Source organism: Dipodomys merriami, unplaced genomic scaffold (assembly GCF_024711535.1).
Source record: "Dipodomys merriami isolate MVZ:Mamm:240054 unplaced genomic scaffold, mDipMer1.0.p SCAF_110, whole genome shotgun sequence".
In the NCBI taxonomy this organism is placed as follows: domain Eukaryota; kingdom Metazoa; phylum Chordata; class Mammalia; order Rodentia; family Heteromyidae; genus Dipodomys; species Dipodomys merriami.
In genome coordinates, this window is record NW_027202383.1 from 4,120,018 (window position 1) to 4,192,106 (window position 72,089).

A 72,089-nucleotide genomic window follows, 5' to 3' on the forward strand; every position below is an offset into this window, starting at 1 on the left:
TTCCACAACTACACTCCTGCCCCGGCCTACAATGGGTCAACCTGTATCCCTATTTAAACTTTTTTCCCCTTCCCCTCCCCAAATTATACTGACATCAAATACAGTGAAAACAGGGGTTATACCATTGGGGAGGAACAGACAAAAAACAACAACAAAAAAATCACAACCAATCCAGATGCCTCTCAGTAGATGAATGGATAAAGAAAATGTGTATATGTATATATATATATATATATATATATATATATATATATACATATACACATTTTCTCGATCCATTATATATATATATATATATATATATATATATATATAAATTCTATGCCTCCATCAAAAAGAATGACATCATCCCATTTGTTAGGAAATGGAAAGACTTGGAAAGAATTATATTAAGTGAAGTAAGCCAGGCCTAAAGAAACATAGGTCCTATGGTTTCCCTTATTTGAAATAACTAGTATATGTCTGGTACAAGCAGAAAAGGTCAAAAGCTATGTACATATGACCAGATAAGATGATGTTAAGCAAACTGAACCCCAAGATAGGGACACAAGTGGTTTTGCCTTGCTTGCTAGTTTCTAACATATTTACAAGGTACCATGTGATTATTTTGTTGCTTTCTTCCTCTTTTAAAGCTGGATTCTATACCATTATGTGTGTGTCACTTTTGTGTTTTGCCTGTTATTGTGTTCATGCAAATAATAATGTTTGAGGTGTTGTTGTTTATGTTTTCGCCACTCCTGGGGCTTGAACTCAGGGTCTGTCCCTGAGCGTCTTTCGCTCAAGGCTAGCACTCTACCACTTCAGCCAAGGTACCACTTCAGGCTTTTTCCTTTTTTCTGTTTATGTGGTGCTAAGGAATTGAACCCAGGGCTTCATGAATGAGAGGCAAGCACTCTACCACTAAGCCACTTCCCCACCTGCAGATAATAAAGTTTGATTCTGTGTCTTGGCACTCATCAATAATGCTGCACTTCCCAGGAAGCACAGGCATCTCTTCTCCATACTGATGTCACATCCTTTGAATGCACTCACATAAGTGCCATCACTGGACCTCCATCACTGCAGCCATGCCTCTAGCCCCTTTGTGTATTGGTTGTTATGCAGAATTGTGCATCCCTTTGTCTCTAGAAATGAATGACAAGCAAGTGTCACTGTGTCTTTCGCACCTCACGCGACCCAAACCACTGCAGCTAGACATTGATTGAGATGGAGTCTCAGTGCCCTCTGGCTTCTAGCTACAGTTCCCTGATTGCCACTCAGTGAGTTAGGCTTAGGAGATGAGTCACTCACCGTGCCCAGCTCATAGTTCTCTGCTTAGCTTTCTCAGGAGCTTTCATGTTGTGTTACATTCCATTTAACATTGTACAAGGACTCCATTTTCTCTGTATCCTTCTCAATAATTGACACCTTTTGTCTTTTTCAAAACAGTCATTCTAACAACTGTGAGGCTGTACGGGTATGTCATTGTACCTTTGATTGTGTTTCCCTGATAAATGAGTCACTTTTCACATAACTTTTAGATGATTGTATGACTACTTTTGCAGTGTGTACTTGAGCCTTTTGCCCATTTGAGTTGTCTGTTTATTGTTGTGTAAGTTCCTTATGTAATTTGGCTATTAGTCCTGCAGCAGATGTGTGGGTTATACATATATTCTCTCATTTTTAGTAGCTTTGAGCTTCATTCTCTTGACATCATGTTTTATTTTAGATATCACACAGTATATAAAGTACTTTGATCACTTTTACCCCTCATCTTTTCTTTTTGCATATGTATTCTGCATATGAGATAGATCATGTACTATTTTGTTTTCTCAGTCTGGCTTAATTCACTTAACATGATTAGCTCCAGTGTCTTCTATTTTCTCTATAATAAAGAATTTATTTTATCATTTAGGAAAAACAACTTAAATATTTGTACTTAAATAATACTTTATTGTATATATGCACATTGTCTTTTTATCTGTGTATCATCATCCAGGTTTATCTGTGTTGGCTATTGTGAACTGTGCTGCTGTACTCATGAGTGGACAGTTACCTAAAGACTTAGATTCAAGAAAACATATACCAGAGCTGTTAACCTGAATCATATGGTAGCTCTGTGTTCAGCTTCTTAAAGAAACTCAAGCCAATTTTCAAAATGGCCCGGCTAATTTACATTCTCCACAACCTACGTATTTGTATTTTGTGTATCTACTATAGATCTCTCTTTTTATTTAAATGACATTTAACTTTAACAGGCATGTTAAGCTGATAACGAAATTTGGTTGCCTTAGTAACTCTATACTTTATTCTATCTCGACCACATTCCATATTTTAATATCAAAACTCACATCTTTTCTCATTGTTAATTCCCTAATAATTTCTTAACAAGACTATATTTTAATAATAACCAGGGGATTTTAAATCATGTTATTTCATGGTGCTGGAGATCCAAACAAGGGCCTCATGAATGCTTGGTAAACACTTTACCTCTGAGCCACATTTTAAGCTCCAATAGTCATATTTTTAACCATCATTATGTTGATATAAGTGATTTATATGACAACATTATAGGATTAAATTGGTCTAAATTTGACTTTATATTTTCTTTCACTGGTCATTTCTAACAAGTTTTCATACAAACATATAGGGTCATCTTCCTTTCCATCTTATATAAATGAAGCAACCAAGATGAAGGGACTAAACTTTATCCTCATTTATGTTCAGAAGTGTTTATGATTAAGAGACATACAAGGTGCTAGAAAGTCATACATCTAATATGGAACAGTCAGGGATTATAATAAAGAATGAGTCTGTGTCTGAATTTCTTTTGAGAGATTTGTACATGACTTGAGTTAACCTTAATCATTAGACAGTTGTAAAATCACTAAACTTAGAAAGAATGGCCACATCTTTTGAATTATACTCTTCTGAATTTTGGGAGAGGGATTAATTGGAAATTCACGTATATCATCACAGGACAGCCTCAAATCTCAGCACATATGCTTAGAGCTGTCCTATCCCTCTCAAGTTACTCTTTCTCTTACTTATTTAAAACATTTATATTTGCTTTTAAGAGTCAAATTATGTGTCTCTTCCACAAAGCGATTATTTTGTCTTCCCCTCAACTCACTTTCATATAGAATTGACCACTTCTGTTTTGTGCCTCCTTCTAATTTTAATCTTCTCCCTTGTTTCTTTGGATCTTTCTCTGAAATCAGAGCTATTTCAGTGCATTGATCATTTCCTTGTCCCCTTTATTAATTAACCTAGTGTCAAGCACAACATTTTAGCTAAAAAGAATGCCAATGGAAAAGAAAGCTGATGATAGCATTTCATTCTCCACTAAAATTACTGTCTGATTGTTCACAGGTCATTATGAGTTCATTTGCTATTTATCTGATATATTCTCATCAATTGAAACACCAAAACAAAAGAAAAACTCCTTGCATAGTTTCTCAAATCACATCCACATTGATAGAGCAGTGCATATCACTGACCTTGTTACATGGCTTACATGAATAGAAGGAAAATGTGTGCTGGTCTCTGTTCATTTATGGACTGCTTTAAATGTAATAAGAAACCCACAGAGAAAATAGAATGAAAAGGAAGAGATAGTACCATTAAGTAGTTCTTCTTCTGGAAGACAGAAATAGTAATACTCATGTAAAAGAAGAATCTTGTACAAAAACTTGAAGAAGTTTTATGGTAAAAGGAATAGCCAGTCAAAGGCCCTTACCGCAGAAGTTTGCTTACAGCACTCAAGAGACCACTGGAGCAATGAACAGGATAAAAAATAATAAGAGATTTGTAGAGGAAAGAAATTGCTGAACTCCAATTATGCACAACTTTCAAGATGATTGTAAGGACTGCTTTTTTTTCAATAGCATATGGAGAGACTCTCCAAGATTCTGAATACTATATTTACACACTGTTTTTAAGAGTCTTATGGCTGAGTTAATACAGTAGAGGAGTAGAAAGCATAGCTTTCAAAAAACAAGAAACAGTTCTATTCCCCAAATTAAAATTAGGATGGTTGACTCAGACATATACTAGTTATTGCAAATAAGGGAAACCATGGGACCTCTATGTTTTTTGGGGCCTGGCTTACTTCACTTTATATAATTGTTTCCAAGTCTTTCTATTTCCTAACAAATGGGGCAATGTCATTCTTTCTGATGGAGGCATAGAATTCCATTGTATATATATACCACATTTTCTTCATCCATTCATCTACTGAGGGGCATCTGGGTTGGTTCCATATCTTCACTATGGTAAATAATGCTGCAATAAACATAGTTGTGCTGGTAGCTTTAGTATGCTCGTGTTTGTGATCATTTGGGTAAATGCCCAAAAGTCGGATTGCTGGTCATAGGGGAGCTCTATGTGGATGGAGTCTTTTGAGGAACCTCCATACTACTTTCCAAAGTGGTTGAACAAGTTTACACTCCCACCAACAATGCAGTAAGGTTCCCTTCTGTCCACATCCCCTCCAGCATCTGTTGTTATTAGAGTTCTTGATTCTAGCCATTCTAACTGGGGTGAGGTGGTATCTCAATGTTGTTTTGATTTGCATTTCTTTTATGGCTAGAGAGGTTGAGCATTTCCTCATGTGTCTATTGGCCATCCTTCTTTGTTGTAGATGCTGAGAAATTGATGGATCCCTGGATATGGTTGTAGACTTTATTTACTGATAAGCTTTTACCAGAAATAAGTTAGATGGAAAAGATTGTGAATAGCTTTCAAGTGAATAAGATTTAGTGTACAACTGAAGATATGGTATTTAATAAGTATTTCTGAAAAGAGGCCTGAATTAGAGGTATGAAGTTGTCATAGTTGGTATTAAAAGTGAAGAACATGAGATTAGGCCAAAAAATGTGAGTTAGAAGTTATGAAGATTAAGCTTTAAAGAGTCAGAAGGACATAAATACAAACTAGAGGCTAGCACACATAGAGCCATTGAAATGGGCTACATTAATATTAGTTTACTATCGGTAATACACTGTGTGGCTATTAAGGATTTTTGATCATGATCTTCAATATGTACAGTATTAAATGTTCAGTAAATAGTTATTTGTTGGTTATTATTATGTAAAAATATCAAAACCACAGCTTGTAATAGGCCCATTGCCAATGTTAACTAAATATGAAAGACATCATCAGACAACAAAATTCCCATCAGACAAGAGGAGTATATTTTCAATTATTCCTGCTGGGCCAGGGGAGATAGAGAAATGAAATAATCAATTTTTCTTTATCAATTTGAAGAAATTTCTCCATCCTGACATTTTACTTCTTGGTGGCATATATGCCTGTGATCAATTCCCGTCTGGAAACAGACCTTATCTTGGGCTTTACAGGTCAGATTGATATCAGTTGTACTTTCCTCTCTGACCATTCTTCTTATGTTGGTGTTCTCAGAATTTCTCTTCAAGCTTTTTTTGTCTTTCCTTACCTCAGATGATCCTCTGCTTACAGAGAACTCAGAAAACAATGTAACGGTATCTAAGATTTTTCTCAGGATTTTAATACCTGCATGCTTGTCTACTGTTGACTAAGTATGGTTCTTCTTTTGTAGGACCTTTGTGAACAGTGATCACATTCTTTGGAATTTCTTCACTAACCCAGGCTAAACCTTAGTTATCACTCAGCTTAATAGAAATTTACTTCCAAAACACTGAATGTGTAAATGTACAAACACAAACCCTCAGATAAGATGAGAAACTACTATCATCCTTAAAAATCACCTGTAGCTAATAGAAGTTTTGAATGATACAGAAAGCTCTATAAATTTAGGGCTAGACAGCCATTATGTCAGCAACAGAAGAAAATAAGTCAATTTAATGAGAACCAGTACATATCTGAAACAAATAGAAATATAAGACAATCAAATAAGAGGACTAGAACACCAGCAAAGCCATAAATAAAGGTTGCTACCTTAGTTAATTCTAGCCAGCAGTTTTACAATTTTAATTTGGCAATTAAATACTTCAGGTCTCAAGTTATATCTTTTTATACCTGCATACCTATGTATAATTACTCACATTTACATAATTTAGCAAACTATATTTAATTCTTGCTATAATTGGGGCACTTATTTTCAAAATAAGTTTTGAAGTGTCTTTCTGCATTCTTTAAGATAATATATATCCTGGTATATTTTTTAAAGAAAATATAGATTCTTTTTTAAACAATATTGATTCTTTATTAGACAAAACAGGAGCAATTACTCCATCAGAAAGAATGATCCCACCCCATTTGTTAGGAAATGTAAAGACTTGGAAAAAATTATATTAAATGAAGTAAGCCAGGCCCAAAGCAACATAGGTCCCATGGATTCCTTTATCTGCAATAACTAGTATATGTCTAATACAAGCAGAAGAGGTCAAAAGCTATGTACATATGACCATAAAAGATGATGCTAAGCAAAATGAACCCCAAGATAGGGACACAAGAGGTTTTATCTTTGTTGCTGTTGTTTTTAATGTACTTATAAAGTACTATGTGATTTCTTTCGTATGCTCTTCCCCCATGGTATAACCCCTTTTTTCACTGTATTTGATTCCGGTGCCCTACATCTTGTAAACACATTTTTTTTCTAATTTAAGGAGGGGAAGGAAAATAACAAAATTCTGAAATAAGGATACAGGTTGACCTGTTGTAACAATGAGATGTCAAGACACTATGTTGAAAACAAACTTTAAAGTTCTTGATTATAGCCATTCTAACTGGTCTGAGGTGGTATCTCAATGTTGTTTTGATTTGCATTTCTTTTATGGCTAGAGAGGTTGAACATTTCTGCATGTGTCTATTGGCCATCCTTCTTTCCTCTTGAGAGAAGTTTCTCTTTAAGCCTTTAGCCCACTTATTTATTGGGCAGTTGTTTCTTTGAGGATTTGTTGTTGGGGGATTTAATTTTTTGAGTTCCAGGTATATTTTCGATATGAGACCCTTGTCTGTTGTATGGCTAGTGAAGATCTTCTCCCAATCGGTAGGCTTTCTATTGATCTTGTTAGTTATGTCTTTTGCCATGCAGAAGCTCGGCAATTTCATGCAATCCCATTTGTTCAACCTTTCTTTGATTTGTTGTGTTTCTGGGTCTCTATTAAGAAAATTTCGGCCTGTGCCAAGGAGACCTAGGGTTTCTCCTATTCCATCCTGTAATGTTTTCAGAGTGTCTGCTTTACTCTGAGGTCTTAGATCCATTTGGAGTTGATTCTGGTGCAGGGTGATAATGTGTTCAACCACTTTGGAAAGCAGTATGGAGGTTCCTCAAAAGACTTCATCCACATAGAGCTCCCCTATGACTCAGCAATCCCACTTTTGGGCATTTACACAAATGATCACAAACACGACCATACTAAAGCTACCAGCACAACTATGTTTATTGCAGCATTATTTATCAGATGCCCCTCAGTAGATGAATGGATCAAGAAAATGTGGTATATATACACAATGGAATTCTATACCTCCATCAGAAAGAATGACATTGCCCCATTTGTTAGGAAATGGAAAAACTTGGAAAAAATTATATTAAGTGAAGTAAGCCAGGCCCAAAGAAACATAGGTCCCATGGTTTCCCTTACTTGCAATAACTAGTGTATGTCTGAGACAAGCAGAAAAGGTCAGATAAGTTGATGTTAGGTGAAATGAATCCCAAGATAAGTATTCAAATGTTTTTGCTTTCATGAGATTGTTTCTAACATATTTATAAGATTTCTTTGTTTCTTTGTATGTCCCTCCCCCATGCTATAACCCCTGTTTTCACTGTATTTGATGTTGATAAAGTTGTAGAGGGGAAGGGAAAAAACAAATAGTTTAAATAGGGATACAGGTGGACCCATTGCAACAATGAAATGTACAAGTCATTTATGTGGAAAAACAAACTTTACAACTTTGGCCGAGGTGGGGGGGCGGTAATAAGAAGTCTGGGGCGGGGGGGAGATGGGAAGGGATAGGAAGGGGAAACAAAGGAGGAGGTAACAATGCTTGATAAGAAATGTACTCATTTTCTTGCCCATGTAATTGTAACTTCTCTGTACGGTATTTTCACAATACAAAAAAAAAAAGAAAACAAACTTTACAACTTTGAGAGAGCAGCAAGAGGAGTTGTGGTAGAGAGGTGGGGAGGTAAGGAGGAAAGGGATGGTAAGGGAAAAACATAGGAGGAGCTAACAATGCTCCATAGAAAATGTTCATTACCTCATTCATATAACTGTCACCCCTCTGTACAGTATCTTTACAATAAAAAATATGTATTAGGGGTTGGGAAGGTGTCTCAGTGGTAGAGTGCTTGCCTTTAATGCATGAGGCCCTGGGTTCGATTCCTCAGCACCACATAAGCAAAAGAAGCCAGAAGTGGCACTGTGGCTCAAGTGGTAGAGCGCTAGCCTTGAGCTGAAGAGCTAAGGGACAGTGTTCAGGCCCAGAGTTCAGGCCCCATGACTAGCAAAAAAAAAAAAATATATATATATATATATATATATATATATATATATATACATATATATTAAAACATAAGAGCAATTAGCCCTTAGATTTCCTATTCATAAAATTGCATAGACAGATGATAGCTAGCTAGCTAGCTACCTAGACAGCTAGATAGGTAAGTTTGTATGTGTATATGATTCCCCATTATGAAATGTTAGTCTACTGTTGCCTGGCATTTGAAGTTCAAGCACACGATCTGAAATACTCTAAAAATGAAAACTAAAACAATGAATTGTATTTTCTTCAAAAGCTAAGTTAAACACTACTATGCATGTAGATCAATGAGCTTATAGTCATTAGTTCAGAGAGTAACTAAGAGATGAAAGCTTTTAGTCACTGCTAATTGTTGCCAACCAATGAAATCACATTTGCCAACACATGAAAATCATTCTTGTTTTGTTTTGGTTTGGTTTGGTTTTCTGTTGAATACTTCATTCTTCCTTCAGAAGTAACATGGTTATACTTCTGAGAAGTCACTCTGGTGTTTTACCTGCAGGTATTGGAATCTATCTCATTACAAAATTCCATTCTTGGTATAGTCGACTGACTGATCTAAGACTTGATTTTTGAGTCAAGATATTCTAGTTGTAAAGCATTAAGTATTTTTTGGAACTAAAATCATAACAAAGTAACACTCTCTAGACCATGAAGAACATAAAACTACCCCTCCAAAGAAAGCAGGTATTAGAGATGGAGAAAGAAATCCAGCATTTGGTCTATTCCTGACCCTGAGGAATTAATTCTGTCTGTGCAGTTCATGGACCTGTTGCTCATAAGATGTGAGGTACAATGACTCACACCTGAAAACTTGGCAACTTAGGAGGCTGAGATTGGATGCATCACAGATTGAGGCTAGACCCATCTCAACCAGCATCTAGTAGTGGTAGCATGAAGAAAGTACAGGTAGAATCTCAGCCCAAGCTGGGCTGGGGGAAGGGGAGCAAGGCTATTCAAAACATAACCTTGCAAAACCAGAAACTGGAGGCTAGGGTTATGGCTCAAGTAGTAGATTGCCTGCCTGGAAAAAAAGAAGACCCTAAGTTCAATCCTAGTACAGCCCCTCCCCAACAAACAAATGAAAAAATCAATCAAACAAACAAAACCCCACATGAGCCAACATCTTTCCTTGTTTTGTGTTGATAAAAGTTGTGCTCTTGTCACTTGCTAACAGCTTTAATAAACTAAACATAATAGATGCTTACATGCAAATATGTTAATGACCTTGTTCAAATAATAAATTCCACCGGGTTTTCAGTATTACAATATAAACAAAAGAGATGTAGCTGGAACCTGAAGGTTTTCTCAGAAGATTCTTGTTAATGGGGGTCATCAGAGGATAAATACTATCTAGCCTGAGCTGATATGAACATGGTTACCAGGGCAGTAATCTCAGCACCACAGGGCATGGCTCCACTTCCAATCCCCAAATCCTTGGAAACACAGCCCGTGGGACAATGGAGATGTAGCCAAGCTTTTAAGTCACAGAAAATAATTGAAATAATTCTAATAATTGTAGAAGTGAAACTGCAAGCCTTTCTAATGACCACTAGACCAAGTGTAATGAACTAAGAACATCAAATCTACTTAATCACCAGCCATTTAATGACATGGGGTTATGTGACTCTTCCTTGATGATCTCTTTGAAGATATCTCCTATTATTTACAAAGAAGTGAATGTGTTTAGCACCCATTTGTAATGACTTCAAGGAAAGTGGAGTTTCCAATGAGAGGAAAAATGAGATATTCTTACATCATGGTTATGAATCTACCAGAAGAGAATTCAATTCAAGTTCTGTGATCCAAGTTAAAAAAATAATAACCTCAAATGTTTTCCTGATCATTTAAAACTACACAATAAGAGCCATTCATCTTACTCTAAAATAAGCAAATAAAAAATAAGAAGAATGTTTTTAGAGTTTTGCAAGAACTCTAAATTTAGTGTTCCACCATGAAATGTAGCCCCATTCTTGAAAACCTTGGGAATTTCTTACATTTGTCTGTAATTAAAACTCCTACCTTTTGTGTCACATGTGAAGCATTCAGTTTTTTCTATTATTAGTTATTCTTGTTTTCAACTAAAAGTTACCTTAATTATATTTCATTATTGACAATTTTTGTTGTAATTTGTTTGGCTAACTCTACAAAGTAAGAATATACACATTTACATCAACAAGAATTTGGGCTTCTGTGTCTCCCTTGAATATGTTTTTAAACATGCTTTTACTGGTTCGTTTAATCACAAAGCAGTCATTTGAGGCTATGTTCTAGATTGTGCAAAGGAAAAAAAGCCAAAATCCCTTCCTCAGAGACTTCGGATGAATCATCCATGCTCCCTGGTTAAAGCAAATAAGCAATGAAGCAAACACTTTCCAAAGTCTAGTTTTACTGTGATTGTAAACGATGTCCACTGTATTGTCCTCATCAGCGCAAACTATAGTCAGATGATTTGACACTTTGTCATTAAATTATCTTCCATCTATATCTTTCTCTTGGATGATGCTCAGGGCACTCTGTCTTGGACCAGGTATTTAAAAATAATTTTTCAGACACTTCCAAACTCTCTGCTTTACAACCTGCCTAAATATCTCATTTCATCTTGCAAGTTTCCTCAGTCTGCTGAATGCAGTACAATCATCCGGAAGCCTTCATGTCAACTGTGGAGCTTCTTAGACTTATTTGCCTTCAAGCCTGCATTGTACATTTTGTGGTTTTCTGTTAGCTTCTTTAGTTCATGTCTCACTGAATGTTTTCTGAGCAGCAAATATAACTCTAATGCAGACAAGCTGGACCAGTGGGAATTACTCACAGCATGGAAAGCACATGAAGGAGCTTTGTAATCAGTCCATTTTTTGGTCTGAGCTAGACCTCAGTTGGGAAATTGTGATTGAGGCTCTTGTGGTTACTGCCCCTTTCCAGTCTATAGCTATATCCCAGAAATTGGGAGAAAACCTGTTTTCAATGCAACTTTAGTGTTTTGCATGAGTTTATGTGTGTATTCCAGAGTCTATTTTTGTTTAAATGTCAGACTGGCAGAAAGAACAAAAAAATAATTGAGGCTGGGCATACCTGCTTTTTATCAAAGTTCCATCCCCTCTTGGAAGGAGATATTCTCACTCAAACCACTTTGTTATGCAAATGACAAATAAGAAATCTTTATCCGCACTATAGGTTTTGGGGATTACAAATAAACTAAATAAAATTTCTAGGATCAGGCACTTAGTAAGTCCTCAAGACACATAGTTAAATGACTCAAAAACATGGTAAATCTCTGCCTTTTCATTTCTCTATTAAGTCTGTCCCACTTATAAAATGGAGCAGTTATTTTAATAAGTCTCTTGATTTTTGTATATAAGAGAAATGGATGGAGCTTCAAATGTTAACTAATCACATGACTTAATTTGTTTAATATGTTGCTTCAATGAAATCTCATTTGATACTTTGATATACTTAAATTTAGTATGTGCTTTGTTTGGTGAAACCAAAGAATAAGCCTTGAATTGCATTTCATCCCAAGAAAGGATGCTGAAGAACATCACTGAAGTTCTTTGGGCCTATAAACTTTTGTTTGAAAGTTACATTATCTATGAGCTAATTTAGAACCAGGAAAGATGAATGGCTTTGTCAGGATCACAGACAATAGTTAAGAGTTAAAAGCTAGACATTCCAAAGATTCTTTTACTCAGTTTGCGTATTTCACTTCCTTAACCAATGTTTATTGAGAACAGAGCAGCATGCAAGGGACTTCATCAAGTTTTTGCAAAGGTTAAATGTGGTAAAGTCTCAGTCCTGCTCTGAGGCAGATACAGGACTTGGATGGCAATTGATCTTATGGCCAAATTAGTACAAGATGGGAGAGGAGAAATTTTAATGGAGAAAACAAGAAGTTCCATGGAGAAGTGGAAAAGAGAAGTCAATGTTCTTTATTGGAACATGAGACTGTAGAGTCCTAGAGTAATTGCTTTTAGAAAGAGCCTTAAAAGAATAGAATAATCTCCAGGCCAAAGTACAGAAAGAACATTATAAACCGAGATAGAGCTTGAACAAAGGCAGGACAACAGGAAAAAAATCTCCTAGGAATGCTGAATATATCAAGCTTTCTGGAACATAATTACACAAGAAGGAGTGACAAGAAAGAAGTAAGAATCTTTTTTTAATTATCTTCAGTGTTATTCAGGGTCTTGAATCCCTGGCCAAGAGGCACTTGACTCTGGACTTGATTCTGCCAGCGGTGAAGCATCGCCGCTTCAATGTAATATGTGAATGTGGAACACATTCACAGGAACACAGGTCTGAAGCCAGTGTGGAGCAAAGAATGAATTTCACATACTAAAATTAATTTTATAATATAACCTCTTTTCATAGTTATTTCCCAGTGAATTATTTTCAGCAGTTCATACTTTCTGTTCTCTCCACTAATGAAGGACCAAATATTTCTCCTTCAAAATCTAATAAAAATAGTGACTATCACTTATGATGTACTTGGCATCTTACTATTTATTCTTATTTATTCTTCATATCTATGATCTCTCAGTATGGGAAATATAACACCCACTATAAGGTATACTCATACAATAAGAAAGGGCTAAAAGAGAGAGTATAACTCAGGTATGGTGAGCTTCATTTATTTCGTGTGAAAGTTTTTTCAAGCAGCACTCAGAACTGGCACAGATTATAGATTGTAATGTCTGGACCTCTACAATAACAACAATAAAAATAAATTTTAAAAATACTATCTAGCCACTGATCAGGATCTGGTGGTGAGGAATCAAGTTTATATTGATAGCAGAAATATTTCTCTCTCTCTCTCTCTCTCTCTCTCTCTCTCTCTCTCTCTCTCTCTCTCTCTCTCTCTCTCTCTCTCTCTCTCTCTCTCTCGTTAGTGTCTGGGCCTGAACTCTAGGCCTGGGCGCTGTCCCTCAGCTCTTCAGCTCAAGGCTAGCACTCTACAACTTGAGCCACAGCGCCACTTCTGGCTTTTTCTGCTTATATGGTGCTGAGAAATCGAACCCAAGGCCTCATGCATGCAAAGCAGACACTATACCACTGAGCCACCTTCCCAGCCCCATTAGAAGTATTTCTTTGGCAGGGACCTAAAGGAATATACAACTTCGTTGGTTACTGAAGATTCAAAACTTTAACTCCTAATGTGAGGTTGCATTAAGACTTGGGAATTTAATGAAAGCCCAGGAAATAGCAAGAAAAACAGATATCAACAACACTACAGGAAGCATTGAAAACAACAACCACAATAACAGTAAACAACCATGTTGTAAATCATGTGAGAAGACTGACACCTGAGTTCTAGATAGTTCCAAAAGTCTGATATTGTTCATACCTGGACCACTGACTCTCCTGAGTTAGACTGTTAAGAAAAGGGATGATGCATTTGAAGAGAATATTGGTTTGGATATATTTCTATTAGAGAAAAACTCATATCTAGTACTTCTTCACCTCATTCATCTCTTCTAAAAGAATGGTCACCTATGTAAATAAGTTAAAGCTGTAAGCATTTTTATTCCACATGGAATATTCTTATTGTGGCACGGGAATCTTCATGAGAAGTGAAACTTTAAAATTTGATTGATTGTGTTAAAATATCCGTTCCAGTACATGCTGTTTTGTGGTTATTATTCCCTAATTTCTTTTGTTCTCACTTCCCCAAATGAATAATTGGATGCTAAAAGTGTGTATTTCATAGAGTTGAGCTTATAAGTTAATATATGTAAAAATCATCTCAACAATAACTAACCAGTAAAATGCATTACATTAATATAGGATCCTTGATTTATCCCAGGGATAAATGTTTCAAGATCTCCAATAAATGCTTGAAATTTCAAATAGTACCATAAATAAGTAAATATACATGTATGTTTACATATATATGCATGTGTATATATTTGTATGTGCACACTGACTTTTAAATACAGAATTGTTTATGATAATAAACACAATAAATGATTGGAAATAATATTCATAATTAAATAGAACAATTATAACAGTATGCTGTATAGAAGTTATCTAAAACTTAAAAATTATTTTATTCTGGAATATTCCAGAATATTGATTTTTAGCCACAGGTATCAGTAAACATGAGAAGTAAAAACAGAAATAATGGGAACTACTATTATGTGAGCTACTATATTATTATTATTATTATTATTATTATTATTATTATTGCTATTGCTATTCTTATTGCCACTGGTGCTGTTATCATTATTGTTATTATAATTCTGTTGTGTCTTCCAAAACACTGTTGTAAAAATATGGAAACAGTGACATTTGTTAAGTGAATGGAGGGATTGACAAAAATTCTCACATCAATTTCTACAATTTTCATTTCTTCTAGAAATTTAATTAATATCTACCGAAGTCCTCTCAAACCACACAATCTCAAAAACTTAAATTCTCAGTAAATTTGAATTCAAGACAATATGCAAAAGTATTTGGATGTCAACGACTTAAAGATAATAAAAACACATTTTAAAAAAGAAAATATTGGGCTGGAAAGGTGGCTCAGTGGTAGAGTGCTTGCCTTGCATGCGTGAGGCCCTGGGTTCAATTCCTCAGCACCACATAAGCAGAAAAAGCTGGAAGTGGCACTGTGGCTCAAGTGGTAGAGCACTAGCCTTGAGCTGAAGAGCTGAGGGACAGTGCCCAGGCCCAGAGTTCAGAACCCACGACTGGCCAAAAAAAAAAAAAAAATGGATATGACAAGAGTATTGATTCTCATTCCTGGCATGGAACAGGGAGCTAAATGACAGTGAAGTCATGAGCCCTGTAAAATCTAAACATCTTTTCTAAACTTTTGTAGGCAATCTATAGATCTGTATGATTCAAACAAGACCAGGATGCAGGAGAAATGTACTCATTACTTGACTTATATAACGATAACCCTTCTGAACATCACCTCTACAATAACAATAAAAATATATTTTTTAAAAAGAAAAAAAGACTGTGTATGGTTCAGTTTCCTGACAATGCAAATAAAAAATAAAAACATTCAGATTCAAATATCTCATAATTCAGATAAATTCATGATATAAGAAGGGACTGAAGCCTAAAACAGTACTTGAGAATATGTTGGTGTTGTGGTTCATTTGATCTTTGTGCTTCTTCCCAATGAAGAGGCTTGTCCTGATTTGGGGTCGCTGTCTAATTGGGTACAAATATCTTATTCTAAAGGCTTTCACTGATTTACCTAATGAGGCTTTCCTGTACTTGGCTAATGAGTAGGCATTGTAATGCCTAGGAGTTCTGCTCCACTTGTCAGATGTGACCAAGAGATTCCTAACTACTTGAGGAGGGAAAACAATTATGATTTGGAGATAGTCTGGAGGTCATTTCAGGGGAAGGCAATCTGACAGTGAGCTATGGAAACTCGTGAGATAGCACAGACCAGGGCTTTCCTTGGGTCTGTTTGTGAGTGAACAGCACAGGTGGTGAAAGGAAAGATGGACCATGGTCAGATTAAGATCAGCTCCCATCAGTGTGAACTTGAGCTAGTCACTTTATTTCTTTTAGCCTCAACTTTGCCACACACCATGTAAGGAATGTGTTGGGCTAGGGGTGAATGATTTGACATTCTTTAAGGATTCTAAGGAATCTTCTAGGCCTATCCTAGTATTTCATGCCAATGATTAACAAAACTAGCATCAAACTGTATTCTTCTAGCCCCAGTTTGGATCTCTAACTTTCAATCACTCTATCTAAGAGATTCTATTCACATATGGGCACTGTGTTTTTCTTTAGCAAAATACCTGCTTTACACACATTCTGAAGAATGTCACATTTTATTTATCTCTATTCCATGCTATGACCCCTCTTTACTTTGCTCTTATATAATTCTCCATTTAGATTTTCTTAGATTCTTCTTTAGATGTTGTTTAAGATATGGTTGACTATATATAGTCTTCATTTACTCTAACATTTTTGAAACATTAACCAGGAAGTATCAATCAACCAATACTCATGTATTTACTAGAAGTTACATATTAGGCCTCAGAACACTTCAGATTGATTGTAAGCTGGCCGAAGAACCAATGGAATCCATAATTATTAGTTCACTTTAGAAACCATCAGGCCTGTTTCTGAATGAACTTAAGTCACAGAAGATGAGACCTCTACACTTAGTGAAATTCCTTTCATGTCACACTGAATTGTCATTTAATGAAAAAAACTTTGGACTGTATAGTTCCAAATCTTGGGGTTCATTACCTCTGAACTGTCATTCTAAGTTACTTTATAAATTGTAGATGTATGAAATTCAAATATGTTCTTTTCCTGCATTGTACTATACTTCTCCAAATCTCTTTCTTGGGGTTAATTTTGTTATTTTGTTTGGACCTGCATTTTGCTTGCCCACATAGCCAGCCACTTTGTTGTACACTTCCATCTGATAGAACCACCACCTGGCTCAGCCCTGAGAATTCCATGTCTCCTGTAGCTGTCTCTAATCAGGGCATTATCCTTCCTCCATCCTATATTGATTGCTCTATTTTTCTTTGTCATCGCTCTATAAAACCCTGTCCTAATTGGAATCATACATTTACCTGAAACAGAGCACATGGAATAACAGCCAAGGTTCACTCACTTTTAACAGGAAAGGCACACTAGTTTATCACAAGTTTACCAGAAGCCCGGCTTAACAATACAAGATCCCTCTGTTCACACAAAGAATGAAATACAACTCATTATGTGAATCATGGGGTTTACATGTTAAAATTTAAAAAGTGAAGACATTTGTAGGGTATCAATGAATGGTTCTTAGTGGTTAGAATTTGGAAGGGAAGAGATTTTGGTAGCAGTGTATTTATCTACTCCAAGACCATCTGAGGTTATAAAGTCCTACTTATCCACCTTCCTACAGTACATGAGCAACACAGGGCTGCTAGACAGTTTGGACAGGCGCCAAGCAGGAAAGTTGAGAAAATATCAATCAGGTCAAGCCTGACAGTCTGGTTTGTGACTTCTAGAAGCTTCTGATGCTAATGAGCAACACATGACCCCCCCCCCCTTTCTCTCTCTCACACACACATAACTGTCACAGATTCATTACCTAGAAACTTGAGGTGTGGTTAATAAAAAAAGAACTTGTAATGCTTTTTTTAAAACTAAACGTGCTTATTTTCAGATGATGGATTCGATGGACAGATAATAGAAATAATTGGTCCCCATACCATAAAACCTGTTTGTGATGGGAGGAAATGAAAACTCAAGGTGCTTGTGTTTTCTTCTGGTGTTTCGCTCTCTTTTTGCAGTACCATAGACGGAAACCAGGACCCTGTGTGTGTGAGGCAAATTCTGCATGAGCTCTCTCTGTCCTGCTCACCAGGTCATGTTTGTTCCATGAGGCATGGCAAAGTGTGTTGAAACAGAAAGTTACGAACACCACCATGGACGAAACCAAAGCAAATTACTTAATAACTAACCAGATGATAAAGAATATAAAATCATATATAAATATAATATATCATGTGCAAGTTTATATAAGCATATAAAATAATAAGTCCATACTATGTGCCCTACTGTATGGCTATAGAGCCATAGTTTCATTGAAAATAGCACTAGAAGCTGGACACTGGTGGTTCATGCCTGTAAACCTAGCAACACAGGATTCTGAGATCTGAGGACTGAAGTTCAAAGCTAGCCCAAGAAGGAAAGGCTTATCTTCAATAAACTACTGAAAAAGCTAGAAATGCAGCTATGATTCATGTGGTAGAGTGTTATCTTTTAGCAAAAATATTCATGATGACAGAGTCTAGACCTGAGTTCAAGCCCCAGAACTACATATACACAAATAAATAGCACTAGGTATAGTGAAATAGGTCTGAGATAATGGGCTTCCTGTTAGTGTTTGTAGGGACTTGTGATCTTCCAATGATCTTCTGAGGTAAGTAAGTACTAATCTTTTAGCTCTGGAAATCTTATACTATTAAACCTATGCAGCTGATTGTCAACAGTCCACTGATTTTCCTTTCATGTGAACACTTCTAATATACATTTTTGTTTACTATATACGAGATATAGTCAGAGTTCTTAACACATGGATTAGTTAAGTAGTATGATAAAAGGCCCTCTTTGTACCTACAACTTAGAGAAACAGATATTTTTAAAAAATCAGCCATCTCTGATCTTGAACACCTCTATGTCAGGTGTGGGAAGAAAACAGGTCATTCCAGTATGAGAGAGTTATTGTTGGGACAGTGCTATGTACATGACAGGACAGGAACGCCTCGGATTGTACATATTAGAAGAGATGACATCAAGCAAAAAAATAAAGATTTAATTATAGTTTGCCTGTCAAAATTCCAGAAAGGAAAACCTATGAAACCCATCCACCCAGAGCACTCTCAAAGTTAGGAAAAGACCCACACATGCATTAGATGTTAGAATCAGCAGAATGGAATCCATTAAATTAAAGAAGGCCTTAGATGAATAAGCAAGAGAAGAATCATCTTCTTCCTGCTGAGAGAATGTATCACCATCTTCACTGTCCATCCCTTTCTCCAGCTTACAGGGAGTTTGGAAAGTCAGAAGCGTGCGTGTTCTATTATTCACAATCCCATGGTGGAATCTCACTCAGGATCTGCAGTAAGGCTTCCAGTCACCCTGTAGCCTGATGAAGTTGAAAGAGCAGGAGATTCAGAGCCAAAACCAAACAAAAGTTCTGCAAGAATAGCTGTCTTTTGACTTGAAGCACATGTTCATACTTGTCTGAGATTGACTGGATTGTTCAACTCAGGGGGGCACCAAGAACCAACCTGAGGACCAACTTCATATACATAAACTTGTTGGTGCTTTGTAGGCCAGCAACATTCATGCGTGCTCACACTCCTTCCTCTCACTGCTGAATCAACAAGGTGCCCCTCCCAATTGGACACCTGTTGCCCAGTGAGAACAACATGCTCACCACAGCCACTGCTCCCAAACAATGCTGTGAGCAAAGCAAAAAAACAACTTGCCAAACGCTTGCTTCACCTGCAGGTCTACCAGATGACTCAGGGTCCTTCTGCTAAGTCTTCTCCCCATAAAACAACCCTCGTTTCCATCTGAGCTTAGGGAACAAGTGCCCTTGCTTTGACCTACTCTTTCAAATCTTTAAACAACAGAAATACACTACCGGGGTATTTGGGGGCACCCTCTTTGGGAATACATTGTCTATGTTATTCATTTAACAGATCCTTTTGATAGCTAAGTATATGCTGGGGTCTTTGCTGTTAAGACACTATGAAAGGCAAACCATAAGATGTTTCCATGTGTGAAAGTCTCTGTTCCCCAGGTACATGACAAGGTTTTTTTAATGGCAGAAGCTAGTTATTAATGTGTGGAAATCAAGCAAAGGATTCCTGTCTCAGTAGGATTGAGAGGGAAGAAGAGCATTATGTTGTTCAGGACAAAATGCCCTTTGGCTTTGGGTTTGTATTTGGCTAATGGCTTATAGCACTGAATTAATAAGTGCACAGGGGTTTTCTTACCTTTACGTTTCTTAAGGATATAATATAGAAGCCAAATATAAAAGGATTCATTGTGAGTTCTTAGTTCACTTCCTTCACTTCAAGAGAAAGGCAAATAGTCTTAGAAGAAAAGCTAATAATAATAATAATAATAATAATAATAATAATAATAATAATGACAGCAACTTACATTAGTCACGTTTTGACAGGAAGGGATGCTTCCCACCCTTGCTGGTTCTCACCCCTGAGCAGGTCACCTGCACAATGCACATGAACACAATTGGAACAAACAAAAAAGATGGCTGAATGTCTGTCCTGACTGCTCACACACCTACTCTTTCTTGGCCTCACTTTGAAGTTGTGCAACAATCAGGCTGATGAAGGGAGCCTTTCATGCTCCCCAGGCCTCAGGAAACCAACCATAACACCTCCCACAGTCTGTGTCTTTTCAGAATCTGGCTAAAGAAAGCAAACACATACACAGGCCCCCCTAGGGCTCTCCATGGCTGTGTGGGCTTTTGATTTCACAGTCCTCTTGAAAGTGTTATTTGTGAAGCTTAAAATATGTGAGCTTTGCTGAGGAGGAGGCCTGCGATTCTGAGCAAATAACACCCCACGATAAACCCAGGCCGCATTGTTTCTTGCGGGACACATTTTGTTCTGGGAAAATGTTCCTAATAGCCTCGGATTTCAATGTTACTGCGTATCACAGCGCTGTGCCTGTGAAAAGAAAAGGACATTTTAGGTGAAGATATTGTACTGAAATCACAGCGCTTCAGCACTGTGAGCAGCAGATTGACATGAAATATCTGTTCGAAATGGCAAGCACTGGAGTACTTAATCCTTCAAACAGCTCTGTAGATGGGATTGGTTTCATAGAAGAGGAGGAAGAGAGTTCACCAAAACAAGGGTGTGGTACAAAGTTTTGCATAATGTCAGCTGCTCTTTTGTTCCTAAGTATAAAGAAGACTTGTACCTCATTATGGAGCCAGCAGTGTATACTGGACAGAGAACAGGCTGGAGGCTGAAAGGGCTGGCATCCATGAGGTACCAAGACAAGCAGTATCATGTACTGGTCTCACAGCTTTGGGTGAGTCAGTGAGACACTGTCTACCTTTCAGTGTCCCAATCTTTAGTATCTACTTCACTTGATTTGTCTTTTCATTTTTACTGGACATATTGAGCTGCTGAAATGTCCTGGATAATTAGTGGTCATTATTATTGTCATAATTATAATAAAAGTGATTAGCTGATGTGCAGGATGATAGTGGCTAATTGTCCAACAATGACTCATCAACCCTCCCATTCAAAGGAAGCAGGGACACCTGATGTCCTTGCCTTTTCCTGACCAGCACAAATACCTCAGCTTTGCAGAAACTTTGCTGATCGGCTCAGTACAATGGATGCAACCACATGAACTAGTATGGCTGCTTTGCCAACAGTATTCATGCTCACCAAACCCAGTTCCTTACATTATGGGCAATTTTGTTGTAACTGTCCTGTATTCAAACTGCACACCAGTGATGATCACAAATTCACATTTGTTCCCCAGTTTGTATATTCATTTTCTATTACTCTTGTAACAAATTTCTACTTACATTTTGGCTTAAAACGACACAAATGCCTAATGTCTAGTGCTTCCCACAGTTAGTCTGACAGACTCACTAGGTTAAAACCTAGGTCTTATCAGGGCCTCCTATCTTTGAAGAGCCCAGGGGGCAGTCCACCCCATGCCATTATGGGGTTTGGGCTCAGTCATACATTCCTTGGTTCTTCCTCCCTTTTCAAAACAAGGTACATGACATCTTTGGCCCTCCTTTTCTTCCTTCTTCTTCCCATTTTAAGGGTGCTTGTGATCTTATTAGATCCCCCCAGATAATCCAGGCCGATCTCTCTATTTTAAGGTCAGATGATTAGCAGTCGTAATTCTAACTGCTACCTTAATCTTTCTATGCCATGTAAGACTGTGTGTTCATGAATTTGAGAATTAGTATGTGGACATGTTTCAGCTGGCCATTTTACTGCCCACCATAGTTTGGATTTTATGTTTTTCCTAGTATTTTTCCTGGAAACTTAAAGTTCATAGAACCAAATTTTGAGACCAGTGAGATCTACACATGGCTCTTGGGTACATACTACATGCCATCTTCTTCCATTTATTAGTTCTTGGAAAACTTAGATCAATGTTCTACTAGTTCAAATTGTCCCACCTTGACTGTGCCACCAGTGTGGACCTCACTGTGAACTCAAAGGTCCTTTGAAAACCAGAGTCCACGGGAGAAGAGAAATCTGAATCTGTGACTGAGGAGGTCGATATTTTTTGGAAATTTGATATCTCATGTGTATTGATCAACATCAGCCTATCATTCTTCTATTAGATACTTCTGATACATTATATTATAAACATTCTTCAAAAGAGCCCATGTGGTATCAATGCTTAATATGCAAAAGAGAGGACAAAACAATGAAAACTAAGGGAATTGTATACTCACTGGCATAATAGTTATTTTAACCCCAATGATGACAAAAACTATCTCCAATGTGTCATTCGCAAAGCTTATGAATGTAATAACTGAACCTTGAAAGAATGTTTAAAGTAATATATTTGAGCTGGCCATGGAAGTTCATACCTGTAATCCCAGCTATTGTGAGAGCAATCAGATGGATCACAGTTTAAGGCCGGTCTAATCAAAACATCAGTGAGACACGATCTCAACAAATAAACTGAGCATGATGGCTTAAATCTATGATTCCAGGCTGGCTCTTGGCAAAAGGCAAGTAAAAAAAGTGAAAAATAAGTAAAATAAAGGGTTAGGAGGGTAGGTCAAGTAGTAGATTCCTTTCTGGTAAGCAGGATATTTTGAATTTAATCCCCAGTAACAACAACAAGCACCACGAATATTCCTATGGGACATCAGGGAGCTGTGTTTGGACTCCAATGCCTTTCTGAAAAATTAGTTTTGAGAAACCATTGATGTTCAAAGATAAACGAGATACATTCTAGGAACACAGAGACCTTTCCCAGCCTAGGAAAGGAGACACACATTTAGAAGAAATTGACAACTGAGTTAACAGAAGGAAGGAAAGAATGTTTTTTCAAGCTGTACAGCAAGCATGAAAGGCCAAGACACAACCTCCATACCCTGTGTAAAGGACTGTAATGTAAGTTCTAATGGAGGATATAATGTCAGAAAGAAAATGCATAAAATAGGGACAGAGAGACCAAAACTCTTAAGTCTTTGCATAGCAAAGTTAGGATTTGTAAAGCTGATGCCTGGCAATTGTGACTACAAAGAAAAGATACTGGTCAAGGACATTCAAGCTGAGACAAGACCCCGGAGAAACAGTTTTGAGCTAAGGTTAGTTGATAAGGAGAGAAGGAATAAATGAGAAAGCATTCAGGGAATTTTAGAATCTCAGCTCCTAGGTCAAAATGGCCTCCTGAGACTGCAGGGGAGATCATTGGAGATAAGTCTCACACAGGGACTTCACTGCCTGGGCTGCCTTCAAACTGCAATCCTCAGATCTCAGCTTCCTGAGTAATTAGGATTTCAGACATGAACCACTGGCACCCATCTCTAAGTACATTTTTATACTTACTTGCTAATGGCTTGACATTGCTTCAAAAATTGGAAAAGACCCACTGGGACCAACAAAAAAAAAGATTACCTTCTATCTGCTAAATAATAGTGAAGACTTCAGATTTCTCAAGTTCTTTGAGTATTCATTTGACTACTATCATTTATCTACTATTTGTTTTTTAATTGAATTGCATCATGTATTTGTTGAGACAGTTATTTAAGAAGTAACACATTTGAGTTCTAGGAGTGAAACTTTACAGTGTTTGGGTGTGTGGCTAAAAGAATGCATGTAGCAAATACAGCATCAGGCAGAAATGTTTAATGTGCAGTGCACCTAGAGCTACAACACAGGGTAGACAACGTTCTAGAGTATGATTGATTTAAATATGATTGTGCAGGGAGAGTTGGGACATTAATTTATCACTCAAACACAATTCATTTCTATCTGAAGGAAGAACAACTCTCCTTCTTCAGTCACAGAACACATCCACAGTAGATTGTAAAACAGAACATCCAAAGAAGAGCTGGAGGTGAGGAATTGCAAATGGTGAGAATTTTTCCTTTGGAAACAAATGGCAAAAAAAAACTTACTTGCAATTCTTATTAAAAAGAATAAATATACCATGAATGGAAGTTTGGATATATTGAGATATTTCTATCTGCCAGACACTATGTTGAATGTTCAATCTAGGTGAATAGGCTCTGATTGTTTATTCTCAAGTAAATATCACTTGTTCCCTTTTTGGAAGATGCAAAAATTAAAATTTAGGCAGGTCAAATGCTTGTCTGATGTTGTGCAGATCATATGCTATTCTGTCTCTGATGCTCAGCCACGTTCTGCATTGTGAAACCAGAGTTTTGAGCCATGAAAGTGAAAATGTCTAAGTTCATGTGCTTAGAGTAGGAATATGTGTAAAAGACTTGGTAAGACTGAACAATATGGAAAAATTATGAGATAAAATGAGTTCTCTTAGAGTTTCCATTACATTCTATTCCTTCCATGAGAAACTGTTTGGAAATAGACAGCTAAATATTATTTTTATAGAAAACTTTATCATGCAGTGTGTGAATGTGCAGCAAGCTCAGTAACTAAAATAAAGGAATGGAAACAGATCTGATTGAAGAAGTTCCCTTCTTTGAGCATTGAGGAAGTAGAACAGCCAGCTTCCTCTTTTTGCCCTGATGAAGGTTAAAAGATGGAATTCTCAAGTATTTGCAGCTTTGCTAGACTGCTGAGAGATGAGCAAAGAAGGAAGGAGAAGGCTCGCTTCAGAGCACACACTGATGATGACTTAGAGATGTGAAAGGCAAAAATGATCAATGGAAAGATCAATTCCAAGTGTTGTGGGGAGAGCCTAACCATGGTTAGGTGCTGATGTCATGGAGGATGGAGGCGATTGCAAGAATTCTCTGGTGCTGAGCGGCCAGAATGACAAGTATCTCAGACATGGAGCTTGGGAGATAAACCTATGCTATGAAAGGAAAGGCAAGTTTGATATTTATTCCACTTTAGTGCTGTTCAGAATGAACTCTAGCTACTGCACTTTTTCTGTAATTAAATTTATATATTTACTCTTGATGCTCTACCTAATGAGCTTACTTTTACATTGTCTTCACTGTTACAAATTAAACCCAGTCACTTGTTAAAAGTCTGATACATTCACACATAGACCCTGAAGAAAAATAAAACAACCAAATTGTACAGCTGAGATTGCCTTCCACTCTTGGGTGAGTTAAGAGAGCAGATAAGGGATGTGAGAGTTTAATGTGAGGAAAATCTTGGATCAATTTTATCTGCATCTCAAAGGATAGATGACTGCAGCTAAGCTCCATTCTCCATATTAATTATAATAAAAAAGGCAGAGCTACATGATAGAAGTTTATACACAACAAATCATTCCTTTGCCATATTCTTAAAGTCTTAAGCAGAAGGAAACTTCCAGAAATGATTCTATGCAGGACTCTGCAAGGCAACAGCCTTTCAGACAGTACAGGAGAAGTAGGCCTTTGAAGTCAGGCAGCCCAGGACTCGAAACTGTTCTTCTGTAACCTGGGGCAAGTTATTGAACTTCTCCAAATGTCCTTTGCTCACTGGCAAAACAAAGTTTGCAGTACTTCTCTTAAAAGATTGCAGTAAGAATTAAATTATGGAATGGAATTGTTCCCTTTAGTAAAAAATACATAGGAGGCACTTGTCCTGCAGAAAGACAAGAAAGCAGATTATGATACCCACATTTGGAAAGGGTAATGTAACCACTCTCACAGCAGAATGCATCCCAAGCCAGCTGGTGTGCTCAAGTAACTAACATCTAAAATGGCCCAGAGAATATCATGTGTGAGAGAATGTTTCATTTGTTGTAAGCCACTGCTATTTTTAATGCTGCTCTTTCCAATACAGAACTAGGCTGTAAATTTCTTGGGACCTTGACCCCTTATCTGTTATCCGCCATGAAATATATGGCCAGAGTTATTAATTGCTCTAAAAAGATTTTCAGCAGAATAAAACAACCGAGAGAAATCTCTTGCCAACAATGTCGTTAAATCTTAGAGACTCTTTCTGGAACTCTAGAAGATCAGAAGAAACAATGAAAAGGTCTTTCAGAAGAGGGGGACTATGGGAATACATTTCCTGGGGAAATCTTCCCTTTTTGTAGAGGATGATGAATGACAAGGCTTTGGAGCAGATCAGATGACCTGGGACAAAGGAAGCAGAGCCAATAGGAGATAGTTCATTTACTGTTCCCCTGGCCCCATCACATAGTGTCCCACCCCATCAGGGGATGTCATGATCATGAAATACAGGCATTTACAACTCCCCACTGGGACTGCATTTGCTTTGAATTATTTACCACCAGATCTCCTGACAGTAAGAATAGATAATAATGTGGCTTTTGTACAGAGCTGGGGGTCTTTGGCTTGTAATTAATCTGTCTTTAGGAGATCAATGATTCCTGCCAAACTGGAGTCCATAAAGGATCACAATTAAAGTCTGTATGGCATCAGACAAGTTTTATGGTACTAGAAGCCATATTCCCACAAAGGACGGTGAAGGGAAAACACTTTGTACAGATTTCCTCTGCTTCCTGTAAGGTGGAAGTTCCTTTGGGCTACATTAGGTACAATCATTAGGGTGAAGTCTACCCCTGGGATAAAAGAGGATGGAGACATAAAGTCGGCGGATGTAAGATGACTTTTCGTGAAGATCATGTTTTAGTCCCAGAATCCACACATAGAGAAAACAACAGCATAAGAAGCAATTATGATGTGAAAGTGTAGGCTCAATCATTCATGACCTCAGGTTAACAGAGGCTGGAATCTGCCTGGTTCTCATCCATCAGTGTCGCCTCCATGGGTCACTGACCTTCCTGCCCCGGGGAGCATTCTCAGAATCGCTTCCCTGTCATCTGATCCGCATCCTCATGCTGGTGCTATTTTCAAGCCAAACCTCATCCCAGCCCTATCTGAAAGCGCAGGACCTTCTGCTGCAGATGTGGGATATCATGAACCCCAAAGCCCCCATGCTGCTTTGCTTGCAGCCCTTCTGCAGCATCTGTTAAAGCCTGTTCTGATGCGTTGAGGTCTCTGTCTCCTTCCTTTGCTCTCATTGTCTCTCCTAACAACAGGAATGCAGGACCCACAGTGTGCTGGCGCCTGCCTCTTTTTCGAGCCTTGTGTCCCAAGCTCCACACTTAGCTACGCTCTTCACAGTCCTCCCAACATACTGTGTGTTTTGTTCAGCCTTGGGTTCCTTTCCGTCTTCTCTGTCAGGAGTTCTTTCCTTCCCTTTCTGCCTGGAAAAGTGGAATGCTTAATGATTTAGTTGGAGTTTGCCTCACCTCACCCCGCAGGGCTGCTCCTTCCCTCCTGTGCACCACCACCAGCTTTGTTATGACACACAGCCCCTGCACTGTCACTGTGAGTTCACAAGTATATTTTCTGATGGTCCATGAACTCTCTGAGGGCCAGGACAAGATCTCAGCCTTCCATTTTCCCAGAGGTGCCTGATGCCTGAAAGAGAAGAAGATGGTAGATGTTCTGCCCACGTGGTTTTAATGAAAACAGGATTCTGGGAATCCCAACAACTCTCAAATACTGCATAACAAGTATATCACCATAGGATGTGAAAACATAAAGCTGATGAGGAGCATTTCCTAAGGAGCATTTCCTAAGGAAATGCTAATCTTATCTTATACAATTTGAAGTAACCATTGCAACTGAGAAATGTGGAGATATTATATGTTTTCAACTAGTTACACATGTACAAATCACTAGTTCTTGCTACTTACAATTCTCTCCCTTCTGGTGTTCAAATTTTATCCTAAGTCAAGATTCAGTTACCCCTCCATCATGTCTCCCTGCCTTCTAGTGTGAGACTTCACTGCTAGCCTCCGGGAATTCATCTCACTATTTTGAGTACATATAAAACTAAGTGTTTTTCTCCTCTTGCATTTATAACTACTTTCTCCATGCTATAATTATATCTCCCATTACATTAGATCACTTACCAACCCAGTCATCCACCGCTACAAAGCAAATAATCCTCAAATAGTTACGTACAAAACCAAATTTAGCTGTCATAATTTCTCGTCGCCTTACATTTGAGAATCCCTGTTTGGAGTTACAAATTGGTGTTTCTTCTGTGTTCACAGACAGGCAGACTAGAGCAAGAATGGGGCATGGAAGCCTGGAACAGCCTGGAAGCCTCTGTTCTCTTCCTGCCCTCTCAGTGCCTCCTGGTGGGCTCTGGCGACACAAGTTAGCCTAAGATTCCTTACAAGATGGTAGCCTCCGGCTTCTCAAATGGCACCTTGTCTTCAAAGACTTGACCTTAGAACTTTTGACAGTTGTTATATTGATCAGTTAACCCAGTAACAGATGATTAAGCTCAAGTGGAAATGATATACACTCTACTTCTTGACAAAGAAAAGATTTGCAAGAACATGTTTATGGTCATGGTTTTAGGAAGGAAGGAAGGAAGGAAGGAAGGAAGGAAGGAAGGAAGGAAGGAAGGAAGGAAGGAAGGAAGGAAGGAAGGAAGGAAGAAAGAAAGGAAGGAACATTATTTCATTCTAAATGTTTGAGCCAGAATACTTTCCTCATCTAATACTGTACTATCAACAAGGGTTTTATCCAAATGAAGATAAACATAGAAGATACATTTTTGTTGGCAATAATAATTTGGTAGAATTTACCTTATTGATTAGAAGTAGTATTTACTACTCTTACCCTCAAAAATTGAAATAAGTTTGGCCAAATGTAAATTTCAGTCATTCTGTAATTATTTGAGTAGTTTTTCAAAATATACAGTCATTTTCCTATAACTTTCCTAAAGAAAGAGTATCTGATGTCTACCCAGTTGAGAAATGGCTTTCCAAATTTACCCAGTATTTTTATTTCCATTAAGTCTTCTCAACTTTGCCTCTAATTCTGATCAACGAAAATGAGCTGTTTCCTCCCTCTCTATCAATCTCATGTATGTCTTTCTTTATTTTTATTATCTGGCATTTTCCCTCATCTTTCTCATATTAATAGAAATTTTTATCAATATTATCAGTTATGTCCCAGATTCAGTTACATTTCTACTCATCTACTCTTCTCTTGATAGAATGTCTTGTTTAAAGAAGTGATGCAATAAAACCAACATGTGCTGGGTTAATTTCATCGAGGTAATTCACTAGCTATGAATTCTTGGTCAAAACACTTGGTCTGCCTCATGTAATGTGGGGCTAAGTATATTACTTCCTCAGATTGAACTGAACAAGAACAATCCATGAGAATATAAGTCTAACAAAAACAGGCACTGTACTAGGAACTTCAGGAAGTAAACAAATATGGCAACTCTTTTACCTTCTAGGACATCTGAGCCTTGGGAGAGAGACAGATCATTAAACTAACAATATTATTGAGTCCTGGACATACTAGGCTCTAGGATGATAGAATGCCCTGTCAGATAATTAACAAAAACGTTTATCTTCATTATAAGGTGGATCTACTTATTTGTCTTTATGGAACATTTGGATAATCATGGGAGAAGTCTGAACTTACCTACCATAGATTAAATACCTGCAGTAAGACAAACATAAAATGTGTGAAGTTTTCCTTCAACTCTGTACTTGCACATCAGACCCTTTGAGCTCAGACCTTACACAATTCCTCTAATGGTATTCAGGTTCTAAAGGAAGAAGTGAGATGGCCAAAATTGTGTGTCATCAGAATGATGAAGACAAAAATCTTGTCCATTTCCTATTTGGGGAAAGTAGATTCAGAGTAAGTGATTTGCCCTCTTTGAATGTAAGCAGGCAGTGAGGTCCTGGGCACTTATTTAAAGCATTAGTGAAGTGCCTCTTCAAATTAAGGACGTTTGAGAATTGAAACTGTTCTGAGAATCCCTGATGGGCTACAAGACTGTGTGTTCTCACTGAATGATCAAGCATACACATTCCCCCCAAAAGTAATCTATGGGCAATACGCCAGGGGGTGGTTGATTGCTTTAACAACATGCAAGTATTCTGATTCAAGGGTACTTAGAGAGACAGGCACAACCAGAGACAGCAAGCATTCCCTATCAATGTAATAGAATCACAAGATTCAAAGGCTCATAGAACTATCGTGGAGAGAAAAGTAACAATCTCTGAAGAGGTTTTCAAGTGTGAATGTGTATGAATCATCCTTCAAAGTTTCTTGGGTTTGTATTCAAAAGCATAAATATGTATTAAAATTATTTTTGAATGGATATTTATCCCAAATATTCAACTTAGTTTTAAAAAATTGATGAATCTAAAGTTTCATGAGACTTGCGATAATATAGATATTCTAACCAAAGGAAGGAAGGAAGGAAGGAAGGGAGGAAGGAAGGAAGGAAGGAAGGAAGGAAGGAAGGAAGGAAGGAAGGAAGGAAGGAAGAAGGGGAGGGAAGGAGGAGGAAGGGGAGGGAGGGAGGGTGGGAAGAAGGGAGGGAGAAAAACTTTGGAAATGGAAAACCATACTACTTTTAGACTTTAGGAAACAAACATCATAAGTTACATAGTTAGAGAAACAGCTTATTGTTGTTTCCTTTCTTACTATCCACAAAAAGATATAAAGTGTCTAAGAGTTTCATAGTCAATCATTGAATTTTATCTGTTTTATGTAAGAAGTTTTTAGACTGAAAATTGGGGACAAACCTATACACAATTTTCCTAAACTTGAAGAAGTCATTCATTACCTATCACCGAATTCCAATCCAGCTTGATCAAAATGAGGCCAGACAAAAAGAAGCTACTTGTCTAACACCTCAGCCATGACATGAAAAGTAGAATAGATGGCAGGAATAAAGGAGTAGTCACAATTTCAAACCTGGAATTTATATTATCTAGCACAGCTTCCAGGATCTTCCATTTTTGTGTTATGTATCTTTTGTGAAATGCATCCAATAATGCCCTAATTTCAATGAACACACACACACACACACACACACACACACACACACACACACACACACATGCACACACTGAGTAACAAAGAAGAAAGGAAGGGAAAAATAAACTCAGTTGGATATCTTTATTGAATATAGAAAACCAAAAATGTTTTGAAATTATTCTGAAGCAAAAGGGGGAGGATGGAAAGGGATGGGAAGGAGAAACAAAGGAGGAGGCTACAATGCTTGATAAGAAATGTACTCATTATCTTGCCCATGTTATTGTAACCCCTCTGTACAGTATTTTCACAATAAAAAAAGTCTTGTACATGAATAATATCAGAATTAAATTTCAGTATAATTAAAATGGTTTTTTATCAAGATCTTGCCATCTGACTAAACATGTTCTCTAGAAAATATATGGAGTATAATAGGAGGAAATTGGAAGCTCTATGCAAAACACAGTAACGACTGACTCCATCTAAAAGTTAAGACCAAGATCATGGTCATGTAACATGTCCACAAAAAAATAATCTGTCTTAAACACTATACTTACTGGGTAGGTTTGCTCAGTTAAAAATGTTGGGTATTATCAACCCATCATGAAAGCTTCTTTGTTCAGGATGTAGAACTATGGAATAAAGGATGGAAGTTACTATTTTGGAAGAAGTTATAACCTCTGTGGTGAAGGTCTGGATGGAAGGAAGGAGCCGGAGGGAGGATCAGTCTTTGCATGGCATTACTAAACCTTCAAGCATACAAAAACTTCAAGCACACATCTAAAAATAGAAGAGCTACAATGTGATGTTCTAGGCAATGAAAGGCTAGAACTCATAAGAACCTAAGTGCCAAATGTCAACTTGACAACATGGACAGGGTCATCAGATTATGAACAGTTTTCTCTTTCCCTCAGTCCAGTGGTAGATGTCCCTGGATCCACTGAAGGGTGGCTAACTCCACACAAACAGCACAGGAACTGGAGTAGAACTTACTTTTGTTTGGGAGCAATGAGGCTTCAGAAAAATTACAGATATATAGGGAGGAAATACAAGGTTCTTGTAACTGAGTCTGTAAAAGAGATTTGTGAAAGAGTCAGGTAACTGTGAGATTGCGAGACTCTTTAAACAAAGAGGAAAAACAAAAATAGAAGATAAAGAAAATTAAAGACAATGTAAAGAAATCAAAGAAAGTAGAAGAGAAAAAGGATACAAGAGAGAAGAAAAAAATAAATATTAAATGTTCTTGGGTAAAGAACTTCTGCAGCAGACATTGAAGAATTACAATGATTTCTGGTTCCATAGAATTTTCATATCCTACTCCAAAATATGAGCTGATTCCATAGGGATTCCTGAAATTTGTCATGAGAGATGATATCCTTACTAGATGATTGATCAAATCACCTTTGATCTAGCTACATTCATTTCTCTCTTCTGTAAATTTAAACTAAAAATTTTTGTTCATAGAGATACTATTAATATAATCAACAATAACATTTTTGGTGCTGGGAAGTAATATCTAGAAATTCCCCCAACTTAATTGTATTTAGTTCCTCACTATAGTTTCATAAGGGAAAAGTGCTATTTTATTTTTTTATTTTCAAGGGATATATGAGTGTAATTTTAATAGGCCATGAACTGTCATGTGCACAGTCATTATTAAGCTGCTCAATCATCATATAACAGCCAGTGAAGTTTTCCTTCAATGTACTTTTAATGTCTAATTATTAAGAGGTGGGTGGGTGTAAAGGGATAGCTGAAGAGCTGAGGTGACTTTTCATAAACTTTCGGTTGATCTTGGGATTAAATACCAACCCATGTGTGGTCATCAACCAATTCTACCCAAATCCTCCTGCCCAGAAAATCCACAGGCACCTTCCTACTAAAGTTCATTGAGCACAAAGGTCAACTTCAGACATCCTAGAATCCATCTTCTGTGGAATAAATCCCTGGATCCTTGGTTTTCTTTGGCAAGGGGTAGAAAGAAAATCAATAATAGTAAACTGTGCTAACATGCATCGTTCTACCTTTTGGCTATTGTATGGTTAACATTCTAGTTTTCATGTGTCCAAATACCAACCACATTGGTAGTTTTATAAATACCAAGAAGCAGAAAACAAAAAGCAGCGCTGTGGTTTTTTTTTTTTTGTTTGTTTATTGGTGTTTGCTTCCATTGAAGTCAACAGTTTAAAAATTACTTGTTTGTTTGGATTACTTGTGCATTACTTGTTGATTACTTGATTACTTGTTGATCTGATGTTTCATTTTCCAAAGCAGCTTGGAGATGGATCTAAACCAGGAGGATCACTGGGTTCTTTTCTCCTCTGCTGTGAGCATGTAGAACATATAATTTTAAATCTTATGGCTTATCTGAAATCTGACCATTACAGAGAATTACTAGGCAAATTGGAAAATGAATTGGGAAGTGTCTTGCTCAAAGACATCAGTGATCACGAGATTGGCAATGTGGATTGAAAGTTCAAGTTTCAAGTGACACCAAACTGCACTTTCTCTGAGCTCTGCTGGTAAAATAGTTGCTTCTGTCTTTTTTTTCTTTTTAATTGTGAAAATCCTGTATAGAGGGGTTACAATTACATGGGCAAGGTAATGAGTACATTTCTTATCAAGCATGTTGCCTCCTCCTTTGTTTCTCCTTCCCATCCCTTCCCATCTCCCCCACATTTCATTGTTGCAATGGTTTCACCTGTATCCCTACTTAAACAATTTGTTTTTTCCCTTCCTCTCCACAAATAATACCAACATCAAATAAAGTGAAAACAGGGGTTATACCGTGGGGGAGGGACATATACAAAGCAACAAAGAAATATCTTATAAATATGTTAGAAACAATAGCAAGAACGAAAAAACATTTGAATCCTTATCTTGAGGTTCATTTTGCCTAACCAACTTATCTGACCGTTTCTGCTTGTCTCAGACATATACTAGTTATTGCAAATAAGGGAAACTATGGGACCTATGTTTCTTTGGCCTGGCTTACTTCAGTTAATATAATTTTTTCCAAGTCTTATTAGAACAACTTATTCAAACCACTCTGGAGCTTTTTAAAATCCCAATGTCAGCCAGGTACCCGTGGCCTGGTAATCCTAGCTACTCAGGAAGCTGAGATCTGAGGATCATGGTGGGAAGCCAGCCCAGGCAGGGAAATTCATGAGACTCTTATCTTCTATTAATCACAGAAAAAGCCAGAAGTGGTGCTGTGGCTCAACTGGGAGTGTGCTAGCTTTGAGCAAAAGGAGCTCAGGGACAGCGCTCTGGCCCATAGTTCAAGCCCCAGACTGTTTAGCCAAGAAATTATAATATATGTATATATACATTATATATTATATTATTTGAATTTATATTATATATAAAATAATATCTATAATATAATCTATATATATATCCCAATGCCCCTGTTCAATATCATAAAACCAAGACCTCAGAACTTCTGGGATAGACTCCAGATAGTCCTATTTGATATAACACTTAAGCAGGTAAGTCTGAGAACTGGTGTTCTTGAGTCATCCTTTCTCCTATCTGCAGGGTACTATTGAAATTGTTATTAAGTGTAAATGAAAATATAATATATGGAGCACTTACCACTAGGGACTGTGTCAAGAGCTTTCTCTGCTTGTTGTCTTTATTTCCACACTGCAGCCTAATAATGCCAATGATGGTGCCCTTCCCATTCTACAACACAGCCATTCATGCTTCTAGAGGTCCAATCCTTTGTTCAAGGTCATCCAAGTCAAGTATGGCAGGGTTCACAGTGAAACTCAGCACTCTTCTGGACAGGATCTACTCTCTTCTTTATCTGAGACCATCAAGATATACTGTTTCCATGGCCAAGGCAGGAGCAATTACTTTGCTGAATGCCTGTGTCTTTAGCTCTATGCAAGACCTGATGAAAATTCAATATGTAGTAAACAGGTGTCTATTCAGGTTTGCATTTCCCCAGTGTGTGAGGACCCTGACCATATCAGTTATGCCAGTTATTCATCTGTAGGAGAATATTGGCTTTTTCATGAGTCCAATAAAATTTGCTCATGAAAACAGTCATATAGAGAAATAGATATTTCTACCTATCTATCTGTATGTATGTATGTACACACACACTTATATACTTAATTTGGCTTCACTGCTTCTTCCATTTGAATCTGGATTATCTAGAAGTCAAGACTATGAGACCTATGTCCACCCATTCCATCTTGACCTGATATCTTTCGGGTCCACCTAATGCAAGCATGAAGGTTTTACTTGCTTTTCCTCCAGAGTGAAAATGAAGGAGGATAAAAATTATGGAAGGTGAGTTACAGATCTCTAACAGAGTTACTTTATAGTTGTTTTTAAACACACAATTACAAGGACAGGCATTAGAGGTCATTAATTTCCCTGTGAGACTTTTAAAATTTTTTAGCATCACTGCTGTTTAAAATTTTAAAATGGCATGTTCTAAATTGTGGGTGTGCCTGTTTCATTTCCAGATCCTTTCTAGGAGCTCCAGTGTCCATGTGTGTAATTATATTTATGAATGACTTGCCACCAGCCATATAGTGCCTCTGCTTTAATTGTCCCAGGCTAATGAGAAGAGAACAGAAGCAGATTTACTGGGCAAATGATGCATTCCTGCTGAGTGAATTCCAGATGAGATCACTGGGAGCCACAGGGAGGGAGATTTAGAGGTTGAAAAAAGAGGGGCGAGAAATTGGACTTCAATCCAATGGCACATTGCAGTTCAAAGCTTTGTCCAGACCACAGCACTGCAAGCAGAATTTGGGTCGGTAAAATGAATTACTCTTGACATCTTATAATATTTTTGTTTTTCTAATTGTATGGTTTTCTGGTTGTTTGGTTTCTAATAGTACACTTGTTTTAATTTCAGAGGTTATGAATAAAAAGGAAGGGAGGGGCTGAGAAGGTGGCTCAGTGGTAGAGCGCTTGCCTTGCATGCATGAGGCCCTGGGTTCGATTCCTCAGCACCACATAAGCAAAAAGAAAAAAAGCCGGAAGTGGCACTGTGGCTCAAGTGGTAGAGCGCTGGCCTTGAGCTGAAGAGCTGAGGGACAGCGCCCAGGCCCAGAGTTCAGGCCCCATGACCGGACCCCAAAAAAATAAATAAATAAAAAGGAAGGGAGTTACATCTAGCCTTATGTTTGAACATATTTAAGAAATATAAGGATAAAAAATAGTTTCTTATTGCTGAGGCCAAGAAAATACTTCCCTCGAAAAGAATCCAGGTCAGGCACCAATGGCTCACACCTGTAATCCTAGCTACTCAGAAGCTGAGATCTGAGGATCAGTTCAAAGCCAGCCTGGGCAGAAAAGTCTATGAGACTCTTATCTCTAATAAACCACCTGAAAACCAGAAGTGACACTGTGGCTCAAAGGGCAGAGTGCTCTCCTTGAGCTGAAGAGCTGAGGGACAGCGCCCAGGCCCAGAGTTCAGGCCCCAGAACCAATAAAATAAAATAAAATAAAATCTATCTATACGATCTCTGGCTTGTGACCAGCACAAGAGCCTGGTCCCCATATGGGTGAGTGGAGTTTCCCCAAAGCTGCCTGGTCTTGGGTAGAGTTTCTTGGATCAAAGAGAGCAAATACATCACATTCATGCTAATAACCATCTCGTCACATTTAAGAGATTTTTTTTTAAAAGTTTTTAATTCAATTTTTTTCTAGTCTTAGACTCATGTTAATGTTCCAATTAAATTGAAAATGAGGACATGAAAAAAGGATGAGCTTTTAATAAATTGAATTTCCACCTTGGGTTTTATTAAAATTGTCATGGAAATTATCATGGAAAAGTTAGTCTGGGCAAATAATGATTCTATCGTATCTATTCTTCTGATACAGCAGAGGCCATGTTAGTGGGATGCTGGGAGACACAGGACCCATAATTTTAGGCAACTTGAACTGTCTGAAGCAACGATAGAGATACAAGGTAAATATAGATCAACTTTTGCTTAAAAGCTAGTGAGAGTAGGGCTAATATTATTGACTATTTTAAGGCATGACTCATTTCAAGTGCCATTTTGTAAAGTATCATAAACTATCTCACAAGTTGGTGAAATAACCGAAGTTTGTTTTTGGCATACCAGTGGTTTTAAAATTTGTAAGCTTTTCCAGCGCTCTATTAAAGGAAGCTTCTTTTAAATAATTCCCAAAAAACTACATTTACTCTAAAAACTCAAATGTATTAGACTTCAGAATGCATTCCAAATAAATGTTCTTTTCTTTTTTTTTACTTTCTGCCATCATAGATTGCAAATGGTATTTTTTTTCTAAAAGCTGTATTTTTATACTTACTGTACATATGGGTAAATGTAACCAGGTAACTTAAATGGCTGGGTGGATTAGAATAGTTTCAAGGGATGATGGAAGGGTGGTACTGATCATGATATAGTAGTCATAAATTGACATATTGAATTGAAACCCCTTGGTAAAATTACTTAAAGATAATAAAAATAAATACAACTTGTATTTTGATCATCATGGGGAGTTATTTCTAAAGTATTTATAAGAAGACATTTTAAATAATCAGATATCAAAAGCCAAACATTGATAAGTAGATTAACTAGTTTAAATTTTACAATAAAATATTACTAAAAAGTATTCTAATTTGTAAGAGAAACTAGTTCTGCACATTCAGGTAGTCATCACAATTGCTTTTAACATGTCATGTTGGAGCTTGTCTGGATTTAAGATTTTTGAAAACAACTTATTTTCTCAGATACACTGATTGTTTCTGGATAGAAGCATGAGTAAATATTCTTTAACACCACTGAATCATCTTCAAAATTTTCAATTTCACTGTGGAAACAGTGAATAAACTACTGTTTAAATAAGTACATGTCAATAACATTATTTGGTATGCTGATGATAGTGAATGAATGCAACATTTTAAACATATCCTTTTCATACAAAATGATCCCTAAACCATTTATAAGTAAGTATGTAAACCAAACCTCCTACCTGTCACTGTTGGAGTCACTTATAAGCTCCTTGAAGACTGGTCCAGAACCCATCTAATTCACGTCTGGACATAGAACCTCCATGAATGCCTCCTGTTGGGATGCCTTGCCAATTAATCTAAATTGAATCATATTAAACTGAATTTGGTGAAATTGAAATGGCTTAAATTAAAAGAAAATGCATACACATTTAAATCATTGGTCCCAGGTTTAGAATCATCCTTATATAATTGCATCATAAGGACACTATTAAATATATCCTTCTATGATAATGTCACCTCTTTTCATCTTCCTACTAAACATTCTGGCTACCTAGAGATAATCAGCATGACAATTAGAAGAGTTTTGATTGGATTTTAAAAGGAAAAATAAATACAGTCTGATTTTCTAAACCTTTCTATTGTGGCCTAAGGACAAGACCAGAGAGTAAAAATCATAAAACTTGGATCTCAATTCAAGGTTTGTGTTTAGGAGTTTTGGAAATTGGGCAGGATAAACCTTTGAAACTACCAGCTCCCCCTTCATCAAAGGAGGATAATAATTTAACCTCTATGTGGGAGGCCATGTTGTGAGTACATGGTACGCTTTCTCTAAAGGCTGATGACACCCAATCCTTCCAGTATCATTCAGCAGCCAAGAGCAAAGGGTTCTGATGCCCTCACATCACTACCATTCTGTGAGCCATCAGCATCCTTCCCAGAGTCTTGTTGAACCCTTGGTCCAGGGTCACAAGAGAAAATTCTAGAAGTTTTACACAGCCTGCATATATTACCTGATCTTATGGGCTTCAATGATCTGCTTTATACACTAGAGCTCAATGACCTGAAAAAAGGAAGAGAAAACCACACACTTTTGATTTACTATAATGCACGTACTATACTTGAACTAAACTTCCCGTCATTTCCTACGATCACTGAAGGAAAGAGGGAATAAGACTTGTCAGTTAAAGCTGCTTTGGATATTTCGCATTTTGGACAGAGTTTTTAGGACAAATCATCTTGTCAATCTGAAAAACAACAGAGAGTGGCTGATTTTATTTGGAAATGAGCAGAAAAAAAGCATTCTGAAATACTGGTGTTATACCAGAGTGTAGGAATATTCATGGAGGTATAGGAAGAGAAATGTTTTGGGAGGGTTGTTTTTTGGTTTTATTTAGGATATTTAAATTTTTATTTCAAATTTCAAATAAACATATAACATGTAATTACTGCACAATACAGTGAAGTAACCTGAAAGTATACAGTTAGAAGACAGACATCTCCATCACACTTCCCAACTCTATAACCTGACCAGAAATGACTTGTTTTCTGTGTGTTGTTCCAGAGCTTTTGCATATATTTATAGATTTGTTAATACATAATAAATTCCCATGATCCATAGCAGGGACTTCTAATTTTTAGCTGTTCTTCTTCCAATAGATATTAAGAGGCTCACCAAATTGTGTTTATTATACAGTGCTCTAACAGATATAACTGTTTTATGAATAGGCATGTGAATATGAGTATATCTCCCTTATAATCTCTTAATCTATTTTGTTAGGGATTTGACAAAAGTGAGTTTACTTGGATGCCAACAACTTTCAGTCAACAAATTCAAAGCTCAATTCCCTCCCCTACCTTGCAAGTACGGGTCAGCTCTGGAAGGAGACAGAGCCACTGTGTCTGCTCCACACATGGTCTTGAGATCTGTGAGTGTCAGTGAATGCTCTTCCCCAGTACCATGCTCCTACCTCCTGCTCTCCCTATGGCTTCCTGGATTCTGATGCTTAGTATGTGCTTACCTGGCTTTTTATCATGGTCAGAACCCCTATCCTTGCTAGTGCTTCTCAACCACATTCCCACTGGGGTCTCAACAGAGACGGGACACACATGTGCTCTCACAGTGTCAGGTCTTCTGGATCCTCTGTTCCACACCCACTCCCATCCCTTGGAATCGGGCAGGAAGTTCTGAAGAAACGTCACATCTTTCTGAGCCAAGAGACCCAAGTTTATTATTTCTATTATTTTTTTCCTTGCAGATCACTTTTCTAACTTTTGATTTTGTAAGAATCAGTATAGGAGGTAAACACCTCAAACACCCAAATAGTAAGTGAGACAAAAGAACTTCTTGTTTTTACCTTTCGTCTCTAGCTACTTGAGGTTAATGGGATTTTTATTTCCTCTTCCTTGAAGGAGACCCAGAGTCCAGAACCTAACCTTTGCCCTGATCTTCCTTTCTTTCTTCTCTTAAGATAAAAGGATTTTTATGCTTACTTTCTGTCTAGAGGGACATTCACTCCATCATATCTGCCTCCTTCTCTAGTAGTCTGTGTTCCAAAAAGTGCACAGAATGCGGCATGCCATCCCTGACTTGATATACAAGGGAAATAGTCACTGAAGTCACCTTATCAAAAGTAAGCAAGAAACATATCATTGAAATGCAAAACCATGGTTCCTATGGCGCGTCCAATCTCGTGTTGTCACAAGATTACTGGTCACATGGCTCATCGAGCAATGACTTGGTCCCTGTGAGGTTAGTGCCAGTACTCAATCCACAAGGAGGATGGAATAGCCAGCAGCACCACTCCTGTGGGATCAATTCCAGGGCAGGAGCATCATGAAGCCCTCAACAAGTCCTAGCCCGTAACAAACAAACGCCTGTTCAGTTATTATCCTGCCTTGCTTGGCACACTGCACGCCAGCACTCACAACTGGCATCCTTCCTGAGGCTCAGCCCTCCGCTTAGGATCCATTGAGGATCCTGCAACCAGAAGCACAGCAGCACAGACTCCAGGCAGCCCCCAGAACTTACTCTGGTGGCCCTATCTCCAGTTCAGGGACAAAGACCCTAAACTGATCTGATCTTGCCAGCTCTTCCACGGAGGAGAATTCTTTCTCTAACAGTGGCCAGCCTGAAGGTTTCCAAGGCTAGGCCTTTCAGACAGTGGTGACTGGCCCACCTCCATCTGTACCCACACTGCTGCAGATGGTGCCATCACTGGAGAAGAGACAAGAGATATGGAGATGGAGCCTGCGGGCTAAGTAAATACTGGCTGCAGGGCTGGAACACAGAAATGGGGGATGTGCCACTTTATCATGGTCTCGCCTTGGCCAATTGACTCAACACTCTACAGCTTCAATTTTTGTCGACAGAATGGAGATAAATACATAGGACACTTATGATGAACTAATTAATGCGCTCTCTCTGTTTCTGTCTCTGTCTCTGTCTCTCTCTGTCTCTGTCTCTCTCTGTCTCTCTCTGTCTCTCTCTGTCTCTCTCTGTCTCTCTCTGTCTCTCTCTCCCCACAAATACGTTGTCAAATGTCTCTATCATTAACCAATATGTAAATTTGCATCATTATTAACCCTTGCATGGCTCCAGGGTGGCCTGAACCTCCCTGAGCAAACTTCATTCTGAAACATGCTCAGATATAGAAGTTTTGGCTTCCCTACAAAGACAGTGGTATTTGTTGCAGGTCAAATTCACTTAAATGCCCATAACTTCTCCTTCTGTTTTAAAAAAATGAAAAAGTAATGACCTAGTAGTAGAGACTCAGCTACAGATGATACACACCATCCTTGAGTCTAGAAGACCAAACAATTGAAGTTTTGAAACAGAAAGCAAAGAACAGGGCCAAACATTTAGCAAGGTGTCTGATAAGAAGGAACAGTTCATTCACACCTAGGTTCTCGGGAGACTGAGATCTGAGAACTGTGGTTCAAAGCCAGCCCAGACAGGAATGTCTATGAGACTCTTATCTCCAGTAAACTACTCAGAAATAGTCAGAAGTGATGCTGCAGCTCAAGTGGTAGAGCATTAGGTTTGAGAACAAACAGGTTCAAGAACAGTGCCCAGGCCCTGAGTTCAAGCCCCAGGAGGGACAAACAAAAAAAAAAAGAGGAATCATTCACTCATTGTTACAGAGCTTTTCATTTTATAAAGCACCAAATGATCTCTCAGATAAAACAGGGGTGGGAAATAACAGACCTGCAGGCTATAAGAGGCACAAAACAGACATATATGCTTCTTGTCAACTGATTATGGCCTGTCTGCTTGTGTTGACCCATAAGTAATATTATAAATACCCAAGTGGTCTTTGACAATAAAAAAGGTCTCACCCCTATGAAGGCAGAATGTGTATGAATGACCAGGACAGAGACTGGCATTATTCCAGATGTAAGCCTTTCATAGTAGCTGATACGCCCTCAAAAACAATGGATCAGAAGTAAGAATACAGAGCTGCTTGTTCTTCATCCTTCCCTCTGATCCTTCCCACCGATAATTCTTAACCACAGAATTCAGTTCCTGCTTCTTTTGCCTAAGCTTTTCAGCTGGACAATCTCCATGTCCTAATGTCCCATTGTACACGCTGTTGTTTTGAGAACTCCATTTCTGCAATATCCCTTTGACTGCTCACATTGCAACCACCTTAACTTGAAATCCACAAGACACTCACAGGGCCTTGAGTGATTGCCACCTTTGCCCACCCCCTTTATAAATCTGCCCCCCAGCTGTGTCTTACTTCTATAATCCACTAGCCTACAGAAGATGGCAGAGGAATCTCACAAATGGAATTAGGATCCCAAAGGCATTTGATTCTGAATTAACACACAGTACATCTATCCTGGGTCAACCTAACTAGATGAAAAACCTTGGAAGAGAAAGGGAATTGTTTCATCTGTAAGGTAATTACTTATCCTCGCTGGTTTGATGCTGGGAGTGGCCACATTGACGAAACCATCACACCACCTAGGTATCTAAGGTCAGCCTCCAGCCCCAGAAGACTCAGGAGCTCCATTCATTTAGCCATGAAGTAATTAAGAATGCCATCACTGTGAATGAGCTTGGAGAAGGAATCTTCTTCCAATTGAGACTCTGGATGAGAACACACAGTGACTTCCCCCTCCGCTGCAGCGTGAGAACCAGAGCGCAGAAGCCAAGGAGGGTACTCCCGGATGTTTGGCCCATAGGAACTGGCCACTCTCCCCTACCAACTGGCCAGCTATATCTCAACCTGTTCATAAAAGCTACACGTTTATGCCAAACCGAAGCAACCAGGGAGATAAGTCTTAAGGAACAATAATCCTTTAGGAGGGTATAATAAAAACACAGAATATAAACTAAAACAAAATGAAACCCAAATGTGAACCAAATGCAGAATGGCCTGTTTAATAACATCACATGGCACTGAGCATGATGTTTAGAACATTTGCTATTTGGACTTAATCCCCAGCTTTCTTTCCAAAATATATTTCCACATGCAGCTTTTTAGGAAAAAACATGGAAAGGGCTCCGCAGCTAGTCAGTCCTAATGGAATCCCAGAGGATGTATGCGAATCCAGAACCATGTAAAAGGGCACAAAGGGTAAATGAAACCCTGGAGGTTTCCAGAGAACCAGACAGCATGCATCCCAGGTGAACACGTGGAGAATGCTGGCAAAAGGCTCAGCCTGTGGGGACATATCACCCAAAGGCCCGGTCACCTCTACCCACACAGTAGAAACATAGACATTCATCACCACCAACTTTCTTGTCATTTTACGGCAGGAATTTCTCAATCAAGGCAGGTAGGCTCCCTGGCAGGTGCAGGCCTTGAATTCAATTCCTCAACAAATAGCAAATAAACAAAAACCCTCCTGTCATAGAAGATGTGGCTTCATTGCTTTTTGCGAGGTTATAATTGAGAATTTGGAGGGGGGACACATTTATTGGAGGCATCTCCATCACTAGCCGCTCTGACACACTCTCCTGTGTCCTAGAAAGGTTTATGAGCAGGAAGAGAGGGGTACCGGGAGCAGAGGAGTGCTGGGAGTTCTCAGGGAGGAGAACTACCAGGGAGGGATTTCCCTAGTGTACTCACCACAGACAGAGCTCGACGCCAAGGACATTGTCTTCTCATTTTTCAGATGAAACAGACCAAAAAAAAGCCCTAGCTCAAACATTTTCAAAAGCTGCCGATGCCAATATTGATCTTGTTTTTATAATTATCTTCTCCCCACTTGATTATGTAATCATTCTGATCCTATGTCTTCTGGAATGAACTTTTTGTGCCAACCACTACAGTATATTTGTTAAACGGGGAGAGAGTGGGCCTTGTACCTCAGTGGTCTCATTTCCTCTTATACAATCTGAATAGTAAGGAGAAAACTGGGAAACCCATTGCATACAAGCCAAACCCAGGAATTAGGCTAACTTTGCCTCCTCTTCTCCCTGTTCTGAATCCTGGAAGTGATGCAGTGGTCCATACTTAATGATGTCCCTAGGCCAGTCACCACAGAACAACTTAAGATGCTGACACTCAAGGTGTGCTCGGAAGGTGACTTGTGTCTTCAGCTTCAACTTGGCTTTCATGCATTTTTGTCTTAAGCTTCTAATTGGCTTTTGTACAGTTGTATCTTGAGCTTGTATGTGTAGTGTCACATGAAGAAAACATTCTCCTAAAGAACAAGATTGAAAACCCACCTCCTTCACACAAGTCTGTAATTTCTTCATTCTTGTTGAATTTTTAGGTTTAATTCCTTTACCAATTTATTATTATTGTTGTTGTTATTGTTTATTATTATCTTTAAGTAGTTTTTTTTATAGGAATTACCATTTAACAAAGAAGTTTAGAGATACAAATAGGGTAGGAAGAAATCCAACTATCCTATTTGCAAATGACATTCTTGTTAAATCTCATCCAATTTGTGAAATCATGTTTGGGTCAGACTTTTAAGACCAGTAATTTTACATAGCTGCATAATACAATGATAACAATTTGATGGGTTATATATGCTGTGTAAAGGAATAACACCTAAAGCTAAATGATTTTAATTGAACAGGTAAAGAATGCAGGTGTCATGACATAGAAATCCAAAACTAAGCATTTGAATATAATGGGCTGTTCAATAGACTCTCGTTTACTAAAAGTAAAAATACATCTGCTGGTCTGTTGTTTACAATTATATTTACTTGATATTTTTGGAAAAGTAACAATTCAGGGACAGAATATGTGTATCTGTGGTTGTCCAGGGAGTGCTTTTTTATGGTACAACAGTTCTCCATCTTGACTGCTGCAGTGGATTTGTGAAAGTATGTTGGTCAAAAGAAAACTTAAGGCATTTTGTATTAGAAAAATAAATAAAAATTTCTGCATATAAACTACATCATCTTGTATACAGAAAATATTACATTTGACTTCATCAAATCTAAAAGCTCCTCTGCTGCAAATCACAGTCCAGAAAGTGAAGACATCTACAGAATGAGTGAAAATACTTACAGTAAATCATTTGTCTGTTAATGAGCTGTATCCTGAACACATACAGAATGCTTACAACTCAGTAAGATAAGCAACCAAATTTAAGAAGACAGGGAATATATGAATAGACATTTCTCCAAGGATGAGCTAATGGATAATAAGCATGTAAAAAGATTATTGCTGTCATTACACATTAGGGAAAGGCAAATCAACACCACCATGAAATATCCACTAAGACAGATACATAAAAAAAAACAGAAAATCATGGAGTAGTGACAATGTGGAGAAATGAGACCCCTCCTAGAATGTGGCTGGATACAAAGTGGTAAAGCCACTACTTTGGAAGACAGTTTGACATTTCCTCAAAATAGAATATTTACATAAATATACAGATTTCATATGTCTCAACTATTTTATTCTTAGTTATCTCCATACAAATAGAGATACATGTACACACACAAAAACCTTGTAGCTATATCTTAATAATAACATTATTCATATTATTTAAAACAAGTACAAACAACCCAAATTTCTTTCCATTAATGAATGAATAAATGAGATACATATTTGATATAATGGGATATTTTCATGAATGAATGGAAATGATGTCATGATACAGGCAGAGGATGCATAAACCATGAAAACATGCTTTAACACATAGCTAAAGTAGGAGGTAGCCCTGTGGCTCAAGTGGTAGAGCGCTGGCCTTGAGTTGAAGAGCTCAGGGTCAGTGCCCAGGCCCAGAGTTCAAGCCACACAACCACCACCAACAAAAAACACAGCTAAAGTAGTCACAAAAAACACATATTCTATTCATGAAGTATTCATATAAGAAAATTATTTAGATGTTGAAAGCAAATTGCTTTCCTGATCCTAGAAGAGGAGAAGGTATTAGAGATGTCTCAGACAGATTTAAGGGACACTATATTTTGGCAGTTTTTGAAATGAGGAAAATGTACTAACATTGGATTGTGGTGCTAACTGAACAAATCTATGAACGTACTAAATCTATTGGATTTCATTTTAAATGGCAAATCATATGATGTGAAAACTATATATCAATTAAGATGTAGAAATAATTTTACCTCAATAAGTTTAACTTCAAAGAGAAGGACATATTTCACTGCTATGCAATACAAAGAAAAGGGACAATCACACATCAGAAAATATTTCTTTAAAATACTAACTAATATGAGTCAGGCTTGTTGGCATACAACTGTAATCCCAGTACTCATGATGTAATCGAAGCAGAAGGACCAAAACAGAGAATAACCAATAAATATGCAGAAAGTGATCAATGTAACAATTGTCCAATTAGTAAAAATAAAACAAAAACTAAAATTTATTTTCTCCACTACAATTCAAAAATTTAGAGATGCTAGTACCAAATGTGAGTGAAGTTCCAATTACTATCATCCTTGAAGCCAGTAGGGATGAGCAGCTGAAATGGCTTTTCCAAAAACACTTTTATAGAAATGAATCAAAATAAGTAGTATGCATAACATTCAACGAACTTTAGGGCTATAAAACACAAGTTTTATATTGAAACATTAAGAAAGTGCTTGAGCAGAACATGAGTTGGAATTAACCTGCCAGAAAATTCCAGAGATGCTGATAAGACAGGCTTTGACCTTTCAGTGCAGGATGTGATGACCTTAAAGGTACCAGGAAATGACCTGGGCAGCCAAAAAGACCAACACATGAGGCTCATAATGTCCCTACTGACCAGCACAAAGCATGCAATTGTGCTGGGCACCCGTGGCTCACGCCTGTAATCCTAGCTACACAGGAGGCTGAGATCTGAGGGTCACGGTTCAAAGCCAGCCAGGACAGGAAAGTCCATGAGACTCTTATCTCCAATAAACCATTAGAAAACCAGAAGTGGTGCTGTGGCTCAAGTGGTAGAGTGCTGAACTTGAGTTGAAGAGCTGAGGGACAATGCCCAAGCCCAGAGTTTAAGCCCCATGACTGACAAAAAAAAAAGCATGTAATTGTGAGTAATTTGGTAAAAGCTGAATTTTTCAACAACTTATATAGTCTTACTGTACATACTGACCCATAGGCAGTCCAATAAACATATTGTTAAAAATGTGTGCAGTTGACTTGATCATAGTGTGTGTGTGTGTGTGTGTGTGTGTGTGTGTGTGTGTGTGTGTGAGAGAGAGAGAGAGAGAGAGAGAGAGAGAGAGAGAGAGAGAGAGAGAGAGACTAAAAAACTAAATCATCATCTTTGAGAGACCAGCTAAGAAAAATTTATTGTATGTAGAAAAATATAATATCTACCACAAATACTTAGATTATGGATACTTGATAACAGAAAAGCATACTGCATCAAAGCATGGATATTGGAAAGATAAAAGTATACCCTACCAGGATTGAACCACAGAGAAACAGAAAACCTAATAATGAATGAATCAGTAATAAAATTCTCCCATCAATGAAAGCCCAGGATTGTGGATTCACTGCTGAGTCCAACCAAACCTTAGAGAAGAAGTAATGACTAGGGGATGTACCTCATTGGTAAGTGTTAGAGTGTTTGCTTACCATCCACAAGGCCCTGGATTCAGTCTTCACATTGAAATTCTACTTTTCTTCAAAAGATGAAAGGAAAGGAGAGGAGAGGAGAAAAGAGGTAAGGGGAGGGCAGGGCAGGGCAGGGCAGGGCAGGGTGGAGGTTGTGAGGGAGGAAGGAAGAGAAGAATGTTGCTACCAGCACAACTATGTTTATTGCAGCATTATTTACCATAGCTAAGATATGGAACCAACCCAGATGCCCCTCAGTAGATGAATGGATCAAGAAAATGTGGTATATATACACAATAGAATTCTATGCCTCCATCAGAAAGAATGACATTGCCCCATTTGTTAGGAAATGGAAAGACTTGGAAACAATTATATTAAGTGAAGTAAGCCAAGCCCAAAGAAACATCGGTCCCATGGTTTCCCTTATTTGCAATAACTAGTATATGTCCGAGACAAGCAGAAAAGGTCAGATAAGTTGATGTTAGGTGAAATGAACCCCAGTAAGTATTCAAATGTTTTTTCTTTCATGTGATTGTTTCTAACATATTTATAGGATGATTTCTTTGTTGCTTTGTATATCCCTCCCCCATGGTATAACCCCTGCTTTCACTGTATTTGATGTTGGTATAATTTGTGGAAGGGAAGGGAAAAAACAAATTGTTTAAGTAAGGATACAGGTGGACCCATTGCAACAATAAGATGTACAAGTCATTATGTCGAAAAACGAAGTTTACAACTTTGGCCTCTGGGGGTGGGGAGTAATAGGGGGGAGATGGGAAGGGATTAGTAGGGGAAACAAAGGAAGAGATGACAATGCTTGAGAATAAATGTACTCATTATCTTGTCCATGTAATCGTAACCCCTCTATACAGTATTTTCACAAGAAAAATAAATAAATAAATAAATAAATAAATGTTAGGAGGGGGAGGAAAGTAGGAGGGAGGGAAGGAAGGAAGAAGGAGGACAGAAAGGAAGAAAGAACTCAAAAACCTCACCAGTAATTTATTTGAAATAACAAAAAAATTTCAGCAGAATTGCAAGATGCAAAATTAGTATGTGAATATGAGTAACATTGCTATATGTCCAAAATAGAAATCAAGAAAGGAATATGATTTATAAAAGCTGTAAAAATTTTCCAGGAATAAATTTAGTCATTATGAAAAATCTGTGCAATAAAAACAATTAGATGTTGTTGAAAACATTAAAGAACACACGCATACACACACATATACAAAACAGAAAGTCATACTATGTTCATGGATTAGAAGGCTCAATATAGGTTGCTGGAAGATAAAGGGGAGCCTTGAAGTGAACTTTTGCATCTACAACAACTGATTTTCAAAACAGTTGCTGAAAGCATGTACTAAGAACAAATCTCTTCAATAAGTGGAGCTGAGAAACTGGACTTCCACATACAGATAGATATATGAAATTGGACTTCTCCCTAGTTACCAAAAATAAATAAATAAAGAACCAACTCAGAATACAAAAAGACACATCTAAGAGTGGAACCAAAAAAACTTCTAGAAGAAAACAGAGAAATGGTTTAGAAATTTGGAATAGAGTAGCATATTTTGAGACACAGAAGACAAACTCATAAGCAGACAAATTGTACTACACTAGACTAAAATGCTTTCTTCAGCACAGCATGGGAAACAACCAAATGAATGCAAAGGTAAGCTAAAATGTCAATAAACTACATCTGAGAAGGGGTTATAATCAAGGATATACAGGGACTCCAAAACCTCAATAAATAAATTTAAAAAAATAAGTGACCCAATTTTAGAATGAGCCTAAGATCTGGGTAGATATACCTCCCCCCACAAAAAAATAAAACAGCACACAAATGAACAATGCATGTACAAAAGAATTCTTGCAAGTCACTTATATCAAGAAATGCAGATCAATACTGTAAGGAAATATCATCTCGTTCTGATAAGAATGAATGCTGGGCTGGGAAGGTGGCTCAGTGGTAGAGTGCTTGCCTTGCATGCATGAGGCCCTGGGTTCAATTCCTCAGCTTCACATAAAAAAGTTGGAAGTGGCTCTGTGGCTCAAGTGGTAGATTGCTACCCTTGAGCTGAAGAGCTGAGGGACAGTGCCCAGGCCCAGAGTTCAGGCCCCACAACGGACAAAAAAAAGAAAAAAGAAAAAAGAATGAATGCTATCAAAAAGGCCTAAGGTACCAACAGGTGCTGATGAGGATTTAGACAATATTGTCTGAACCCAATAGCAAAGTAGAACATGGGACAAAACTGCCTTGAAAATAATAATAATATTTTGGAGGATGCAAGAACCCTTAATAACTTAGAATGTGTAATTCTCCCAAATCCTGTATGAATTTGGTAATGCAGTTGTGTTTTGGAGGGAAAGAAATATAACTGCGAGTTTCTTGTACAAGTTTTAAAAAGGATGAAATGGAACCAGATGTTTTGATTTTCTAACCCAGAGCTATTCATTTTACAACCTGTCTCCATAAAACAGGATGAAATAAGAAAAGTAGTGTATTAATTTCCTACTGCTGTTATAAGAAATCAGCACAAGCCTTGTGGATTAGAACAGCACACATGTGTTTGCCTTATATTGTAAAGCTCAGAAGCCCCTAAGTTCTCACTGGAATGAGACCAGGATGTTCCTCTGGAGACTCTAAGGGAGACAGCTTCTAGAAACAACACTCATTCTAACTTCTACTTTTCATGATAAAATATCCTCTTCCACATCTCACACACCTGCTTCCCACTTAAAACCCCTTTGGGTTGTAAGTTGCCCAGAAGTGGATAATCCCGAACCATCTCCCCTTCTTAGGATCCTGAATCACAAAACGCAAATGCCTTTTTCCAGGTGAAATAAGATTAACAGGTTCAGGAATAGGGACACAGATATCTTCCAAGACTATTATTCTGCCCTCAGGCATTCTAATGAGCTGATTCTTGGTTGTTCTTGTTGGCTAAACCAGAATTCGACTGACCACTAGCAAAAATACTAAAAGTACCTTACACATCTGTCACCCAAGTTAACCCCAGAGAAAGCAGGCTACTTTTGCCTCTACAGTATATGCGAAGATTGTATACATTCTGGCTTAAAGTGCAGATAAAAAAATACAGGAAGCCCTTTCCAGGATTGTTACAGGCATCCCACACAACCATGAAGCATCTGCTGCTGGGAGGATTAAAGGAATTAATATACAGTCTAGAATATTCATGGGGACTATGTTACTTCCATAATCATCCCAGTAAATGGTGGCAATTACACTTAATCATGAGCCAGGGAAAAGTCCTGCCCCTAACGTTTACCAGGTCTGGGGCAAATGTACAAATGGGGAAACACTCTAAAATTGTGAAGCAAGATAATAATCTATTAAATGCCTTCCATCATTGTCAGGAACCGTGCAATGTTGTAACAGGCCAATGATGCTTGTAGTTCTTGGAGTTTCCTTTGGAATATGAAGAGACAGGAAAAGACAGTCAGCATTTCCTAATGCCCACCTGCTACTCACAAATCTCTCCATCTGTCTCTCACCTGTACTACAAAAGGCAGGAAAGGATATGAGATAAAAGATGAATAAATGTTTCTAAAGCCCTGGAGCAGAGCAGGCTAGGGCTTGGAAAACATTTTCCACAAGAGGCCAAATAACAGACATTTTTAGCTCACAGGTTTTGAAATTGTAAAACAAAGGCAGAAGATTGAGGTGAGAGTAAACTCAGAGGAAGGACTCCATCTGGATTGAGTAGATGAAGGAAGGAGTGACAAGCCAAAGGCTGTGGGCAGCTCTACTAGCTAGAAACAACAGTGGGAGTGTCCCACTCAGTGCCTCCGGAAGGGATACTGCCCTGCTCAAAGGCTTCGTTTCATCCAAGGGAGACAACGCTGGACTCGTCCAGCATTGATACCAGCATGGGTATCAATGATGCTGGGTACAACTAAGTGTGTGGTCATTTGTAGCTATAGAAAACTAAGTCAGCTCCCCAACTTCAGCTTCACATTCTTTATCTCTACCCCCACCACAGTGCTGATTGCTGTCATGCCTGGCTGGACGGCTGTGTCTTGAAGATCTATGCCAGATTTTATTGGCATCCTAGTCTTTAACACGAGGTAAGTACTTGGACATAAATGTACAGCAATGTCTGTGAAATGAGCCTAGCCTGCTCTTCACTACTTTTTTCTAAGTGTAATCAAAGTTTATTTTTTTTTCTCTAAAGCTCATTTTCTTTACATACTTTATCAATTTCATTGCATTTTATTTTCTCACTTTATGCTGTCTCTCATCCCTTTGAAATTCAAGAACAAAAGCAGAAGCAGACTTTGAAGGCCCAGCAAGAAACAGGAGACACTAAGCAAGTGTTTTCAGCAAATGACTATAATGGTAAGTCACTTGAGCTAATTTGCTTCAAATCACTCCTGAATATATTGCAGTGGGCAGGTCTGAATGGGCAATTTCACAGAAGGAGATGAGCTAAGCTGATTCTTATCCATCTGCAAATCCATTTAGCCTTATAGGTGAAATAATAATAAATTTCATTATGGTTTATTGAAAACATCTCAATGATTATAGATCTGTTTATGAGGGCACTGACTTTTTTTAATCTTGGAGCTGCATGTATTGCTGTACATGTCCTTGTGTTAAATATTCTGCAGTATAAATGTGATTCCTCCGAATGCTGAGTTAATTATGGATTCCCTAGGATGCCCTTGGTCTCAGGCTCAGCCACAGCCTTGCTGCTGAGTTCAAGTGTGTTATAATCTACCTCTACAACAGACAAATCCCTCATTTCAGATCACAGAGTTTTTGAGGGTAGTTACAATTATGTCACATCCCACTAGATAAACCCTCACTTGTAACAATGGCCAAATACCCCTTTTGTAGGGCTGTAACTCATTTGGATTTAAAAGTTATTACATGTACTGCACAGTTACATTTTGTTTCATTTAATTCTCCCTGGCCTGTGTGAATTTTATATTCTAATCAGTGATTTGTAGATGACAGGACACATCCAAGGTCATGCACAAAATTAACAGGAGAACCTTGGACCCAAGGTGAATCTTGTACCCAAGCCCAGGGCTCTTAGAGGAAGTGCCTTCCTGTTGGGTTATTTTGTCTATGGCTAGGAACCCACCACATACTCAAAAAGAAAAAAAGGAAAGGAAATTAGTGTCGTGTGTTGAAAAGGTGGCAATCTATCTAAAACTTCAACTCAGATTTTTTTAGGAACAAAAGGAGAAAAACAAAGCAAAGAAAATGCACTAGAGTCGAGAATGCGTGTGACAAAGTTGTATAAAGTCATCACTAAAGCACCATGGAAAGTTAGACAGGGGGGTGAACTTGGCCTTTACTCAAGTGTCTTAGGAGAGAAATGGCAAGAATTGAATCACAAAATAAAGGAGATTAGTGTCAGCTTCCGATGTGAAACAACCAAAGATCATCTGCGGTGCCCCCATATCTTTCCCCGAGTCTTCTTTATCCCCTATTAGCATCAGTCCAGCATTTGCTTCTATGCAGCAGGATGTGGCAGGAAAGGAAAATAATCTGACAAACCCACTCTTTGTCAGGTGGCACATACTTAAATGCTCAAAGATCAGAATGAAGTACTCAAGAATCATCACACCAAATCAAGGTGTAGTGAGTGGTGGCAGGTCAACCTTGATAGTTCTTGAAGAGTGCTGGTTTCTTGGGGCCTCCCAGGCTACACAGATAAGGGTGTGTCTGCACAGTTCAACTGTGAACGATCTGACAGAGGCCTGTGGACAAGTATGGCTTTGTATGCAGTCCGAAAATGACAACTGCCAGGTTAGTTCAGAACCTGAAGGCACGGGACCAATGTCAGCCCCACCTTTGGTGCTAACTTGCTTAGGGACGATGAACAGAGCACCTCACCATTCTGGGCTTTGTTTTTCTTCAACAATTAATGATGAATCCTGGCTATGTGATTCCAACGCTCTTCACACTCTTTTCTTGGGTGGGACAGTTCCCTTACTTGCAACATGGAAATTGTAATAGTAACATATTAACCACCTTTGTAGAAGAGTTCCATAAAATCATCTATCAGGGTCCGGATGAGTTTCTGACCTATAAATGTTAGATATGCATTGTGTGGATGTTCCCACTTCCCATGCCCTCCCCAGGGCATGTCTGATAGGCTCATTATTTTCAAAGTGTACATACAAATCAAAGGAGGGGACTGTGAGGAAGGAACAACCACTTAAAAAACAAACCGATCACATAACCCCCCCCATCTGTTCTCTACCTAATAGGGAGCCTCTGGAGCAACATGCACTCATACCAGTTGCCTGATGGGTTCCTTCTTCCCTTCACCCTACATGAGACCCTCCAGACAGGGGGCCAACTCACACCGTGCATTCCTGTGCTTGGCTTATGATTTCCTAACCTCACACCTTTCGTCTATTGCAATATAACTTATCTTTCAAGACCCAAACTGATGGTTATGTTTCATGAAGACTTATTGCCTCCTTTGTCAAATCCAGGTTCTTTACCTCCAAACTCATACGCCACATTCTGCTCTTCCAGCGGGCACACATGTCAGCTGATTTGTATCAATGCTTTTGGCAGGTTCACTCAGCCTAAAAGACTCCTCATTTTAAAAAAATTGTCTATTCCTGCCAGGAACAAGGCATGACTCTGGGCAGAGCACAGAAGGCCCTGAATATGTGGTAGGACAAGTTATAAATAAGAACACCATTGATCAGCTAACTAATCTGAAGAAGGAAGGCAAGGGTTGGATCCAGGTAAAAGGTGAAAGAGCAGATCTTTTCTCAGACTTTATGGAGGCTCAAAGGCTACACACCATGGATTTAAACATTTAGCAGGACCAAATGGCAATCCTAGAAAAAGAAAGTTGGAATAAATGATGAGACTGGATGGTTCCAAATCCAAAAACAGAAAAAGAGAAGGTAAACACTTCTTTGTTATCATTTCTTGGTTATTTAGCTCAGAAAAGGCAGAGAAGAGATGGATCTTTATGACTTACCTAAGCCCCTAGTTGGTAGTCTAGTCCACAGGATCCAGTACCTAGAAGCACTTTAAAGGATGCTCTGGAGATTCCAGCCTGTGATTGTCCTTTGATGAGCTCCTATCCCATCATCCTGTCTTCTGTGCTCCTGGCAAGACACATCTTGACACACTTTTGTTGCTTATCACCTAGTCCAAGTCCACTTCCACCCCAAATATCTACCATTATTGCTTCGTTGCCTGACTGACCATAGCTGGCCCCACCACTTCCTGAACACCACCTTCAAATATCTTTTTCTTACTATGGTATCATTTTATTAATTAATTTGGTAAAAGAAACTTACCCTGTGTCTATTCTAACATCCCTCTTCTCCTTTTATTTTTCTCGGGTCATTTTCATCCGCTGACTTCCTGAACTTCCTCATTAACTATTTCCTGTCTCTAGCACATTAACATGTAACTATTCTGAAGACAGAGGACTTAGTCTATCCACTTAAAGCCATCCGCATCACAGCAGACATGAAGTCAATGTAAGTTGAATAATGAAAGCCGACATCAGTAATATTTTTAGCCACAAAAAGTCACTGGGCTCCATCCACATGCATTTTTCCAACATCACTCTAAATGTAGATGAAAATTGTGCCAGCTTGATACTTTTCATGTTGAAAAGCTGACGTTTGAACCCTTCATTCGCTCCTAAAACACCAGTCCTTGATTTCTGACTCCCTCTCTGCATTAGTAAGTCCTTCCCAGGCCTTGCTACAACTAAGCCTCCACCAGCTGCCACAAAATTTGCCTCTGTTGCCAGATATCATTTTCCCCGCAATGGAATGGCAAGAATAGAGCAGAAAGCACTAGTTGGATAACTCTCATGACATTCAACAACCATTCCAGCTCATTTTGAATGGAAGCTGATAAAGATCGACTACCTTTATGTGGTTGCAATTCATCATACTTAGAGTCTCTCACTTGAGCATCAATCTTATGTATTCACTGGGAGACTTAATAGTGTAAATATATTATTCATAAACTGGAGTGAATCCTACTTACCTCCAAAACCATTTTGACAAAGCATCATAACATGTAAATGGATTTTTCTCCCTTGTAGTTTTTTTCCCCTTGTTTGAGAAGTCAAAAAAAAGAGTGATCTATAAGTAAACAAAGAGCTGCAGAAGAAATTGTCCGAGAAAGAGCAGACATGCAAAACTGAACCTGCATCACAAGTATCTAGGAATACAGATGAGCTTTGATGATTTCTCTTTGTAAAACTGACAAACTATTATGGAAATTTTCTAAGTGAATTTTCCAATTTTACCAATAACTGGAGTACATAATATTTTTACTGAGTATAGTATTCAGGTGGCCAGTGTACTCACTAACTCTCAAATAGTTTGAAAATAAACACATGGCTAATGAAAAAAAAACTAACATAGTAGCATAAAGATGACATTGGATTCGTGGCATACTAGTGCTGTACTTAGCAAACCTGAGTACCTAGTTAATTTATCAATTTTTAATCATTAACAATGATCTTGCAATACTGACTTCTTTCTCACATGTAAAGACTCACATGCCATTTCACTACCATATTGCAAGTAACAATGGAATCAAATAAATTACTTCTCATGGATATTTTTATCATAAAGCATAATACAAATGTCATTAACACCATACCAAATAATTACAGCAAATTGAACATAATTACTAACACACTTTATGAAATCTGGAAAAGAACTATATTAAAAAAAATTGCAGAGGAACTAACCTTCCATCAGACATGTGGATGAGACTAGTTAGAACTAGCCAATGCTCATAGTTAGTTCATTTTTGTAATTCATATTGGAATTTGACCACTATCAAACAAGCCAGATCAACAGCCTCCTGTCATCCACAGTCCGCACAACATGAGAACAACAGACCAAAGCAGCTGGATGAGCTAAGTATGAAGATGCTGGTGAGAAATTCAGAAAACTACCAGCATTTAAAATTTCAGGAACGAGGGCTGGGAAGGTGGCTCAGTGGTAGAGTGCTTGCCTTGCATTCATGAGGCCCTGGGTTCCATTCCTTGGCACCACATAAGCAGAAAAAGCTGGAAGTGGTGCTATGGCTCAAATGGTAGAGCACTAGCCTTGAACCGAAGAGCTGAGGGACAGCGCCCAGGCCTAGAGTTCAGGCCCCAAGACTGGACCCCCCAAAAAAGTTTGAGGAACTATTCTTTGTCATTGAATGAAACTGAATTTTCAGTATTTTCAGTTAGCAGTATAATTTTTTCCCTTGATATGTTTTTTATATCACCAAGAAAAATAAATCAGACAGCCAACTCATACTGCCTCTCTGCATTGTTGTCTCATTATTATTAAATAAGTATCTCAAAAACTAATGATTGATTTATTGGGCATCAGTGGCTCATGCCCATGATACTAGCACCCAGGAGGCTGAGATCTGAGGATCATGATTCAAAACCATGCTGAGCAGGAAAGTCTGTGAGACTCTTATCTCCAATTAATCACAGAAAATAAACAGAAGTAGTGCTGTGGTCCAAGTGGTAGAGTGCTTATCTTAAGCAAAATGAATCTAGAGACAGCACCCAGTCCCAGAGATCAAACACCAGGAAAAGAAAGAAAAAAACCTAATGATTGAATAAAGGAAATCTATTATATATGCATATAAATAAATAGAGTATTATCAGTTGCAAAGAAAACTGAAATAATGTCATTTTCAAGAAAATGGATGGAATTGGAAATCATCATGTTCAATGAAATAGAGAAAATTGAGAAAGATAAAATGACATTCTCTCTAACTCAGAATTTAGACCTAAAACACAAACAAATGAAGAAAGCATAGTTTGGGGGTGTGAATATTGACAGTGGGCAGAAGATAAGGGGTATGTTAATATGATCAAAGCACTTTCTATGCATAGATTAAATGCAACTCATTACTATTATTTGTACAAAAAAGAGAGGAGATAAGAATGAGTAATAGATGGGGTAGAAGAGTGAATTTGCTCAAAGTACATCATACACATGTATTGAAATATAATGAAACCCCCTTGTATAATCAACATATTCTAATAAAAAGATAAATTTAAAAGATTATGAATTCTACTGGGCATAATGGCATATAATTCCTCTAAATATACATAAAAATGAATATTTAAAATTGTAGCTCAAGGTCAGCCTGGGCAAAAACATATGAGACCTATCAAGGAAGAAAAAAAGAAAGGAAGAAAGAAGGAAGGAAGGAAGGCAGGAAGGAAGGCAGGAAGGAAGGAAGGAAAGAAAGAAAAGGAAGAGAGATGAAAGAAAGACAGAGAAAAAGAGAAAAGAAAGAAAGAGAAAGAAACAAGGGAGAGAGAAAGGGAAGGAGAGAGGGATGAAAGGAAGGGAAGGAGGGAAGAAGGAAGGAAGGAAGGAAGGAAGGAACGAACGAACAAACGAAGGAAGGAACGAAGGAAGGAAGGAAAGAAGGAAGGAAGGAAGGAAGGAACGAAGGAAGGAAGGAACGAACGAAGGAAGGAAGGAAGGAAGGGTTAGGATGTTCTGAGCTCAAATCCAGCATTGCCAAAAGAAAATATGAAACTATGGAAAAACAGAACTAAGTAAATAAACTACTAACAGTTTCCAAGGAACAGAAAGAAAAAGAGTTCAGCATCTTTATAACATAAAATTTTAAAAAACACTAAAAGTAAACCCATCACTTAATATTTGTGTGAACTTAAACAAATCATGTAGTTGCTCTGAAACTGAGTTTCTTCAGCCACAAAATAGGGTTAGTAAAATTTACAACGACTTTAATGCATTTTTACTGCATTTTCACATTCATTACAATACTACAAGAAATTGGGTGAACCTTGGAAAACATCATTGCATTCATTAGGTTGAGATACTGCTGGCAAGATTAGAAAGCTACCGAATGGAGGAAGTAAACAAAACTGGGTCCAGAAAACCTGATTTAAACACAAATTCCATACTAACAATAAACCTACAAGTTAGTTACCTAAACTCCTCAGGTCTAAACTTCATGCTTAAGAAAATGAAAACCAATCCATGCCTAGCTTATCCAGAAAATGTCTGGAATAAACAAGTGGTACCATGTTCAATATCGTTCTGTGTGAACTCGAATGAGTTTGATAGGGTGGTTAATATGGCCATTTGTACACATATTGCTTTTAGAAATTGTGCTTCCTAGACATTTTAAAGTTAGAGGTATCCAGTTGCAGCTTTCCCTGTGTCTCTCTCCATTTATTATGTATTTACTGAAATCACTCTGCATAATTAGTCGAAAGCAACACAGGCAGGAGGTATACCAGAAGGAAGTGAAGCTGTTAGATACACACAAAATGACAATTTAAAGGAGAGGAGAGGAAAACAGAAGGGTATTAACAAACTATTGCTACTTATATTGCACATGATAAAACCTAAGAGCTGTGACTAGAATTCAGGCTCAAATCTGTCTACATGGAGTCAATGCTTTGGGAAATGAATCTGATCTCTCTTGTTGACTCTGGACCAGGACTATACATGAGCTTCTTGAGAAGATAATGAAAACAATGGGTTAGTGTTTCAAACCTGTGGCCCAGAATCCACTGTGAGATTATGACCAACTTGCAAGGAAACACATTTGAATGGAGATCAGACCTTGCTGTGGTCCTCATACTCATCTCTGCAGAGTTTCCCATCTCTCCCACCCAAGTCCAAGCCTGAAATTGCTCAAAGATGTGAAAAAAATAATTATCTGGTCCTGCATACTTAAAAAATGCGTTTACCTCCCTAAGCCAGGGTCAGCTCTGATTCTTCATTCTCCTATTAGGACGCAAGAAGAAAATCCATTTGTCAACAATGGACTCATACTGTGGCATATAATTAATTTAAAATGAAAAACAAAACCATCAAAGTAAACTGCTGCTTCTATCTTTTGATCAATATTTTCTCAACTTGAAAAAGTGTTATATGGTAAATCAATCAAATGGTATCCAGAGTGTGTGTGTGTGTGTGTGTGTGTGTGTGTGTGTGTGTATGTGTGTGTGTGTGTGTGTGTGTGTGTGTGTGTGTGGCTTTAGAAAGAAATGAGGTAATTGTATAATGTAAGAATCAAATAATATTAAGGTATGTCAGAGGTCTATGCCTACGTAAGTGTGGAAACATTATGTTAGAAACAGGCAAGATGAATCTTTGATCCGTTTTCTACAGAATAATGGAGTGGGTACAGCCTGTGAACCCTTCAAGAGAGTAATCTTCCAATATATATATGTTCAGTAAGTTACATAGGGATACTTAAAGTCTTATTGGTTACTGGAATAAACAACTATGTGCCAGGTACTCCATGTATACAATATATAAATTAGAAGACTAATGTTCTACAGAGGCTTCTGTCAAAGTTTTAAGTCCCCAGAATGGTAGCATTAGAATATGGTGAAATCATTAAAAAGGGGGCAGGGCGGGGGGCAGGGGGTGCTATCTACAAGTCTTTAAGTCATTAAAGACATTCTCTTGATGGATAATAGGGAATCCTGACTCCTTTCTATATTTCTTTTGTCTTCTGGACATGAGGTGAGTGGTTTTGCTACAGGCAAAACTGTTATACACTGGATCATCCCAAACTCTTACAAGTTCATTAACTTGGACATTTGATTACAGTGAGTTTAAAGCCAAATAATGTTTCTCCTTAGTTAACCATAAGTACTGTTCCTTTACCTGCTTGTTCCTCACTCTCTCCCTTCTATTCCTTACTCACTCATACCTTCTCTAATTCTAGTCAGAAGGCATTGCTACAAAAATTAACTTTAGGTTCAATACATCCATTATTTCCATAATATGATAGCCATATTTGACTTTAGTATTACCTAAGGAGACTTTTATTTCATTTTTTTTGTAAAATCCCAGTGCAACAAGAGAGTCACTTAGCATTTAGCCATATAAGAAATGATTCACAAATAACACTGGCATGAGTTAATCATGCTTCAGTTTCAGTTTGAATGAGACAAGCCAAAGTCAAGTAAAATAAGTGTGGAAGTATCACTATAATAAATGACAAACAACCCTTCATTATAAGAGATCTATGACCTGCTTCTAATCTTCCCAAGGAATCCATACTCACATATATGATATTTAGTACATAGCATTTATGTATACATTGTAACATATAATAACACTTGTTTTCCCTCCCATAAATTTATGTACTGAGATTTGAATTTTAACTCTAAAATGAGGCTGAAGCCTGACACTGTAATCCTTGCTACTCAAAAGACTGAGATTAAGAGGGTCAAACTCCAAAGAAAGCCTGGGCAGAAGAACCCAGGAAACTTCATCACAAATATCCCAAGAAAAAAAAACAAAGGTGGAGGCAGAGCTCAGGTGTTAGAGTATTAGCCAAGCAAAGTTTATGAGCTAGGAAGAATTTTACCAGATACTGAATCTATCTGAACCTGGATCCCAGCTAGCCAATCTCCCGAACTATGAGTAATAAACTTCTGCTGTGTGCTAGTACCAAGTGCTTGATATTTTCTTATAGCATTCTTAATAGAACAGAGATGGCATACTCCAATAAAATACTTTTATATGTTATTGTGTCTCATGAAAGCATCTGAGCATTTTATATGGTTTCTCCAAATAACAAAGCACTTCTATTGATTTAATGTATCTCTGAGAGATTGGTCAATATTTTTAACATGATATAATATTCCTACATCTTCTATCTGATGACCTAATGAAAGCCAATATGTTGAACAAAAGAATGAAGAGTATATGAGGAACATGATGGCCTTTTTGGTCTTTTAGATCACTTACACAGAAATACGCTTTGGAAGTGCATAAGGATGGCTTCTTTAGTGCAAAGAAGATAAACGCTGGGAATGAAGTAGACAGTCCAACATATCCTAAATGCCTGGAAAGCTTGTGCACCAACTATGTAAGAAGTGCATAACACATTATCTCTTTTGAGCAACTCAATAGTAACTAATACCATCTTTCCTTTATAGTGGAAATTAATGGCTCTTAAGGCTCAAAAACAGCTTGCCACTTAACTTGACAGCAGTAGAATGTCTGGTTGCAGGTTTGAATCAAGCCACCACCCTAATTCTAAAGAAGCTCATGTTTTTCAGTACTCTACTGATTCCTGATTTCTGTCCCCAGGGAGTAAGTAGTCTAGTGCAATTTCCAAGACCAGAATGACTTGCTTTGCAGCAAGTATCTCAAAAGGAGAAAGTCAAAGCTTGTTCTCACAGCTTTTATCTGGTTAAGCCAAGAATGGAGAAACTAAAGTGGTGATTTATACTCACTCCCTTTGAGGCAGTGGGATTGTCACAATTGACCGTATGATTAGGCAGAGATTACATCTGTATTTAATAATCTGGGTGTAATCTACCCAGAAAGATCAAAGGCAGCCTTTTATGACTTGATGCCATTCCAGAAGACTTAGGGAGTGGCCCCTAATGAAGGAGTGAAACTGAGAAACCAGGATAGAACTAACAATAATAATGATACCTTAGAAGTGTACATAGCACTTTTGATGGCTGATGTCATTTGCTGTAACAGAAGAAATCACTACTTGCTGAGGACCTGCTGTGTTCAACACTGTGGTGGGAATTTCACATATGCCATCCCATGAATGAAAAGACAGAATATCGGCTGATGGTGTCATGTCTGTCTTCCTAATGCTGTCTGCTGATGGTCCCATAGACAGAGTCAAGTGATGAGCCTGCTTTCTCCCCCATTCTCTGCTCTTCAAGATGCCAGCTGCCAAGAGTGGCTGACAATTCTCCATCTCCTCCTCAAGTGATTTCTATTTCTGGAACTGAATAATTTGGGGAGGAGATGGGGGAGAGCACCAGTTCTTAGAGTCTAAAAATCCACTTATGTCTCACGAGTCTGTTTTGTTTCAACAAGATTAGAATTAGTCTAAAACTGAGAAATTACCTAGGAACAGTTGGACACTTTCTGCAGGCAAGATTCCAGTGTGGAAATCAAAGGAGAAAAGCTGTCATGCATTTGGAAATCTCTCCAGAGCCTGGAAAAGCTACACTGTCATCCTAAGGGACTGAGTTTGGACATGACAATAGGAAAAGAGGAATATTTGCTGCTTGAAATAGAAAATAAATATCATATATTCATATATATCATATATAAGCATATATATCATATATTCATATATATCTTCTATATGTATATCCTGCAATATATACTGTTTATTAGGAAAAATGGCATAAAGGATTGGATTATAGTATTGGGTTGATTTTAAGAACAAAAAGAATCACCCTACATTTTTAAAATTCCCTGCTATCCTAGAAATAATCACAGGGGCTAAACATTGATTTAATGGCAGGAATATGGCATCTGTTATTAGCAAAACTGAGCCTGAAGGATGTAAAACAATGTACAAACCTGAAAGCTAATTGAGTATATGTTTGGGAAACAAGCAGCCTTGGATTCATCATCTGTAATAATGTCCCCTGAACTGTTTCTCCCACAGGTTGTCATTGTAGTCACCAGTCATCACACTGGATGAAAAAGAAAAGACCAGGATGTTCATTTTTACAAGTAATTCACCAACAAGTTCAATTTTAAAAATTTGGACAATGAGAAAGCAAGACCAATAAAACAAGGCCAGACAGATTTGGAAGAACTGAGACTTGAATTCATGTTTGTGGGTTCAGAATAGAAGATTGAAGTTGTCTGGGGAAAGGGCAAATAAAAAATAAAGAAGGTATAGGCTGGCTTGGATCCAGAGTATTGTGTTTAACATGGTAACAAGAAAGTTGAACAAGATATAGCCCTTCCAGCTCTTCTGGTAGTTAGTTGTTTGTCACTGGAATTGTTGAAGAGGAACCAAATACTTGCTCTCAGAAGAATTCTATAGGGGGCGGCCACATAATGTGAAATACTAAGGAATACCATTCTTAATTTGTCCTCTAATGTTGACTTGATGAAAGGCCACAAGCCTGACAAGATCATAAGCAAAATGAATTATCATTGACCCAGATAAAAACTGAGTTTAAAAAACCCTCAGAGTTACATTAAGTATATAGATGGACCAGAAAGATCTCTTATAAAACACCAAAGCATAGCTAATCATAAAGGGGAAACACAAGACAAGATCATAGCAGGACATGTCTGTGATCCTAACTACTCAGGAAGCAGAAGTAGGGAGATCACAGTCCATGTGTATGATGGGCAAAGCACAGAAGACTGTCTGAACAACATGTAAAAAGCAAAATGATTAGAGTAGGGCTTAAATGGTGCAGGGGTAGAGCACACCCCTAACACAATAGAGGTTCTGAATTAGATTCTCAGAAATGCAAAAAAAAAAAAGGCAGAATAGCTATTCATTAGTTATTTGTATGATGTGAGGTAAATTTTAACTCAAATTAGGCCTTACTTTCCTCATCTGTAAAAAGAAGAGGTTCCACTACTTATTTCTGGTAATCAAAAATCCTATTATTTTTATATAGGAGGATTGTAAAAGCTAAAGGAAAGCTTTATATAAATAAAGCTTTATATGAATAAAGCTTTATATAAATAGAACTGCTCTATCTGGGTCTAAACTGGGATAAGAAAAAAAAGTGATCAAATCCCTGTTTGAAAACAATAGCTATTCGGAGGCAGAGGGGAAACTGAGCTGGAAAAAAAAAAAGAAAAGGAAAAGATTTTCATTTATAGTTTGGTTTCCTCATAGCAAAGCAGTGCATGTTAACTGTCATTACCTTGCTGTTATCTTCAAAATTACCAGATTCTAAATTACAGAGCATTTTATTATCATAACCAACTACAAGTACCACAAGATTCCTTTCCTAACTATTACCTTTCATTTAAGACACTGATTTCCACGCCCACCTGCACCTCAAAGTTGGATTCCTCACTTTGTTTTTCTTTCTTTCAAAATGTCCTCCACAGCTATCTGTGATACGCAGCTGAGTCTACAATACACATCTTAGCAAATTGAGTGATATCATTTGGTTCTGCCTAAAACAGACTATTTTAGGCCCAGCTATTAAAAAGATGCTTTCTTCTTTTTATATGGCCTTAAAGAAAATGGTTATAAACACCCTGAAGGCCTCTTGTCTAGGTCCAAGGGACAGCCCTAGGTACAGTCTGCTGCTAGGATCATGAAATCCTTCTCTAACATGGGTTTCATTGTAGAGAAATAACCCAGTACAATATGCAAGCTTTAGATTGGCCATTGAGTGGAGACCACTAAGTAAAATGACTACTGCTAAATTTCTTAAGATGATAATGGAGCACCAAGAGACAGGAGGGAAGAGGGAAGAAAGTTGACTTTGGTATAGGATGTCTTTTGTGTTTTAGATAGAGTGGCAAGCCTTTTCAAAACATTATTCTATTTGCTAGTCTTTTCAAAGTCATCATATTATTGAATTATCACATTAATCCACCTGAATGTTGAGTGTTCTTTCCCCAAAAACTTGAGACCACAGTATTTTGAATAACTTAAGAAATCCATTTCAAAGAACTGAAAGAAGAAGCCAGGCACCAGGGGCTTATGCCAGTAATCCTAGCTACTCAGGAAGCTGAGATCTGAGGATCATGGCTTAAAGCCAGCCCAGGCAGGAAGCATGAGACTCTTATCTCCAATGGTGCTGTGGCTTACGTGGTAGAGCACTTGCCTTGAGCTGAAGAACTTATGGACAGCACCCAGTTCAAGCCCCACGACCGACAAAAAAAAAAAAAAAGAAAAAGAAATGCAAGAATATAAGCCATGTTTTGAGAGTGTCTTTGGAGCTTCAAGCAGAAGACAGCAGCTACTCATATCCTTGACAGAAGAACTGCTCTGCTCTGTCAGGGATGGTCATCTCTGGGGCAGACACACCCAGGGAGCAGCGAGCAGCCAAAGCAGCCAGATGGGCCACATCAGCCCCTGGCAGTCAAGGTCACATCCAGATCCTCACTACATCCAAACACACCATTTCTTGACTAAGGCTTGCACAGAGCTGATAAGCAGCTTAAAAAAGACTCCCATTTGGGCCACTAAATGCCATGGCCAACATTCTTTCCTTTACATCTTTGCTATATGCAAAACAGAGTCAAAGAGGAAAAGTAAGTACTTTATAGCTGCTTAGTGGAAGATGTGACCAAACCTCCTACCCCCAAAATTGATATTGATGATGGTGAGATTATGGATAGACAGACAGACAGACAGACAGACAGACAGACAGACAGACAGATAGATAGATAGATAGATAGAGAGAAAGAGAGAGAGAGAGAGAGAGAGAGAGAGAGAGAGAGAGAGATAGATAGATAGATAGATAGATAGATAGATAGATAGATAGATAGATAGATAGATAGATAGATAGATAGATAGATAGATAGATAGATAGAAAGAAAAATTTGAGAAAAGAAGGGCAGGTACACCAACTTCCACCTTCTGGTGGAGGAAGAGTTAAATGGCTCCAGGATGTATCATGGTTAGCCTAGAGACATTGTGACAGTCCCCCATGCACCTATTCTGAGGATTCCATGGTTTGAACTTACCTCTGATTCAAATGAACGGTGACCTGGGCTTTCTTATCTGGTTTTCCAGACAGGGGGAATGCGGAAACGGAAAGGGCAGAGCCTGAATGCCATCCATGCTCACACATGAAAGGTGGGGTCATGTTAGACTCCTGCCTGTCACCCTCCATGCTGGTGTGGCTGAGGAAAGGAGGATCATGGTTTATGGCAGCAGGGGTGGTGAAGTCCGTGGCGCCCCTTCTCAATCCATAACCGGTTCTGGTGGTAAGCACCTGACAACCCAAGCTACGGGAGACTGATACTGGGTGAATCACAGAGCCATCCCAGCCCAGGCAGAAAAAGTAGGCAGACTCCATCTCCAAGAGACACGTTAGTGAGCACCTGTGCTCCAGGCAATGGCTGGATGTCTGAAGTAGGCGGTTCATGGCTCAGGCATGCACCCAGGAAGGAAGTGAGACTCTATCTCAAAAATGACCCAGGAAAAACAGAAACAAGGCTGAAGACATGGCTAACATAGTAGAGCACCAGCTTAGCAAGAATGAGGTCCCAAGAATTGCCAAAATATCTATACATACCACATACCACACACACACACATACACACACACACACACACACACACACACACACACACACACACACACACACACACACACACACACTCTGTCAACTTCTTTGCTCCAGTGAATAGAAAAATGTCCACTAAGCCAGCCATGAATCAGAATGATCACACAGGCAGTGAGTGGTGTTTGCCCTGGATCACTCCTTCCCTTGGCCCAAGCCGGAGAGGAAGCAGATGAGGCAGGAATGATCCGGCTGTCACTCACAGCCACACAGCAGCACCTGTGTCATTCTCTGTGCCTAATGAAGTCTTCCCAGATGAAAGCACAACATTCTGTTGTAAACAGTAATCAACCCCAATCCACCAGGAGCCAAATTACACGTTTGTGTGGATGGAAAGGGCTTGAACACACCCTGCTGCCAGCCGCTGTGAAACTCCTTCCCCCGTCCAGCAGTCAGAAGAACATCCCAAGAACTGGTTACAAACCACACTGCCTGGGCTGGCTTCAGACCACTCTCCTCAGATCCTAGCCTCCAGAATAGACAGGATTATTAATCTTAATCCACACATCTTAATCCACTTCTTTTAAGCCAACTGGAGGGTCAGTTACTCAAATCTAGGTTTGCTAGTGTAGTCCCACTCACTGAGATTGCCGTCCTGCTTGAGTCTAGATGAGGGCCTTATCATACAGGTCAATATGGACAGCTGAGAGGAGAATCACTGGCAGAGCTGTTCCTGCACAGAAAGGTAAAATGCTTCCCCTACATAACACACTTAGGACATGGCTGGCCTATAATTTGAATCCTGATCTTGTTTACCATCAAGCCCAAATATCGGTTCTCTAGAATATCAGAAACAATTTCTTAAATACCTGAAAGAAAGTATTTTGAGTCATATTGTTATTTAGTTGCTTTTCAGTACAATCCATCTTTAAATATTTTAGGAAGAAATTTGGCATGCAACCTGGGACTCCTAAGCGGGTCAAGTGACAAACCGCAAATAGTCTGTGAATTTAAAGCAGAATATCTAGCAAGCATTTCCATGGGATCTCAGCCTTTCGTGTTCAGAATTCTTGGGTCAAGAAAATTAAGTGGGAATAGGTCAGAATTAGAAAACTTAGGAATATTTCCTTTCTGGCTAACATTATTCGCACACAGAAAAAAGAACTCTGAATTGTGTTTCCAGAATTGCAAACTGCAAATCCATAGAAGTCACCCAACTAATTTTAGATTCCTATGCATGGATAAGATACTACACACAGCTATGGGTCTCTACTGCCCTGGTGTTGTGAGTGGTACGTTGCATCATGCATAGGCTCAAGGTAACACAGCAAAAAGTATGGAGTTAAACTCTACACAGTTCATTCAAAAGAATGGCATAGGAGGTATGCCACATGCACTAAGCCTACAGCCCCTATTGTCAGCCCTAAATTTACAGGTGAGGGTTCTTTTCTCTATGTGAAAAAGTCAGACTTATGTAAGTACCTACATAAATTAAATGGGAGATATATCAATACTGACATCTTTGAATACAAGTAAGCAAGGTGATGAGATACTGTCTGGGGGGGGGTGATAATTAGTTTACAGGATGAAGGTCATCCTCTCTAAAGAGGTGACATTAGCACTCAGACAGGAATGACAAGCAATTTACAGCAAGAAAATGGTCTGGAATCTAAACTTCATTAGAGGCAGCAGTGAATACTCTGAACTCAACACAGAAATGAGCTCGAGTATTTGTGAGGAGAGAGAAATCCAAGGTAGCGGGATGGCCAAAGAGAGGCCAGCTTACACAGGCTACACTGGGAGCTTGACTCAAATTGTGTTGAGTATACTGGGAATCTCCAAGGATGTTTGAAGCCAGGGTATAATACAATCTGGTTTATATTTGTAAAATGCCATGAAGAATAGATTGTTGCCAGGTGAATAAGATAGGAAGATCAACTAAAGACTATTTCAGTCAGCCAGGAGGAAAATGAAGGAGATAGAACACAGTACCTTGGGGAGGGAAAGAGGTAATTCAGTCTTAGATATATTCAGTTGGGAGAACAGAGATACCTTGCTGATGGATTGGATGTAGATGCTGAAAGAAAGAAAAAAATATGGAAGAATGGCTCTAGGTCTTTGTCTTGAGTAACTGGACGAATGGTTTGTTCCTGCCTTCGATAGAATATCTTGAAGAGGAGAATCAAGACTTCTCTGTTAATCACATTAAGTTGATTTTTATGAATTAAATGTCCAAGCAGAGCTGTGTGGTTGGTATTTGAAGATATTATTTTAGAGCTAAGCAAAGAGGAGAAGACTGGAGCTATAAATGAGGACGCCATTAATAGATTTGAGGAAGAAGAGCAAAACTTAGTAGACTTAGAGACTTCCAAAATTGCCCTTAGTAAAATAAGAGCCACGCCAATACTAAATGAACCCTTGTAGATGAAGAGAACTTTTAGAGAGGACAAAACAAAAGCATTTCACTAATTTAACAAACATTCGTTTGTTAGTTATTATCTAGCAGTCATGGGTCAGAATCAAGATCGGCATGATACATGTAATACAATTCACACTGTTCAAGACTGTTGTGGGAGTGTTGATTCAGGGAGCAAGAGAGGGCAAGGTGATCAGTGAGGGCTTCTTAGGAAAGATGGAAAATAAGTAGAGAGCAGGAGCCAGCCAGGTGAGAGTGAGAGAGAATGTATTCCAGGCAAAGCTGTCTACAAATCAAATGAGTTACCTGATCAGAGCACAGAGTACAAAGGTAAACCTAGAGGGATAAATACACACCAAATCCAAGTTCCATTAAAATGACTCACCAGCTATACACTGGTGGCTCACACCTGGAATTCTAGCCACTTACCAGGCTAAAATCTGAGGATGGCCGTTCGATGCCATCCCTAACTGAAAGCCTATGAGACTCATCTCCACTTAACCACCAAAAAGTCAGAAATTGAGCTATGGCTCAAGAGTTAGAGTGCTAGCTAGCATGGAGCAAAGAATTTCAAAGGAGGAGGCAACAATGCTTGATAAGAAATGTATTCGTTATCTTGCCCATGTAATTGTAACCCCTCTGTAAGGTATTTTCACAATTGAAAAAAAAGAATTTCAGGGATTGCATTCACCCAGGCCAAGTTCAAGGTTAGGACTGGCACACACACACACACACACACACACACACACACACACACACACACACACACACACACACACACACACACACACACACACACTTTATTCCCAAGTTAATTGAAAGGTGCATGAAAAATTCCAAAGGACTGCAAAAAGTAGCACATATTGGGATAAGAAGTAATATTGAGAGATGATTGAGACACTGAACATTGAAAAAGGATAGAAAAGAGTAGGCCTTCTCAGAATTTTTAGAGAATTCAGGCTTAGAAAGATGTTTGAGATACAAAGTGGAAAGGGTTGAGGGAAAGTTAGAATGCCTGGATCACTGGTTTAGATATCTAGCTGGATAGTTTCCATTCACTGAGGTCACAATACTGTTTCAAGTTCCAGCTACTCTTCTTTCTGGTCCTGTAACCTTCAAGGGTCATTTAATACCAGATCAGCTTATATGACCTTCTGAGGCCTCTATTTTCTTTCCTGAAAAAACACTGGTAAGTGGTAACTCTAAATGGGTATGTAGAAAATGAAATAAAATAACACTGACAAAGCACACACTGTTGTATCTTAATGGAAGATGAATACCATTAAAAGATGTCTTTATTTCAATTCCTGTGACTCTGTTACCTTACATGGCAAAGGGAATTAAGGTTGCAGATAGAATTAAGGCTGCTACTCATATGACCTTCTGATGGAGAGATTACCTAGGTTATCCAAGTGGATTCAACATAATCATGGGGAGAAAGAAGCAGAAACGTATAAGCATGAGGAGGAGCTGTTCTTTCATGTTTCCAGAGAATGCTGGTGGTCTCAGAAACTGGGAAGGCCAGAAAACAGATTTTCCTCTATCATCATGAGAATGTAACACAGTGCTATCTAAGCCTTGATATGAATCCAGCAAGATCTATCTCAGACTTCAGATATACAGGACTATAAGATCATCTGCATTATTGTAAACCTCTAAGTTGGTAGAGATTGGCTTCAGCCATGCCAAAAAACTAACACCCACCACAACTAATTTTAACTAAGTTAAAATTACTATAGGAAACTTTGAGCAGGGAAGAGAAAGGAAGGGAGCAGAAGAAGACAAGGAAAAGAGATGTTGTATGAGAGCTTGCCACAGGTAAGAGATGGGAAGGGGCAAATATCTTTGGAAAGGAGCTAATGCTGGCCTGCGCCACCATGCGTACAGGTAAATTAAAAAGCTGAAAGTGAAGTGTCATGCTCAGTGAAGTCCCACATACTTCACCAAACTAAGAAGGTTGAGCAAAATCCTACATTCAGTACTGAGTAATATCCAAGACAACTCAGGGCCACTGCAGCCACAACCTGTCCTTTCTACCAAACCGTATTCTTTGTTAGGATTCCTTCCAGAAAAATGCATCTTCTCAGCAAGAATTTAGAAAGCCAATAATGTAATTTCTGGAGAGAGATTTTCGTGGACTGCAAGCTATCGGGAAGGGGAACTATCAAGGAAACTCATTTCATATTCATATTTTCATTTTATTTCATTATTTTCTTTCTGGTTAACTCCCAGCAGTGGAACAATGGTTTCCCTTAGGAGGAAGGTGGGTTCGGATGAAAAACACATAGGGTAGTAATAGCTTATTGGCAAGAATTGACTGTCATGCCTCTCTGAAAAGCAAAATCAATTTTCTTGGGCAAGTCAACTCTCCGTGTCATCTGTGAAATGGGAATTGCAATTGTGACTTAGCTGTCCTAGCTGAATGTGGAGATCAAAGGAAGTAGCATAAGTGAAAGAACTTTGCAAGCAGAAAAGCACAATGCATTTGCCATCAACGCTCATTAGTCCACAGACTCCCAACAGCCTGGAGAGTGAATATTTCAATCCTCTGGGGGCCTCGGAGCTGTCTGGTTGCAGGTTTGATCATATATACAAATATCATAAAGCCTGCCCTTCGTTTCTGTCTCTTCTTATCTCCCTTTATTTCCCTATTCCCTTTCTAATCAACTGAACACTTTGATCACTATTTTGCCTTCTTGTTAAACAGATATCTGAAATTCATTTACTTGCAAACCAGTTTTACAACCCAAATTGCCCATGCATAATGTTGGAGCATGCCAAAGTGAGCCTAGGGGATAACATCCACCTGAGAGGTTTCACCAAGCAGCACGACTGTTCTTTAAAGCCAGAAAGTCCTACTGGAAGAAATATGCATTTCAGATTTTATTGTCTCTTTCTGAAAGAAAAGAGAAAGTGGCATCAAAATGTTAAGGTAATTTCATTGGTTCCATACCAAAAATACTTTCATAATTAGTCCAGATGACTGTTCTTAAAATTATATGTTCTAAGGAAGTGTCAAGGGTTTGATTTTTATTGAGTTCATCTTCCATTTTCATGGTCTCATTTGGAGGCTCAAATTGGT

General features: G+C 38.3%; 1 long non-coding RNA gene across 2 annotated transcripts; it reads right to left on the minus strand.

Moving 5' to 3' along the window:
- Positions 1-18,773: 18,773 nt before the first annotated feature.
- On the minus strand, positions 18,774-38,688 carry LOC138822449 (uncharacterized). 2 transcript variants are annotated; one of them, XR_011370466.1, is made up of 6 exons: positions 38,639-38,688; positions 37,868-37,984; positions 34,496-34,796; positions 27,340-27,511; positions 20,113-20,179; positions 18,774-19,084 (listed from the first exon to the last, which is right to left on the minus strand). It is a non-coding gene; the product is annotated as an uncharacterized lncRNA (long non-coding RNA). The 2 variants fall into 2 exon arrangements; XR_011370467.1 differs by lacking the exon at positions 18,774-19,084 and adding an exon at positions 19,943-20,020.
- Between the last annotated feature and the right edge of the window lie 33,401 nt (positions 38,689-72,089).